At 44.4% G+C, this 65,338-nt stretch overlaps 1 protein-coding gene across 8 annotated transcripts; it reads right to left on the reverse strand.

Moving 5' to 3' along the window:
• Window positions 1-759: 759 nt before the first annotated feature.
• Window positions 760-58,788, reverse strand: MAP7D3 (MAP7 domain containing 3). Of its 8 annotated transcripts, XM_043570470.1 has the most exons (20): window positions 58,679-58,788; window positions 45,387-45,591; window positions 27,339-27,434; window positions 27,151-27,234; window positions 25,900-26,063; window positions 22,717-22,831; window positions 22,107-22,211; window positions 18,757-18,849; window positions 17,372-17,497; window positions 13,969-14,573; window positions 13,247-13,374; window positions 12,770-12,975; window positions 10,955-11,084; window positions 9,132-9,264; window positions 7,819-7,923; window positions 6,769-6,822; window positions 5,443-5,545; window positions 4,166-4,364; window positions 2,996-3,267; window positions 760-2,176 (listed from the first exon to the last, which is right to left on the reverse strand). In XM_043570470.1, the coding sequence occupies exons 2-20, from the start codon at window positions 45,421-45,423 to the stop codon at window positions 2,169-2,171; spliced, it is 2,763 nt and encodes a 920-aa protein (XP_043426405.1). In that variant the 5' UTR covers window positions 45,424-45,591; window positions 58,679-58,788; the 3' UTR covers window positions 760-2,168. The 8 variants fall into 8 exon arrangements, with proteins under 8 accessions (XP_043426405.1, XP_043426404.1, XP_043426403.1 ...); XM_043570469.1 differs by lacking the exons at window positions 45,387-45,591; window positions 58,679-58,788 and adding an exon at window positions 32,894-33,020 and having other exon boundaries at window positions 12,770-12,972; window positions 18,760-18,849; XM_043570468.1 differs by lacking the exons at window positions 45,387-45,591; window positions 58,679-58,788 and adding an exon at window positions 32,894-33,020 and having other exon boundaries at window positions 12,770-12,972.
• Between the last annotated feature and the right edge of the window lie 6,550 nt (window positions 58,789-65,338).

A 65,338-nucleotide genomic window follows, 5' to 3' on the forward strand; every position in this document is an offset into this window, starting at 1 on the left:
TCCTGCTTCAACAGCTCCGATGCGGAGCCCAACAACACGGAACGGGAAGTGGGGGTGGCTGCCACCATCTCCTAAGCGCCAGACCCCACAGACTGTAAACAAGGACCTCGCCCGATCAAAAAACCTAACAGACCAGAACGCGTTTCAAGATTGAAAACTAAACACTTACAGGCAGATCCGAACATCCGTTTTAGCTGTTACAGGAACAGCAAGGTCACAAACAGATGTGTAGAGAAGCACAATCACTGCCCGCGCGTGCACTCACTCAAAGATGTCAAGTGTTCCCCGCCATGGCAGGCACCAAAAGCGATGCCCCTGAAGGGGCTGGGGGAGAGAGGTGGGGAGTGAATGTTTAAAGGGTACAGGTTTTCTGAGGAGGAGATAAACGTTCTAGAACCAGGTACAGGTGGTGGTTGCACAACACCGTGCATGCACTAAATGCCACCAGACTGGGACATGTTGTGAATTTCACCACAGTAAACAGATGGCTGATAACTACTGGCCTCAAGTAGAAGAAAGAGCCACCACTGGCCAGAGTAATGAGCCCTGGAAATAGGTGCAGAATTTGAAAATTCACATCTAATGTCCCAGGAGTGGAGCTCTACCAAGTCACCAAGTGGCTGAAAGGGAACATCAGAGGATTTGCTTACCTTTTATTGAACTGCCTCTTGCCCGTGTTCAAAGCTTGGTTAACAATTGGGGTCACCTTTACACCACGCAACAATATTTTTTTGTTATTATAGTGAAAAGAAGACTTGCTTTATTTGCAAAGTTTATTTCACAGAGCACACATATGAACAGAAGAATAACGGAGTGTTCCAACATGTGACATTTGTGCAGAAAAATACCAGAAACTCATTTGTTAGGATGATTGTCTCTGCCTTCTTCATGAAAGAGCTAGTGTATAAAAATAGTTTTCAAATCTAAGGCACCAGGCTCTATCTGTAACACTGGTACAGTACACTGAATGGCAAAGAACTAAGGAATCGGAAAGAATAATTCTTTCCTTTAACTAATCCAAGACCGGTGGCTAGAAAGGAACATGGGCCTGCTTGAAACTTTGTGATTCACTACAAAACTCATCAGCAGGACAACTATTGTGCATTCAAGTTTTAGTTGCTGGTTTAAGCAGAATTTGATGGATCTCAGGAAGCTATCCCAGTGTGCGTGTGTGTGCGCACATGCATGCAAACGTGTGCAAATGTGTACGTGTGTGTGCACGCGCATGCGCGCCTATCTATCACGGCGACCAAAGAAAGAATGGCCCTGCTCTTGTACTCACTTGCAGCCAGTGGTTAGAGAAGGCCGAGCAAGTCCGGCTCCACGTGCCAAGGCTGAGCGCAGACCGAAGGCAGGACTGGAGAGCACGAGGAGAAAAAGATGGCGCGCCAAAATCCACTGGGGGGATGACACGTGCCCCACCACACAACAGCCACATAGTGCTGCAGGCACAATAAAAACAGTGCACGTTTTTGGAAATAACCCCCCCCCCCCGTGCACTTCAAAAGGTAAGACTGATGATAAGCACGAAAGGTGCTAAACTGTCCCAAGACGACACTTTCTAGGACCCCTGCATTTGGGGGGCATTTGGGAGTGCCGGGGCCTGTGCACTCCGGTGATGGCAGAGCTAAAAACATACATAACGGTAACATGGAACTTATAACTATATTTTGCAACCTCCCGTTCATTATAAACAATCTAGCAAAGCTCTTGTGAGCAATCCTGAGTTCCTCGCACCCCCCATCAAGTCGTCTATGAGATCAAATGTCAGCTTTGAATTGTTAAAGTAATGTAACTGTTAAACACAATAAGCATTATTTTAAGAGAGAAAATTACTCCTTGGTTTAGAAACTCAAGAGTTACCACTTGATAAAAAGGCACCCTTGGTGTATACACTCACACATACCGGCTGGAAAACAAGAACAAGACAGCGGAGGTTTCTACAGACAAACAAAAACAGGTCTTTACTCAAAACCCTTGCTGTGGGCAAGAATCAAGGTGGTATGCGCATCTTTGGAGACACATGTTAAGGTGACTGATGTTTTTCTCCTTCTTGGATGGTCATTTTCTTGGCCAGGTTCAAGTCAGAGGCAGAGAAATGTGGGGAGATGGGCCTAGCAATTGAAATCCAGAGCGGAGGATGAATCTTCCTCTGGGCTGCACGAGGTTTACATGTCTGACCAGAGGGAAAAAGAAAAGAAAGATTAGTAGAGAAGATGCTGGTTGCACAGCCACTGGGCCTCAGCCTCCCTTCGGGGTGGGCCCCGGGACCCTTGGCAACCCCCTCCCCAATCCAAGTTGCTGACACACTGGTGCCCTTGTACTAAATACTCCCCATGACTCCAACTCCCAAATAGGCCCAAGCTGCCTCTCAATTTCAAAGACAGCTTCTTGAGGAAAGAAAAGCAAAGGCCTTTTGGTTTTGGAAATTCAGGGTGAGAGAGAGACTAATTCCAAAGGCCTCACTAACCTCTGCCCTAAATGGTTACCTGTATGCTGTAAAGCAGCTTGTGGACTGGGGGCTGAAAAGAACCTATTTTATATGTCTGATAGGAAATTCGGGGCATAAAAACTAAAATCAAGTTATCTACCCTCTCAAAACCAACGTTTTAAGTTTTTAAGTGTATTTATTTATTTTGAGAGAGAGAAAAAGTGCAAGTGGGGTAGGGGCAGAGAGAAAGAGAGTGGGAGAGAGGATCCCAAGCAGGCTCTACACTATCAGTGCAGAACCTGACACGGGGCTCGAACCCACAAACCGTGAGATCATGACCTAAGCCGAAGTCCGATGCTTAACCGACTGAGGCACCCAGGCGCCCCATCTCTCAAAACCAACTTAATGGAAGCTCTTTGAGATCAACCTAGTGTTTGGATCCACCACGGTCTCCCGTCTCACCTCCGAAGTTACAAGGTGCCAAGAAAGCCCTGGAAAAGCCAAAGCAGGAGGGTTCACGGCCAACTGCCTTTCAAACAGTGTGAAGACAGGATGAGGCCTTACCCAATAGAGGAGGTACACATTTGTTTTTCTCGTCATCTAAAGGCATCTGGGGACTTTGATGGAATGTGATGGAACCTTTCAGGTGGTATTTTCGGCTATCAGGAGGGATACTGGACATGAGTGACTCTGCGTCATCTCTGATGTCAACAATCTTGTCACAGATCCACTCCTGTGCCTCTGGATGTACACTTTTGTTAGGTCCCACGGTGTTGCTGGTTTCACTTGCCTTTCTGGTTTTTGTTGCTCGGCTGCTCATTCTTTTGCTGGACGGTCTGGAAAGAGAGGTTTGGGTTAGAATCCTGACTGTCCCAGAACCAAGGCTGTGTCCTGAAAGCAGCTTTATCCTTTAATTAACTTCTAAGAAATGCCTTGGAAGTAACTTAACCTGCAGAATCCTAGAATAGGAAGGCTGGAAGGGACCCTGGAGATCACAGACCACACTGGTTTCCAAATTGTGTCCTGCAAAGTCCTAGGGTTCAGCAAACACTAAGCAGGGCTAAGAGCAGCTGCGTGTGCAGGGATGCAGAAGCCCCATCCCTACTTCACTCTGACCTGAGACACAACCATGCAGCGCAGTGAGGACGAACGTGGCTCTCCTAGCTCCAGCGCTCGTGCTGGCCCAACACTGCGCCTCTCGGCCCATCGTGTTCCCACGGGCCCTGAAGGTTAAGTGTCTCTTTAGGGAATCCCCAGGGAGCCTTCCCTTCCAAGAATCTGTTCCCACTCTTCCAACCAAACTTCTGACCCTCAGTTTCCCCATATGTAAAATGACATCAATACTGAACTCAGAGTCACAATGAGAATTAAAATAAGCAGCAAAAGATGCCTGGTATGCAGCAGTCACTCAGTGCCCCCCCCTTCCCTGATTTTATGAGAAAATGCTAACCAGTGTGCACAAAAGCACAGCTTAGAGTCAGATGTATCTAGTTTGAATGTGGGCTCTGCCCTTTAACGGTGGGATGTTGGGCAACTAAGACCTGTAATCTCTCCGTGCCTCAGTTTCCTCGTCTGTAAAAGTGAAGATGATAACCCTTGCCTAGAAAGGCTGCTGTGGGGATTACTTTGTTTCTGGAAGTGCTTGACACCGTGCTTGGTACAAACTAAGACCTCAGTCACTAATCTCATGTAGGACTCCCACCGAGTGTATTCTGATAGGCTCACTGGACTCACCTGGTACCCTTCGCCTGAGTCAAAGGGTTTTTCGCACTTTTTTGTCTGAAGGTTTTCATGTCGCCATTAAAAAATGTTTTTGTCTCTCTATGGACTTGGCCAGAAGTGGCGTCTAAAAACACCAGCTTGGGAGTGTTCTTCTTCATGTTTTTAAAATGTGTTTTGAATTTTGTGGATGAATCCATGCCATTTATAAAGGCTTGGAAAAAGAAAGGAAGAAAATTAAAACTGGAGTTTCAACAATGCAGACAACAAGAGGCAAAGGCCATGATCCTGCCGGGCCGGAGTACGGCCGGCCACATAAAGGCAGGAGGAAGAGCCATGCAGCAGTATTCTGGGGTGTAAGCCGCCACCCGGCACACAGGCCCACTCTGGCCTCAAACAACAAAGGGGCCACCTCTAAGGAACTTGCTCTCTTTCCTCTGCCGGGCAAGACAGGCCAGAGGGCAGAGGGCAGCAGGCAGCATGCTTCTTACCCCTCCTCCTGACTGCCCACCTCGCCAACCCCGCCTGTTCTTTTAGTCTTGATGCCAAGGCTCCCTCTACCTTCAGCTTTCCTCAGCGCCCTGAGCTGACCCTACACCTGGCCCTGCTCCTACTGCTCACGGTATTCGGGCTGGCCAGCTTGTGGCAGGGTCACCGTCTGCTCCTACGTCTATCTCCCCACAGGCTCTCCTGGGGCCACACCTCCTCCTGTCTGTATCCCTGGTACCCAGAACGCCTGACTTGCCTGTTCACATCCACTTGTGGGGTAAAACGTGGACAACAGTGTTCTCTCAAGTTCCTAGTACTGCTGCCATAAAGTGGTTCCTACTCAGAAGGGAATCAGCCATACATTTCAGAGAACACTCAGATCACGACAGGAATCCTATTTTTCTCAGTGAGGTGCAAAGTGGCATTCCACCTGTCATCAGTCATGGATGCCATGTGAGGCCCTGAGCTGTGACATGCTCGTAACCCTCACATTCAGTTATGAGCTACCACCTACACTGTAATGGCACAACCTGCAAAACAAGAACAGTCGCTGCTGTAGCAGCCTTTATTGAGAGTTTCCTACGTGTCAGGTGCTCTTAGCACTACATGGATTATCCCATTGCAGTCTCGTGCTACACTAGGAAGAGAACATTCACTTCCCCTTTTTCAGGTAGGAAGACTGAGTACAGAGAGGTTCAGTAAGTTGCCCAAAGCCACACAGCTCAGAAGCAGAGGAGCCCCTGGATGAACCCAGGCAGTTAACTCTTAAATGGTGATGAACAGAACTCAAAAGGCAAGCAAACCTGATGGATGTAGGTCATCGAAGGAGTCATCGTCGCTTTCTGACTCGTCCTCATCATCTGCTTCGTCCTCCTCATATGTGTTGTCACCGAATGTTTCTGCAGCCTACGATGAGAAAAGAAGTCATGGTTACATCTAATCCTCCATTATCCTGACTTGGTTATTTCAAAGAAAACAGATTTCATGCCGGACTGCTGCCTAATTTTAATTAAGAGATAAAAAATCTAAACTCTTTGGCCCCAAAGAGTGGCCCTAGTTGTGGCCCTAGTTGTGTCTTTCAGTTAGGGAAAGACACTCAAGAGTGGGAGCCAAGGAACAATGCTTTGGGCTGGCATGTGGCCTCTCTGTGTGCTCCGAGCCCTAACTAAGCCAAGGAAGGGACGATTGATAAATAGCTAAAAAAAGTTCTTGGCTGCTGCTTGAGCCAGTGGGCTAAATGATCTTTCAGATGGTGACTCCCTGCACTTTCCAGAAATGACATTTCTATTCTGAATTTTCAGGATATGGATGACCATGCTGGGGAACTGTAAACAACCAAAATATCAATCTTGTTGCACAAAGGGTAAAGGGCACAGACTCTGGAGGAAAGGGGTCTTAGATGCATCAAAAGACAGGATGCTGGGGTATAGAGATAGACCCCCAAAAAGCATACCATAAATGAAAAAAATTACCATAAATGAAAAAAAAAAACCACTGAATCTGAGCTCACTAAAATGAACTTCTTCAGCAAAAGGCATTCTGAGAGTACGAGGCGAACTACAGCAATACCTACACATTGACAGGGCTCATAACTCGAGCAGGTAAAAACTCCTACACATCAGTAAGAAAGAGGCCAGCCGCCAAACAGAAACATGGGCAAGGGACTTGATAAGGCGCTTCACCAAAGCAGATCTTCAAATGGCCAAAAAGCAGATGAAAAGGCACTCGACTCCATTAATCATCAAAACATATTAATAGATTCAATAGTGTGCAAATTAAGAACTTCTATCCAATAGAAGGCAGCATTAAGACACACCACAAATAAACTGGGAGAAGATATATGGAGTCCATATAAGCAAGAAAGTAGTGGCATCCACATTTTAAGAACTACAAGTGAGAAAAAGACAAATCAACCCAACAGTTTTGGGCAGAGACCTGAATAAGCATCTCACACAAGAAAAAACATGACAGCTAAAGATAGGAGAACATGCTCAACCTCTTTAATATTTAATCAGAGACATGCGAGTGTGATACTTTAATTACCACCAGACTGGCAAGAATGAAAAAGTCGGCAAGAAGGTGAAGCAACAGGAATTCTTAGGCACCGCTGGCAGGAACGCATAGACTACCTGTGAGGTATTTGAATATGTCTTTCTTGTCCGCTTCATAATTTCCTCAATTCTCTAAAGGAAAATAAAAATTCAAACACGAAAACAGATTAAAAACAAAACAGTGGTCCTGAAGAAGTTGATTACTTCTGTTTCCCATAAGTGGACAGTGTCAGTTGACTGCTCCCAAGCCACAGACTTAGCAGACAAGAGACCCTGCGGCGGCCACCAGAATCCTTCCAATCCCAGTTTCAGTCGGTCCAGAAAATGTCTTGAGTGGGTACTAGCTATCCTAACACACAGATCCAATGACTTCTCACTCCGAAGTTCACAGACTTAGACACCCATTACTTAAACTAAGCATGTATTGCTGCAAACCAGTGAGGACTTTTTAATGTACTTTAGTCTGAATAGACCACGAGTGAAGCAGATATTAATGAAAAGACTGCACCCCCACTGATGCGACACTATCAGAACTTTCTTGCTGGAAAGGGCGCACACCCAGGAGGGAAATTTCTCCCTGGTGCACACTTCCTTCCCTGAAGGTGAGGAGAACTGTAGCTCTCTGGCCTCCTCAGGGCGACCTCCGTCTCTCAACAGAGGCCTTGCAGCCTGGGCCGGGGCCTTCTCTGCTCCCAGACGAGCCAATTAAGTTGCACAAAGGGAGGCCCTACCTTACAAACAGCCTGTGTGTTGGCCTTTCAGAGAAGCCTGCACCCTTCTGTTTCCTTTGCTCAAGCTGCTGCAATTTCCAGCCTAGTTTAGAAGACACTAACTTCCATCCACCCCTCCCAATGACTGGAGTGATTCTATTCAAACGAACTCCGTTTCCAGAGGTCAGTGAATATGGAGGTGTCACTGTAATGGTCACCAGTGGTCCATGATGGAGAGGTATGGTAAGAGAAGACCCTTCTATGCAGGAAGGGTGAGATCCTTGGATTAGAGAGTTCTAGTGGGAAAACCACCAGAGGCTAGCGTACCACTTATTTGTGATTTTTGAAGAACACGTTTTGATATCATGTGCCCAACATTTTTCCAAAAAGAACCAAACTCCCAGAACAGAAAGAGTACCTTTTTTCTTTCTAATCTCTCCTGCAAATTCTGTAACATAATTCTCTCGTGCTCCTTCTTGCGTTTGTCAGCCTCCTCATCAGCTTTTATTTTGGTGTCCCCCTTCTAGAAAATTTGTATAAAAATACCATTTTGATCTCAATATATAAGTGATAACCAAGAACATCAGTTGAAAAAGTTAAATAGTAAAATGTTATCTGGCATAAAAGAATGTAACCTTTTGACTGACAGTACCTATATGCACAACATTCATGAATTACCAATTTTCAAAGCATTAGCTAAAATGCACAAAACTAGGCTATTATCTTGAGGATTTAGAAGCCATGTCAGTCCCCTCCAGGACCCAGGGTTATCATTAGTGGTTACCAGGCCACTATAGTTTGAAAGTATGTGATTATGTAGCTATCCATGAACACAGCAACAGGAGCTGAAAAGTCTTACACCTTTCAAAAGCACCGAAAGGATCCTTAAAGGTAGTTCTTGAGGAATGCGAACGCACACAATCATTTATGTAACATATACCTGATTTTACTAAGGGATAGGCTAAAAATGGAATATAAAGTGGACTATGTTAATAATTCAAACTGAGTACAGTCTGAGCTCAGTTTGTGGATTTATTTACCTAGTGATTTGAATTTGCATGGGTGAGACATTGGAGAATTGGAGGACTTTATTCTTTTCTAAATTTTGTTAAAGTTTATTTTGAGAGAGAGCATGCACTTGAGTGGGGGAGGGGCAGAGAGCCAGGGAGTGAGAAAATCCCAAGCAGGCTCCTCACTGTCAGTGTAGAGACCGACACGAGGCTCAAACCCATGAACCGTGAGATCAGGACCTGAGCTGAAATCAAGAGTTGGACATTTAACCCACTGAGCCACACAGGCGCCCCATGGAGGGCTTTGAACTTTTAGAGGTATTCGTACTTTTTATCATCTGTGCTGGAAGTGTGTCTGGAGTGCGGCTGTGAGTGTTGCCACAGAATGCAGGGTCAGAAAAACTCACTTAGGACATTTAATCTGTGAGCAATTTGATTTTCTGAAGCCAAGCTGCAATGTTGTTTATGTAGACAAAATAAAACACTACTAATCTATAATTTGCTGCTTTCTGCTTCAGTTGCACTTGGAGAATCTTCTAGGATTGTGCCAAGGGTGGCTGAGAATGACCTGCAGCAGCACCAAGCAATGGCTAGACTGTGCTGGAAAAATGCAGCCAGAGAAGCCTGCATCTGGTCCTCCCTTTTCTTGGACAAAGGCTGCCTCGGGCTTCCACTGAATTTTAGAACCTGGTCACCCGCCAATAGAGTGGATACAGCAAACCTGTAGCAGCACTTTCTGGTCTTCCGGATCTGTACATCCTTTCTTCATTTCATCGCGTCTTTGTCCATCTTCGAGTTTTGAGAACTCTTCTCCTTGGGTGTCAACTCCTTTCTCTGCCATTTCCTTCACCTTCCTAATGACACAATATTTAAACAATTCTTAGTATTTGTCTCGGTCTCTACCACACAGAGGTTGCAGCAGTACATGCTTTTCAGTCACCTCTGTACCCAACGCGGGGCTTGAAATGACCCTGAAATTAAGAGTCACATGCTCCACCGAGTCAGCCAGGTGACCCTGGACGTGCACTTTTATAGTGGAACTGCTTGTGTATAGGAACACAACTTACATTTTTACACCAGATTCGCTACATTTTCTGTGTTGTTACTGTACAAAATTTGCCCAATTTCACCCTTTTTAAATGTGGGAAACCAGCTCTTGGGAGTAGAAAGATTTCTATCAAATAATGGGCCATTCTGCATTCTAAAATGAGAGAAAGAAAAACATTCCTTAACTATTTTAGACACATGGGACCCTCCAAAAGGCCTTATTTACACATATGTAATTTAAAGGAGGGTCTGGTGGTGCCCAGGGGAAAGCCCCATCCACAATGACGGGTACGCAGGGGTTTTAAAACGTTAAATTAGCTGTTTACATGAAGTGATGAATGATGGCCTTCCAGTTAACAGTTTTTGCTATTCACAACATCCCCTTCTCCTTTCTTCCAAACTCATTTAAAGTACACTGAAAGCATGTGACTGCATTTCAAATACTTACCACTTAAAAAACAACTCAGGACTGTAGTTATTCTTCGCAGGCAGTAGGTAGGTTTATATCCCAGAGCCCTAAATCAAGTGAGCTTCAAGAGTGAGGGTTGGGGTGACTGGGTGGCTCAGTTGGTTGAGCATCTGACTCTTGCTTTTGGCTCAGGTCATGATCCCAGGGTCACAGGATCGAGCCCCACATCAGGCTCCACGCTGAGTATGGAGCCTGCTTAAGATTCTCTCCCTCTCTCCCTCTCTCCCTCTCTCTCTCCCTCCCTCCCTCTGCCCATCCCCCTCTTGCGCTCTAAGACTGAGGGTAAAGAAACCTTGAGATGGAATCAGAATGAACACAACTGTACATGAGGTTTGCTGCTCACAGGAAAGCCTTCCAGCAATGACTGAGGAGATTCAGGCGTCACAAAGGTCACTGGAAAGCACCTCTAGCAAAACATGAGGAAGTATACTTTCCAGGCTTACAAATTCTAAAGTTACAAAAGAGTTTTGAAACAAAGGGGTGGACTCCAATGAATGCCAACCGAAACAGTCTGGCATGATCACCCAGGTGTTCTTGCCGAGATATGGGACCCCGACACAAGTTCTGGTCTCAAGCATCTTTACAGTACAACTTAATGACACATGATGCACAGATACTAAGGACAACTATACCATCTACCTACACACCAGCATCCTCTCTGCTAGACAGGCTTCCCGCATTTGTTCTGAAGGCAAGGAGTCACTTCTGATTCACAGTAAAGAAAAAGTCAGGGGCGCCTGGGTGGCACAGTCGGTTAAGCGTCCGACTTCAGCCAGGTCACGATCTCGCGGTCCGTGGGTTCGAGCCCCGCGTCAGGCTCTGGGCTGATGGCTCAGAGCCTGGAGCCTGTTTCCGATTCTGTGTCTCCCTCTCTCTCTGCCCCTCCCCCGTTCATGCTCTGTCTCTCTCTGTCCCAAAAATAAATAAAAGTTGAAAAAAAAAATTTAAAAAAAAAAAAAAAAAGAAAAAGTCAGTTACTCGTTGATTTTTCATATCATTTATAATACATTTAACCTGAGGGTACCTACCTTTCCTCTGTTTCCTTTTGTAGTCTTTCTTCTTTTTCTCTTTGTTCACGAGCAAGGCGCCGTTTCTCTGCCAAAATTTTTGTTGCCTCCTCAGCATTCATAGTCCCTGGTGTGCTTTTACTACTAGGCTCTAGTTGAAATCAACACAACATGCAAAACAGTTAGCTTAGGGAACTTCATACCTCTAAGCCCAATAAAGAGGTGCGAGACAACCAACAATATTAAAAACTCAATATATACATGGTCCAGATTTTATCAATAACATGCAATCTGTAAGTAAGTGACCAAAAGAACAGATTTTGTTCAAAACCTCAATCCCGTTCCCAATAACAGAAGTAGCAGTCTGTTTCTTTTTAACATCCCCTTGCTCCAAAATAATGTACTCCCACTTTGGTTTAGCTGTTTTGAGAGTGACCTAACTAAAATGACCCTATGGGAAAAAAGATTAAGACGCACTGAACACAGAGGAAGACAAACTTATGCCCAGTCTATATGAAGTATACAAATACTTGACTAGACAAGAACATACCCAGCATGCATTTTGAAATTTGTGCATAATTGTCACTAAATAACTACTGTTTAAATGAATGTTGGTAATAGTGAATTATTATATTTGATTGGTCATAAAGTGGCTAACTACATAACCAAAGAAACCAAGACTATCAGTAAAATAAGGTGACCACATGGGGGCATGCTGTAATGTTTCAGTCCATGTGATGACTATTTTTTTTAATTTTTTTTAAGAGAGAGACAGAGCATGAGCGGGGGAGGAGCAGAGACAGGGGGAGACACAGAATCAGAAGCAGGCTCCGAGCTGTCAGCACAGAGCCCGACGCGGGGCTCGAACCCACAAACTGTGAGATCATGACCTGAGCTGAATCTGGATGCTCAACCAACTGAGCCACCCAGGTGCCCCATGTGATGACTATTTTAAATAAATCACATATTGGGGTGTGCCTGGATGGATCAGTCAGTTAAGCATCTGACTCTTGACTTCAGCTCAGGTCAAGATCTCGTGGTTCATGAGTTCAAGCCCCACATCGGGGCTTCTCTCGAATCCCCACATGGGGATTCTCTCTCTCTCTCCTTCTCTTTCTGCCCCTCCCAAGTGCTCTCACTCTCTCAAAATAAATCACTTTAAAAATAAATAAGTAAATAACATATGAAAATGAGGATCTTAATACATCAGGAATGAATAATTTGCAATAAAATTATCATTCCTGTCATAAAGAAATCACTGTGGAATTCCTTCAAAAAGCAAAATTTACTAGTGTACTTAAAATTAAATAATGGCAAAAAAACAAAGTAAAATAAAATAAAATAATGTCTATGGACATTAAGAACATGTCACATGCAAAATGCCAATATGGGACTTTTAGGAACCCACATACTGCTCAGACACGTTATGGTGTATGTGTGGAAACGGACCTTCAGCTCCTGATGGAAATCCGCTCAGCCACATACGGCCAGATGTGCTCTCCCCAAAGATGGACAATACCTTAGGGCCATTCACAGAACCATCCACTATCAAAGCTGGAAGGGACCCCTAGGGATCACCTACAGCAATGCACTCATCTAATCAGTACTTTTAACATTAGTTCCAAAAATGGATTTTCCGCAACAAGGGGGTGGGAGGGAAGAAGCTCTGGCAAGGAAAAGTAAGCAGTGTGCCAATGACTGGCTAAATTCTCTTCATCAAAAGAAAGCTTACACCCTAAAGTTCTCAGAATTGGGGAATAAAACAAAGGTGACCATTTCTAACTACCTTAAGACTTCCCGTGTTGCCAAAATAAACTTCTCAGTGAAGGAACTTACCTTCACAGACCGTCTGCTTTTCGCTCACAGCTTCAGAGCTGCTAGTGGTTTTAGGAACTGCTTCTCTTCTCTTTCCAAGAGTACCTAACACATTTTGCGCAAGTAGGTTACGCTGAACAGGAATTACTTTGTAACAAAGGGAAGGTTGTGACTGTTTTGACCTGACAGGTGATGGGGACGGGGGGCGATTCTTCTGCATTTGCCTGCTGAGAAAAAGTAACCATTAGTGGGGGAAGTTGGATACGGTTTTGTGGTAGATATGTGTACAAATAAAGTAAACACATTAGTTTATAATGTGCCATTTCATAAAATATAATGTCTTGGTACTAGGAGATATTTTCTAACAGAAGTCAGTCCATTTTTGAAGATTTTTTCCTATTTACAATGCATACTACCATTATTTCCTTTATGAAACACTGATGTGACATTTATCCTGGTAAAACACCTATCAGGAACAGTTGCAATTAAGCTACTTACTTAACACTGATGGGAGAGGGTGGGCGCCACCCACTTGCAGGAGAAGATGGCCATTTATAACATGGTATGTGTGACGATGGGCGCTTCTTTGTACCAGGGTTGGAGGCCTGTTTGTCCATTTCTGGTTTCTGAACAGAGCCAATACAGTCAGATTAAGAGATCAGCATTTACCTTTCTGCAGCTGGCTTGCCTTTTTAAGACCAACATACCCTGAACATATAATACAATTTTAGCTCCTTAAAAGGAGCTTTTCAAGCATGAGAATTAGACACAGATATGTTCTTCTAGACTAGCAATTCAGATTACGAATTTCAAGAAGTTCACAGAAATAATTAAAAACAAATCTTTCCCTTCAAAACCTGATTCTATTTCTAAATCCTAATTAAAGGTTTGTAATATTTCTTCTTCAACTTTTCTTCGGTTTAGAAATAGTTCCTGTAACAGTTATACTTCCTCCTTTCTACTAAAAACTAATATTCCAGCTTTGAGGGGAAACTGGTACAACGAGTATCATCATTTTAAATCATTAAAGTGGCTTATCCTATATAACTGATTTTATTGCAGAATACTATCTAAGAACTTGCTTATGTTGTGAAACTTGACCTATCATGACCTACACAACTAAATACACAGATTTTAACAGAAAATTGGGCAATAAAAGGCACTTAATAAACCTGTGGAAAATCTCTCACTTTCACCTTGGAAGATGTTTCCACGCTCACCTCCAGGAAGGCCTCGGGGGATGCTTCCACACTCTCTTCGGGGAGCGTTTCCACACTAGCCTTGGGGGACGCTGCCATACCAGCCTTGGTAGATGCCTCCACACTTGCTTCAGATGACACTTGCATGCTCCCATCAGGGGACACATCCGTGCTCATCTCAAGAGACGAGTCCATGCTCACCTCGGGGGATGGGTCCACGCTCACCTCGAGGGATATGTCCACGCTCACTTCCGGGGATGTTTCCACGCTATCAGGGAGTGCTTCCGCACCTGCTTGAACTGATGCTTCCACACTCCCTTCAGGGGACCCTTCCATGCTTGCCTGGGGGGTTGCTTCATTCACCTCGGGGGCCGCCTCCATGTTCGCCTCGGGGTCCTCTTCCACACTCACCTTGGGGATCGCTCCCACATTCACATTGGAGGCCACTTCCATGCTCGTGCTCGCCTTGGGGGGCGCTTCCACCTTCGCCTTGGGGAGTGCTCCCACTTTCTCCTGGGGAGGCACAGCCATTGCTGACTTGCGAAGCACTATGGTATTCTTCAATTCATCACTGCTATGGCCACGCAGGGGCGTGGTCACATACTGTAGTACAGGATAGCGGTTGCCTATGGGTGAATGAGGACAGAATGAAATTCTCTACACTTAGCAACCTGACAACAAGGCAGAAACACACCTCGTTAACAGTAGAAGAACAGGAAGAGAGAAGAGAGACCGTGTTTATTAGGAAACTGCAGGGATTATGCCCAACACAGAAGCATTTAGTGAAATGGATCACAGACACAGGACAAAAGTATCACAAAGTTGGTACTTCAGAAGTGCCACCATCAAGAGGCGTCGTGAAAGCAACAGTCTACTATAGATGAAGAAGACGCGTCTCCCAAGTTGATGTTTGCAATAAGCTATTTATCTTTTTTTTTTTTTTTAAGTTTGAGAGCGAGAGCAAGAGTGAGAGCATGCGCGTGAGCAAGGGAGGGCCAGAGAGAGAGAAACCCAAGCAGGCTCCATGCTGTTAGCGTGGAGTCAGACGCGATGCTGGAACCCACGAACCGTGAGATCACGACCTGAACCGAAATCAAGAGTAGGATGCTTAACTGACTGAGCCACCCAGGCTCCCTGCCATTTCTCATTTAATCATACTACGGTTGAGTGATTTTCATAAAACATTATAAGATGTTCAACACTTTTTAAAAGTAATCTAAAACAACTTAACCAGGGCCAGGGATCTTACGATTACAAGTGATTATGCAAGAAATTCTATATATGGCTATTTTGGAATATAATATAAAAAGAGCATTTTCTCACCCATAATAAAAACTATAATAACACATTAATCAGAACGGGCTGGATTTTCAAGGTCTCTTCCAGATTTCACAATCTAAATATTTTCTGCCTAATAAATGGATAAAAATGGTAATACTCGGTACCAGCAAAGAAGGTGGAAAGTGGTAATAGCAACGTTGGGAAAGAGGCAGCCCCACACTGCTGGTGAGGTCGTGGATTTGCACATGTTCCTGGTAGGGGGGATTGGGGCAATAATGTATCAAAAGCCATTACAAAGTTCATAGTCTTTGTTGCCACAATTTCACTTCTAGGTCTATCCTTAAGAAAAAAAATCAGATATGAAAATGTATGCAATAAGGGTTACTTATTATAGCATTATTGATAATATTGAAACAATGAGAACTATAATCCGAATATTCAACAGGAAATTTAGATAATACTGACAGTCATTCAGAGTATTAATATACAATTTCTGGACACAGAAAAGGATATATATCCAGATTAAACAAAAGCAGATTATAACCCTATCTTGTGAAGAAAATATATAAACAAATATTCCGTCATGAGTGGGCTATTGGGATAATAGTAAATTATATTTAAAATTTTCTCTACACTAAATATGCATTGCTTGATTAATAAAGTAAATATTGTTTTTAAACTTTTTAGTTTTATTTATTTATTTTCAGACAGAGAGAGAGAGAGAGAGAGCATGAGCAGGGAAGGGGCAGAGAGAGGGAAAGAGAGAGAATCCCAAGCGGGGCTCAAAATTACAAACCGTGAGATGATGACCTGAGCTGAAATCAAGAGTCAGATGCTTCAACCAACTGAGCTGCCCAGGCGCCCGCACCCCGAAAAGTAACTGTTTTTTAAAAAGTATTTGGTGATAGCTTTCTTAAGACTTGGTAAATCTGTCACTTCCTCTGTAAACTTTTACATGATCTCATCAAATAACCAAAATAGAACAAATTACCAAAGACTGACGACTCATGAATAAAAAATGTGACTAAGTTAAATGTTTTTAGGCCCTCATTTTGGTGGAAAAAGTATTATATTTACATATTGTATATACCTAAACAGTCACATGATTTAACATTGACAGTTTGCACTAAGAAAATATATTAAATGTAATAACTAGATTTCTATTAGCTATAGAAATTTAAGATAAGATACTGCATTTTCAATGGAAGTAAAATATTAAACAAAAATAAAAGCAATAAAAGAAATATCTTACAGTAGACTGGAGGGAGAGTGGCAGAAAATAATCTGACATCCTATAATGAGGCATAAACAAATTCAGAAATTGGAACCAAAAGAACTAAAGCTGCACTACCAGAAAGTCTGTGACAGCATTCTGATTTATTTTACTAATCATATGAATAACAACAGAAGACAAAAACAAAGGTGCTGGGGTAAATTCTGGGGAAAAAAAGTGGAGGAAAAAAGAAAGAAAAGAATGATGGGAACAGTGCATTTTACCCTCCACAGGCATGTCTGACACTTTACGTGACCTGCAAGTGAGAAAATCCACCTAAGCCTGAAGACTGTTCTTACTTTACTAACAATCTTTATGTCCTTAATTAAAAGCTAAAGAGCAGATCAGTGTTACTCTTCCATATTTTAGGAAAAAAAGTTGGGTGAGGTAGAAAACTTTCTCCCTCTATATTGTAAGTTTCCAGATACTTTTAACACCCAGTACTTCTTACAGTGCTGTGACACATTTAAGCACAGGTTGAGAAACCCATAGAGCTTTTAAAAACTTAGGGGTGCCTGGCTGGCTCAGTTGGAAGAGCATGCCACCCTCGACCTCGGGGTTCTAAGTTCGAGCCCCCTATGTTGGGTGTAAAGATTACTTTAAAAAATCTTTTAAAAAATCATGTAAAAGTGTAACAACCACCATAATTACCTATCTCATCCTATAAATTACCCATTACCCAGATAACTAATCTACCAGGCTAGAAGGCATAAAATAAACATGCAATATAAAACTGTTGGGTAAAATCAGTCATTTGGAAACCACTGATTCAAATTATTTTTATGCCTTACTGCAACCAATTAAATGATACAACCTGCTTTTTAAGTGCAAATACTAACACTTTCAGGCTTTCTGCCCTATGCCTATTACCTGGGGTTTCTTTTCCAGGGACCAACAATGAAGCAGCACTTTTGCTCCTGGCTATTGAAGCTTTTGTTGGGACCAGCAGGCGGCTGATTAAATTATTCTCCCGAAGACTGGTATGCTGGTGACGAGCTGAATGAGGAGAACAGACATAGTTGAGGTCTCACAAATAAATGCAAAGCAACAAAGAGCAATGCGAACTGCTGCAAATGAGAACTTGCCCAGCCTGGAAGTAGAGGCAACGAGAGCAATACATCCAGAACGGGAATGAACACTGCCACCAGAGACTGCCTTGCTGGGGAAGAGAGCACTGAGTAAGGAACCAAAGGCCCCCAGGATACATAATAACCCCAGTGGAGAAATCTAGGTAGCATACTTAACAGAGTCCTAGCCAACATATGGAGTCTCTGCAGAGGAGCTCGCATATGTCTATCACGCAAAACGCCTTTGACATGGATTCCTACACATATCTGCCACTGACAACCCGACTCTGGTCAGATTCATTGCCAAAAGCTCCAAGGGACTGACTGAATTCTTCTGTTAAAAGTGCATCTTCTAAATATCTTGCTCCAATAAATTTTTATGTTCATAAATATCCCTGTGACAATGGCATTTGTTATAATGGGATTTGACCCTAATCAACAAACTGGAGAGCATTCTGTAAGTGAATGGTTTGGTAGAAACAAAAAGCAACAATTGTGTTTGACAGAGAAAAGGAGAGGAAAGGTATTAGAAAGAAACTTTAAATAAAGAAGTACTTCAGTAATAAGTATGAATTTTTTTGTATAATAATCAGCAGTTCAAACATGTACAAAGGTTAGATGTGAGTAATGCCATGAAGCAACAGAACAAAGCTTTTAAGTTCAAATTATGGCCAATACTTAGAACTTCTAAACGCAAACTCATGAAGTATTTGAAGAGCATCAAGTCCTCCGACACAAATCTATACCTACACCAACACTCTGCAATCTAGTCTCTCAGCTTCATTACAGACCTCCTGCTCAAATGATGGCAGAATTACATATTTCATTTAAAGACAGACTCTTGGCTTCAGCCAAATGTTAAGGGATATTTTGGCTTCCAGTTTTAGGAACAACTTCTCAAGCAACAAAATGTTGACATAAACAGATCTCTTTTAAGCCACTATTTAAGACTGGTACTTGGGAGCACCTGGGTGGCTCAGTCGGTTAAGTGTCTGACTTCGGCTCAGGTCATGATCTCGTGGTTGGTGAGTTCAAGCCTCACGTCGGGCTCTGTGCTGACAGCTCAGAGCCTGGAGCCTGCTTCGGATTCTGTCTCTCTGTCTCTGCCCCTTCCCTCCTCGTGCTCTGTCTCTCTCTCTCTCTCTCAGAAATAAATATTAAAAAAAAATTAAAAACAAAATAACTAACCACCTGGTTTTTCTTCTACTTTTTCTGTTTCCATAGGTGACTGCAGTTTGTTAGATCTTCTATTCAAAGACGAACTTCTCTTTTCTGTTGTTTCTGGAGATCAAGGGCAAAGGAAAATTATTTTTTGTAAATTATTTAACTGTGTTATTTTAGGAGTCAACTCCTCTTTTCAAACATTTTTTATCTTCTTTACTCTTGCTTATAAGAATTTATTTAAATTTCAAATCTTATGTAGAGATTCTACATCCCAACCTTAAAACTAATTTACTCTAAGTTATCTGAAATAAAAGTATTTAGAAAAAAAAAAACAGTAAAAATTAAGAGGAAAATGTCTAATACTACCTGACAAGATCAATATTCCCAAATTAGAAACATTCATTTTAAATTTTAGACACAATCCATGACATCTGTTACTAAAGTAATGTATACTTTAGTTATAACGATTATGGCTTTAAACTTTTTAAAAATGATCGTTAACATTTGGCATAGATGTCGCGATTTTAGCAACCTAATGAAAAACATGCTTTGTGTAGACACTTTTCCATTTCACTTGAAATGTTCTGGCTCAGAATACTGAGGAATGTCTGTTTAAAGAATAACTTCTTGGGTTTCCTGGGTCGCTCAGTCAGTTAACCATCTGACTCTTGGTTTTGGCTCAGGTCATGATCTCACGGTTTGTGGGTTCAAGCCCCGCATGGGGCTCTGTGCTGACAGCTCAGAGCCTGGAGCCTGCTTCGGATTCTGGGTCTCCCTCTCTCTCTGCCCCTCCCCTGTTGGTGCTCTGTCTCTCTCTCAGAAATAAACATTTAAAAAATTTTAAGAATAACTTCTCTTTTGGGAACCTGTAAACTAAATCGGGGACCTGTACATATTGACAACGTAGCATCATTTGAAAATCCGTGAACTGGTAATGTAACTGAACAGCACGATCCAGAGGTATAATCGATTCAATCGTGTGATTAAATCACATATCCTTTACCATCATATCGCAAGAAATGACAAGATAGTGTGAACAGTTACTGAGTCAGCAAGTGGCAGAAGAAAAACAGACAATTTGAGTCAGCCAAGCTTTAAAACAGGGCTATTTAAAACATTACAGGTTATTACAGTATGAACTTAATTTGAGTTTGAAATGTTCATCTCTCTGGATCAAACAGATTTCATTCCAATCTGAAGAGATTTTACAAAGGTAAGCCACCGCCAATACTGGGTTTATTTTCCCTGGCATCATTAATCACAACATTCATCATCTCAGAGTGTGCAATATACTGTACCTTTAAGTAAGTTATTTCACAAAAGTATCTTCTACACACACCTTCTTGTATTAAAAACTAGTAAAGAAATCATCTAAAAAGTTACTTGGAATTGCTCCTTCAGTGCGATTTAACTAATTATTACCTTGAAAGTCATCACCTGTTCCTCCTCATTACAAGTCTCATTGATACATCAAGTAAACCTATTAATGAAAGCATACTAGTGTTTGCACATATTAAAAATGGCATACGTGGGGCGCCTGGGTGGCTCAGTCGGTTGAGCGTCCGACTTCGGCTCAGGTCATGATCTCACGGTCCGTGAGTTCGAGCCCCGTGTCGGGCTCTGTGTTGACTGCTCAGAGCCTGGAGCCTGTTTCAGATTCTGTGTCTCCCTCTCTCTCTGACCCTCCCCCGTTCATGCTCTGTCTCTGTCTCAAAAATAAATAAACGTTAAAAAAAAATTTTTAAAAAATGGCATACGTGTCTGTGGAAGAAATATTTGCTAACTCCTCAGAGCAATTAGATAGTAAAACAGAGTCAATGCTTGTGAAACAATTAAGATATATTAAAATAAAAGTATATGACACTGCAATGATTGAACTAAGGAATAATAAATTTAGTATATGACGAGGAAGGTACTAGAGAAAACCTTCCCACGTTAATCTACGAATGAACCCAGGCTACACACAAGTGCTCTGGGAAAGCCTATCAACAGTTAGGGTGTTAAGTGGATCAACTTTTGTTAGACCATTATGAGAGAAAATATGATAACCACAGACTGACAAACAACAAAAGACGTCTCAAGCTCGTGGTTAGAAATTAGGAGTCCTAAAAGTATAAATAACATAATGTAAGTATGACCAAAACAAAAATCCTTTTCAACATTTAAAAACTGTAATATCTGGATAAAAATGGAAATCTTTTCCACTAGGTTAACTACTGCTACAATTAATTATACTTTAATGAGATCCAGAATCTTTTTGCTGTACTGGAATTTTATAGCATTGCTCAAAAATAGATCAAGGTATCTAATAAAACAAAAGAAAGATTTTTGAATTCAGACCATAATTAGGCATTTTTTAAATTCATAAGGCACAAAAGTGGGAAGATGTAATATGTTTGCCATGTCTTTTTCCTGCCAAAGTCACTTCTGTTTCTGTCACTGGAAAGGATTTTTTTTTGATTGATGGGTATGGCTGCCTAATCCATTTCAATTATCAGTGAGGAGCACCATGTGCAACAAGCCAGAAATGGTCACTGATACACACTCAGGTAAGATTTTTTTAAAAGAAAAACACGAGAAGCAAAAGGTATTTGAAGTAGTCATACTAGATAACTTTGTTTTCTTTTAAAGAACACCACCTTAGCACTGCGAAGAGTTGTAAAGTGGAGCTTAGCAATGCTTCTCCCCTTAAACATGGGTATCACTTTATTTGCTTTGGAGGAAAACATGAACTTATTATTAAAATGTACAATTTTCAACATCATGATCCATCTATCAAAAGACCAAAATATAAACCATAAACAAGCATGATAGAGTGAAAAGCACTGAATTTCCTGGGGTATTAATTATAAAACCAGGAAGGTAATTATACTTGCCTGTCAAGTTTACAAGGTTGTCATGCATAACAAATATATGTGAAGCAGATCAACCTGTCTGTTGGAGTATATATGCTAACATTGTCCTTACACGAGGTGATATTCATGAAACTTAATGGAAAATGAATAACTAGTTTAGCTACTCTCTAGGAAAAACAATTTCATTTACTGGTTTGGCAGAATATGAATTACTTTTATAACAAATTATTGTGCCACTTACCGGCAATGTCTTTTAGTCAAAATATGTTGTAGTTTGGGCTACCTGAGACCAACAAAGCCATCTGACAATTCATATGTAAATCATGAAATAAGGATTAATACTGATGAAAATCCAAAACTGTAATGACCATCGCTATCTACTGTAAAACAAGGTGGTGCTCTTCTGAAATAAATTTAAATGTTCTACAGTCTAAAGGATAAGTGGCACTGTAAAAAAATACATAAAGAATTGATTTCATTGGTTTAAAATTCTGTGGAACACGTGAAATAACTACTTACTCTTGGCAACAGAATTCTGAACACCTGCAGATGACATAGGCATTTGTTTGTGTAAACCGGAAATCTCTTGTTCAAGTTTTTCAGTAGATACAGAACGTTTATTAGCTGAGAAAAGATATAATATTTACTGTACTTAAAAGAAGCATCATTAGCTGAAACAAAGTGAGTTCATGATGTAGTTCTATCGAGTATAGACGTGCATTAATTAGGTGCACAATATTCATGGTCATTCCTTATACATGATAGAGATTTAAGTTTTATGAAACTAAAATTATGCCCATTTTTAGGAAAATGTACAGTACCCTCAATAGTAAATGGGGCAATTTACTTTTAAAATATGCATTGGATAAAATTGTATAAAGCTTTATTATTAATCATTTTTCCAGAGATAACAAATTTAAGTGGTAAGATTTTAGATATAATGGATAAAACGATAATGAAATTTCTTTTGCAATCTTACAATATAAATTTATTGTGCACACCAAAGAGTACATGGCAGTATTTTCATTTGGGATACAAAGTTCAAAATCTTGTTGTAAAGCCACCTTGTAGCAATAGCCAATATCCAAATATGAACCTGAACTTCAAGTTTAACAGCTGTATTAATTACCATTTTTAGTCTCAGGGTTCACGGTTGTAGAGCCTTCCCACGACCATCTTTTTTGACGATGATCAACACGGTTGCTCCGTTCCAGTGTACGGTAAACAACGGCTTTGAATCTCTCCTATTTAAAATAAACACCAACAATTTTTTGTGTATTATAAAACCATCCCATCACCAAATTTTTGTATCAAGCAAAATTTTAGGGGACATCAGGTAAAAGTTAAAAATATTGGGAGGGGCACCTAGGTGGCTTAGTCGGTTAAGCGTCCAACTCTTGATGTGGGCTCAGGTCATGATCTCACAGTCCCTGGGACTGAGCCCCACGTTGGCTTCTGTGCTGGCAAACCAGAGCCTGGTTAGGATTCTCTCCCCCCGCCGGCCCCCTGCCCCGACTCGTGCATACACACACACTCTCTCAAAATAAATAAACTTAATTTAAAATATATATATATAACCTTAAATTCTTTGTAGAATGAGGCAGAAAAAAAATCAACTAATATACATATAAGTGAAATCTATGCCAGAGTCATCTATAATACCCACATTTCTAAGATCTTCAGTTCTACTGTTAATCAATAGTTTTTTTTTTAAGTGTATTTATTTTGAGAGAGAGAGCAAGGGAGAGGCAGAGAGAGAGGGAGAGGATCCCAAGCAGGCTCCGCACTGTCAGCACGGAGCCTGACGTGGTGCTTGAACTCACAAACCTTGAGATCATGACCTGAGCCAAAATCAAGAGTCGGATGCTTAACTGACTGAGCCACCCAGGCATCCCTCAATAAAGTTAAAAAAAGATAATCAAGGTGTTTGTCTGGACCTCAACTTTATTTTTCTTTATTTGAGTAATCTCTACACCCAATGTGGAGCTCATGCTCTTATGACTGAGCCAGCCAGGTGCCCCTTGACCTCAACTGTAATCGAGCTGCTCAGGAGAACAGCTTTTCAAATGTAAACACCACACTGTGACAAAACAACCCCACAGCCATGCATGGTTTTCCTTTCTCAGATAATTTTGTGCTGTAACAAACCATGGACTGTACTCAGGTAAACAAATCAACTGCAGGGCCAGGAGGCTTTGTATTATTCCCTGACAACAACCGTTTCATAGCAACATCATTCTTATAATGCCCCCACCGTTTCTCTGAGGGAAAAGACCAACATACTAGGAAAATGCAGACTCACCCATATCCCCTGAGGAGAAAAGCAACTGCAATTCTTAAAATGAAATGTATCTAGTGGCAATATTTTAAAATGATATTTTGTAACAGAAAATTGCCTCAAATTACCAGAAACCCAGAAAGTGTAATAAACACTAAAAACCATAATCTGTCTTGTATTATTCAAACATCACTGATTGTTGAGAATTCTATCCCCTGCTTCCAAATGCACTAGCTCTCTGTGCTTTCAGGTTCCAGTTGCATCTGTGGCTCCTACTTAAGCTCCTGTCCTGGCTCCTATGTCTGTCCACACTTACCCCTCCTCAGCACCATGGAGTCTGGGTTTTCTCCCTGCTCTAAGGAATTATTCTCTTTTTCTACCTGCAGGCTGCTCACAGTATCCAAGGGTTCCTTCTTGCTCTGTTCACGGGAACTGCCTGGCCACCCAGCCCCCAACTAGTTTTGTGAGGTTGATTCTCTTTTGTCCCTTTTCTCCTGGTCCTTCCTCCTGTTTCCTCCTGCCACAGCTCTGGCTCCCTCCCCCTCTGCAGTGCCATTATGTTACATTCTCTTTTCTCTGGGATCTCTCTGAGGTTCCTCTTTCTCTAAGATGATCTTTTTTTCTCTAAGTCCCTGGGAGTCTCTCTCCTCCAGGGACCCTCCCCCACTCTGCAGTTTTCTATTCTACCTTCTTTCAGTCTCTTAGCTCAAATCTATCCCTGTCCTTCCTTTTCTTTACCACAGAAGCAAATTAAGGAGCTCTTTCACAGAGGAAGATGGAGAGTGATAGAAATTCTGAAGGAGAATTCATCAAATACTCTGGAATATGGAAAAAAGAGCATAAACAACCACAGAAAACAGTTCAGAAGACAGAGAAGTGGTAGTGAGTGGACCATGGATGGGGAAGAAATGGCACGGGAACAGTCCCAGAATAAGGAAGGTCCACAGATGGGGCAGGGGCTGAGGCATGTGAGAGCAACCTTGTGCTTCACAAGGAGGGAAAATGAGCACCACAGAGAAGAAGCCTCATGGGGACAAATGGAACCAAAAAGGAAGGACAGAAAAAGAAAACTTTAAATTAGGGCAACAGAAGAAAAGAGGGGGAGATAAAAACACACATATTGAGAGAATAGGCAGAAAGCCCAAAGACAGGGAGAGAAAAAGAGAGAAAAGCTAAGACAAAGAAAGAGGAAAGAAAAGTGAAGCACCTCAGGCAGAAAAAGGTCAGATGGAGAACCAGAAGACAGACTAAGATTTAGGGACACTTGAGAATCACTGGAATAAAAAGAGAGAAATGCCAGCAAGAAAAAGAATGGTTTCCCAGAGAACATGCCAGATTCACAAGAAGTGAAGGATCCTCAGAGTAAAGCAGTGGAGTGACCCTCCAGGAGAAAAATCTGATGTCAGAGAGAATCAGGCAGAACAAGACAGGTAGCCAGATGCCCAAGTACGGACAATAAAAGACAAATTGACTGAAGTGCGACAGAAGGGGAAATAGAGGGCATTACTAAGGCAGTGACTCATACCCACAGGGTGCCAGACACCAAGAGTCCAGAAAGGTAAAGAGAGCAGCAGGACTACAGAATGGCAGGGGAAAGAGCGGGACTGCAGGGGACACGTGATGAGGAAGGGGGGGGCACACAGGAGAAAAGACAGGGGAGGCCGGATGGGAAGTGTGCTCCCCTCTGACTGGCCTGCACTCAAGCAGTCAGAGGAGCCGCCATGAGAAGTACGATGGGGAGCCTATCAGGACAAATTCCAGAGTCTCAGTGGAAGGAAGGGTCAGTCAGGGAGAGTGGAAGGGCTCTCTTCCCGGGCCTGCAAGGCTCCTCTTTTACATCAGCTAGTGGTTCTAAACTCAGGGGTCTGACACGACAGGGACAAGAGGCTCTACCACTGAAGGGAAGCAGCGAGAACTGGAGATGGTTCCTTTGGCAGGGGAGGGGGCAGTAAAGGCAGAAGGGCTAAGAAAAAAGTGGTCCGGTGCTGGGCAACACAGTGTGTCATCTGATTAACAGGCTACAAAAATACATACCCTTTCCTCCTGTAATTTTTGTTTCCTTTTTTCTTCTGCGGATATTCTCCGCTGTTCATCCTTTTCTTTCTGTTCTTTCAGCTTTCGTTGTTTTTCTTCCATCAGTTTTTCATACTGGATCCTGGACTTCCTTTCTTTTTCAAGCAGTTGTGTTTCTTTGTTGGCTGAAATATTCCAAATACATTTTCAAGGTGTAAGAGCCAAGCAAATATTTAACTTTTCCACATTATACGCAAGAAAGAAAAAGGTAATATATCTCCTTCTCTTAAAAATAACATAACCTATGCTAATAACAAAAGATTATGTGAGTGTAAGAGAATGGCCACTAAAGTATTTGCCCTGGGTGTTCATTTAACTCCAGAGAACTGAGATGGCTTAGATGACCACTCATATCCTGTCCAAACTAAGATTCCAAATTAAAAACAAATATTTTCTTTCATGTGGTATTTCTGGTGATTTGAGCCAAGGTTAAGCCCCACCAGATTAACCTGCTATATACATTAAAATAAGAAATAAAAAGAAAACATATAGGCAGAATGTTTTTGTTCATTCTCTTAGGAAACCGCTTTCAAAGGCCTCATCTATGCAGACCACACTCAGCATGCCAGTTGTACAATCATGGATTTAGTCATGTACCACATTATGAACAGCACGATGTTTTCCTACTTCAAATTTCCCATCACTAAAGCCTGGAGAGCATCTATGCAGTTCTAAAATATTCTTCTGAAGAGCTACAGGAAGAAACCGCTCCTCATTAAAACAAAGACAAATGATATCCATTTGAATGAAGCTGAGCACAAGTTTTGTCAGGGGATTTCAAAGATCAGAGAAAAATGCAGTTGAAAAAGCAGTCCCTTAAGTTGTAGAAGGATATTCTTTTAGATTCTAATTTACACTTAAGAAGTGTACGTTAGGATTATTAGCAACTTCATTTTCCTTTTTAGGGTCATTTTTATTGAAATCCCATTCCTCTGGTTTCTACAAATGTTGAAATTTTCATATTTTAGTTTTCAGAAAATTGGAGGTAACAGAATTTACTACTTCAAAAATTAAACAATTTAATCAAATATTTTTCTTGGGCCTTCTTTATCTTACTTAGTATAATCATTGAATGCAATATAATACATCCTAGGAAAAATGTAATCTATGATATAAACAGATCAGGAAAAGTAAGCAAAACCACTCTGGAAATACATAACCTTACAAGAAAATTCACTCATTCTGATTATTTTTTAAAAATCTAAAATATACCATCTTGTTGTCTTTTCTTTTCTTCTCGGCGCTCCTTCGCCAATCTCTGCCTTGTGTCACTTTTAAGGACAGATCCATCTATGACTAAAAACAAAAAAAGAGAGAAAAAAGTAAGACATTAAATAGGATATCAAATTTTAATGACATGACACTTTGACATCTATCACAAAGCATTCTAGAAATTATACCTGGCTTGAATGATGATTTTATATTTGAGGATTGAGATGCAGAGCTAAAACCACCCTGATTCCGTCTTTCTTCGGCCATGGCGTGAGCAGCCGCAACTAGAACACAGGAACGTAAAGGGAAGGGATTAGATAATAAGAATACGGTTAATACAGGGGGAGGCAAACAAAGCACAGGCCGTCGTCTTTGATGATAAAGGATAGCATCTCATCTATAAGGCAAAATCATGATAGAGTAATCCAGGTCAACAATACAGACATACTGAGTACCTATGACGTTCAACAACAGTTTAAGAATTAAAGCTGTTTACTGTGGATGTGCTGGCATACCAGTAGACATAAGGAGAGAGCTGTGAGTGGGAGTGGCAGCACAAGCTTGTGGATGAGTAGGAACTAATGATTAATAGCTTTCAAAAATGCATCAGGCAAGACATTACAGCAAGTACTAGAAAAAGTGAGCTGGCAAGGAATTGGAAAAACTGTTTTGCCATAAATTGGGAATTTAGAAAAGAGTTGGCATTTATGGATCTGAATTTACAAGCAGAAGTGTCAACAGTGAGATGCTCAAAGATTGGGCCAATATTAAAGAAGTAAATTTATAAATTACCTACATGTGGGCTTTTCTACTGTGGCTGAACACTAGGGTTACCTAAGTTGCTTTAAAAATACATTAGCAATGGGGGTGCCTGGGTGGCTGAGTCAGTTAAGTGTTCGACTTCAGCTCAGGTCATGATCTCAGGGTTCGTGGGTTCGAGCCCCGTGTCAGGCTCTGTGCTGATAGTGCAGAGCCTGGAGCCTGCTTCAGATTCCGTGTCTCCCTTTCTTTCTTCCCCTCCCCCGCTAACGTGCACTCTGTCTCTCTTGCCCTCAAAAAGTAAATAAACATTAAAAAAATTTTTTTAAATACATTAAGCAATGTATTAGCAATGACTGCTTCTCCCCACCCCCAGTCTCTGGGGTGGGGGCCCAGGCATTATCAGTTGCTAAAAGGTCTATTCTAATGCACAGTGAAGGTGGAGAAGCACTGGAGGAATTTCCATTGAGATACTATTATTCTAGGTAGAAAAGTGTCAGGCAAAGATAAATTTACACATGCCTTGTAAAACAGGCCCAAAAGTAGTAAATAACTTCAATAAAGGTGAAATACAAGGTTAGGGGAGCACAATTTGAGGAGAGTAAGAAAAACTAAAATTCTAGGATGATACACCAATTACTATAGAGGATACCCTGAACCCTTTAATTCCACGTATGGCCATATCTAAAATGCCCCACAATGCTGGGCATCTTCAGGAAGGATCTGGAGATTAACACTGAAAACTCTCTTCTACCCTTGTAAAAGCCTAGGAAATATGTCCCTGCGGCGATACTGCGTACAATTGTTTTCTACATGTCAGGAAAAAATAGAACAGTGGAAGATGGATAGTTAAAATAATTAAAGGAATAGAGTGGCTGTCATTGCCCTCATAGAAAGAAGGGACTCTGAGATGTTCCTTGCCACTGAGGAAAGATATCCAGAAATCATTTTACAGAGTAACCTTGAAAGTGATGTCACAATTGCTGTCATAGTGCTCTTTCAAAAGGGAAAAAGGATTTTCTTTTTTTAACCCCAGAGACCTAACAGCTCAGATAATCCATGATTTAGGTAAATTTGAAGATTACATTCTTCTCAGCTTCCTTCCTAGTTCAACAACTAGCAATTTTATGTACCAGAAGTTATCCTCTGAATTTAAGTAGTACAGTGCATTAAGAAAAATTCTTAAATATAGTCTATAAATTAATTAAACCCTCCTATACACTCCCTCCTATTTGTAACATGTCTATGTGAGCAGAGAAAAAACAACAGTTGATTCTGCACATTCAGCTTTCCTGCTTAGAAATAACAAAGAAAGTCCATATTTTGGCACAATTTAGCTGACCCTAAGGGTAATTTCTCTCAAAATATACAATTTTACCAGACATAAAGACCTCATTAAATAGTAGTAACTTCAGAATTAGCTGTGGTGGGAATAATGAACCAAACCATAAAGGTCAATGTGGAAATAATATCGTCTGATTTTTAGAACTTTATATCCAAATTCTTACCAGCAAGAAATACATTTACCAAAAGGACAGGTTCTAGAAACCACTTAAAATGTTCAGGCAATGGGACAAAGGCTTTAGTCTGAGCTTAACAGAGTATTTTACTAAACTCCGTTGAATGAGGAAATTCACTTACCATTCATTTTAAGGTTACAGCAAGGTGCAGTTTAAGTCCTGTACTAATTCTGAATCCCAAATTAAAGTTAAAAGTTACCTTTTGCCTGGAGATTAAGAAAATGTGTAGAGTTTATTAAAACTGAAATATGAACCTTAATCTATATTTATGGTACTTAACTAAAAATTGCTATAATAATGTATATTACCTCACCATTTACTTCATGGTGTGTCTCTGTCTCTCTGCCTCCCCCTGCTCATGCTCTGTCTCTGTCTCTCGAAAAAATGAATGCTAAAAAACTTTTAAGAAAAAAAAAAGAAAATACAGCAATGGTGGGGCACTTGGATGGCTCAGTTGATTAAGCATCTGACTCTTGGTTTAGGCCTAGGTCATGATCTCATGGTTCATGAGTTCGAGTCCCCCATCAGAGCCTGCTTGGGACTGTCTCTCTATCCCTCTCTCTCTGCCCCTTCCCCAGTCGCTCTCTCTCTAAAAATAAATAAACTTAAAAACTAAAAAAGAAAATAAGCAATGGAAATATTTTAAAATAAAGCACTTAACTATTTTTGTAAAAGAAAGCACTATTATGCTTTGCTAAGAAAGGCCTGAATTTAGAAAAAACTTGTGAAAGACATTAGAAGAAAACCATTCTTGGGACACCCGGGTGGCTCAGTCGGTTAAGCATCCCACTTGGGCTCAGCTCACAATCTCAAGATTGGTGAGTTTTGAGTCCCACCTCAGGGCTCTCTGGCTGTCAGCTTGGTGCCCGCTTTGGATCCTCTCTCTCCCTCTCTCTTTACCCATCCCTCAAAAACAAACATTTTTTATCAATTGGGGGGGGGGTTAGAAAACCATTCTCCTATAAGGGAAAACTTACAAACTCAATCATCCTGGATATTAAGCCCAGTAAAAGCCTCAGAATGCACTGAACCAAAAATAGCCACTACTAAGGATATCAAAGTTAAAGAATGCTTTAGATTTAATAGATTTTTTAAAGTTGTCATTGAAATTTTGAAGCCTCTTTTGGATATAAAGCGTTTTAGCTCATTACCAACTTCAATATAGTGGAAAGTTCCAGCTTCTCTTTGCCTGCCCCCCAAACACACACACAGGATCTGTGTCACTAGGGCAAACTAAATGCAAGAAAGGAAGAATACTTTTCTGTGACAACTAGTTCAAGAATGGTAATAATATTCCAAATGCTTAATCCCATGAGATGCCAATGATAAAATACTCATCCCAATACTTACTCGGCAATTCTAAGTTGTCTGCCACAGTTGCTGCTGTTGATATCACTCTCAGAATTCAACATAAAATCTGTAGCTCCTCCCCACCATGATCCTTCTTCCCCCAAACCCTTTGTTCTGTACTCATTAGAAATATTAGATCACATACACTACTCTTTTTATTAGGTAGCAAAGGGGTAGATTGTAAAAAATGATTGAAAGGTTTTTTAATAAAAAAGGCTTTGAGTGTGGCAGAGAACCACCATACTGTGAAACTAATTGTTACAGATTAACAGATTTAGTGTTACTCACTGTTATTTGGAAAAGAGAATAAAACAAAGTAATTGCCACCAAGTCCTATCATGGGCTCCTGCTGGATGTAGTGCACTAGGGGGTCTAGCACTAGACAGTTCCAGCAGCTCAATCAATACCTGACCACTCCCACAGCTGCTGGCCCTGTGCTGGACCCACTACTACCCTGCACCTGAAGAAGTTATTTGTTTAGTACAATGTTTTAACTTTGGGAGCCAGGTTCCCAGCAGGAAATGAAATTGCCCAGATTAACAGATTTAGTGCTATTCAGTGTTGTTTGGGTAACAGAATAAAAAGTAACTGTGACAGTAGCATTTCACTTCACAAAGTAGCAAAACATTTCAAAGACTCCTTGTCCCTTTCAGGAAATCCATCAGGGCAAATCTAGTTAAGCTGGTACCCTGTGAAACTCTAACATGTAACATGTGATATTTTCAATTCCTCATATGAAATGGGCAGCAAGGTCAACTGCGGTTCTGGGTTAAGTCCTTTTTGCATGGCTTAGTTTTTTGGTTTGAAATATACTGTGAATTCAAGCAACTGTCTCATTCAAAAATTTAAAATACTTCACAACATTCAATATCCTTTCCAAAAATGCTTTTGGGGGGGGGGAGCGGTTTATCCAGAATGCTGGTTAATCTGAATCACTGCAATAAACCAATGGCAGAGAGCCTTAGGTGTCAACAAGCAATGAAACAATCCGAACTTATTGCAAACTCTCTAGGTGAAGCAGAATAAGCTAGGGACAGAAGGGGTTGACTTCCCAAGGAAAGGGTACTTGCTACTGATGCATTAGGGAGTTGATTCAAAGTATTCCGAAGGAAGGTAATTTAATTTTTCAAATGCAAATGAAAATATCCCTAAGGATTTCAATAAAATCAATTAAGATGGTTTTATTCAAGCTCATATAACAGGAAGCTGGCCTGAGAACAGCAAGCAACCTCCCACAAGCAAGAAATACCATTTCGCTCAGCTAGCGGAAGCAGCCTCCTGGGCTAAGCAACGCGCTGCCAAATTTTAGAAAATTAGCGATTTTAGGCGCGGGTGGCGGGGGGACATTTTGGCGACGGGACCGATTTAGGAGAAAGGGCTCTGAAGTGCTGATTTTCCCTTCGCTGCAGCCTAGGGTCGGGCAAGATGTCCCACGGAAGGTGACATCTTGGCGAAGTCATGTGCTACAGCAAGCAAATCAGGAGCAGAGAGGCAAGTTTCTTCCCAACTTTCAAAGCAACAGCCCCCCAAGGCTCCGTCCCCACCGGACCCTGACAGGGAGGGAGCGGGACATTAAGCACCTCTGGAGAAGCGAGGACTGCGACCGTGGGAGGCGATCGGAGCGCGAGCGCCGCGGCCAGAGGGAAAACTCCCGGCTCAGGGCTGCCCCGGCGCGCGGGGTCCCGGCCGGCTCTCGCACATCCCGGGCCGCGGCGCGTCCGTCGTCCCCCAACGGCAGGCGGAGCCCGGGACCGCCCGCGGGGTCCGGGGTCCCAGCGCGCCTCCCCCCATCCCCCGCCGCCCGCGCCCGTTAGTTCCCTCGCGCCCCGCCCGCGGGGCTCGACCGTTAGCCGCGGCAGTTGGGCCGCTGGCCACGGGACTTCGGCCGTCAGCGGTGCCGGCCGGCCGTCTCCTCACCCCGCCCCCGTCCCCCAACGGTTCCGCGTCCCGTCCTAGGGAACTCCCGGGCGGGTGAGGGGAGGACCGGACGGCGCGAGGCCACCTCAGAGAAAAGTTTTTGGCGACCGGCGCGCCACTCCAATGGTCCTTGGGGCCGCGAGCAGCCCGCCTCCCGCACGGGCCCGGACTACCCCCGGAGCCGCCAGGCCGCTCACCCATCCGTTCGCGCAGTCCCCTGAGGGATGTGCCGCCACCGGTGCCGGCACGCTCCGCCATCTTCCGAGCCTCTGAGGTGGGAACCGCTGGCGGCGCTGGGGGCCCAGTGCGCAGCCTCCGACGCCGCCGTCTCGCCTGCCTTGGCCGCGACGCCAGGGGGCGTGGTGAGGCGGGGCGGGGCCAGAAGAGCCGCCGCGCCCACCTCGGATCCGCAAACTCAGCCGCGCCGCTCCCCACGCACCACGTCGTGGTCGTGACCTGTTGAGCCGCGACCTACTTGTCTAAAGAAACCCTCTCCTCTGTTGCGTGGGCCAGCCAATCACTGGCCGGGTGGGCCATCCAACATTCTTTTTTTACTTTCATCCAGTCTACCTAGCAACGCAGTAACATTCCTTCATTCATTCGTTCCTTTAGGGAGCGTTATACTGAGCGCCTCATTGGTGCGTTTGCATCCGGAGTTTGCTAATCTTTGAAACACTACAGAAAGAAAGGCCCAAGTGGAGGAAAGAGGCCCAGAGACAGGCTGGGAGAGAGGTTCCTGTTAGGTCTCGAAGTTGCATGAATTGTCTTTAGGGTGTTTGTGGGTCTTTACAGTGAAGGAGAGGACTTAACTGACATTAATCTCTCTAGGTTTTGGAGGCGGCCCTTCAAGATCGCCTCCTGAAGCCAAGACTACACTGTATGTTAACTAACTTGAGAATAAATTAAAAAAAAAAAGAAAGAAAAAATGATTGCGGAATGTTTTTCCCATTCACAAAGAAAAAACTTAATTCACCTCGTACACCGTTGAGGGGCAGGCATCACTTCCTGCGTGATTGCCTGTACCAGGTCAAGTCACCCCTGTGATTAGTGTGGTGTGGCACATGGTTGTAGGGAAGGGGTTTGTGATGCGGCCACACAAACCCTGTAGGGGTCAGGAGATCACTTGTGAGATGTGCACTTTGATGAGCCCACTGTATCTCAAAATTACATGGGAGCTATAAAATGGAAGAAGCTAATAACAGCAAATATTTATTGACTCTTACTATGTACCACGCACTGTTCTAACTGCATTACATATATTAATTCATTTAATCCCCCTACTACCCGATAAAGTAGGTACCATTATCATTCCCATCTCATAGATAACAAAAGGAAAGCAGAGAGAAATTCAATTATTCACAGTCACTGTTACTAACAGAACTGGAATTTGAACCCAAAATGTCTGACCAGTCTCCATGTGCTTAGTCTTCAGCGATACTGTTTCATGAGACTGGAGATTTATAGATATACATATAGTTCATAAATTAGCATCAAGAATGCATAAAGATCTAAAAATATATAAGAAAAAGACAACCTCCACAAAGTGAGCAAAAGGCATAAGCAGGTCTTTCACAGGAGAAAAATCACAAGTGATCAATAAACAAAATGCTCAAACTCTAGCAGTCAGGAGAATACAAACAAAAACTGCAAGATATCATGTTACACCTACAGATTTAGCAAATTTAAAGAATGGACAATAAGTGGCGGTGAGGTTGTAGCTTAACACTGGATATGGAGAAGAAAATACTGGTAGGGGAATAGGCGGGGGTGCAGTGGGAGTCAGGGGTGGGGTGGGGTGGGGGAAGTTTGGGATTATAAAGTACCCAAAGCCACGCTCCTCTGTATATGCAGACCAATGTTTTGCATGACACACATGATGGTAGCCATGATTATTAGTAAGACATGCATGTGATTAAGGCACGAGCAAGGCACATACACACAAATTCAGCTTTGAGGACTTCACCTAGAACTTCACAGACAGACGGTCTAGAAAAATGCAATACCACCTTTGTAGTTTCTTGCAAAAATGTTCAAAATGTTGAACCCATTATTAGATATTGAAACCCATCTAACCATCAGGAAACACTCAGATAAATCCAGACTGTGGATATATTCTACGAAACAACGGGCTGGATGCTTCAAAATGTTAATAATGTCAGGAAAGATTAAAGACAAACATCAGGGAAGTGTTCCAGATCAGAGGAGACTACAGAGAGCAAATGTGAAACACAATGTGAAACAAGGTCCTTGATTAGAAACAAGATTTAAAAAAATAACTTTAAAGAGCATTCATTACTGGGCAACTGGATACATTTGAATATGAACGTGTATTGGATAATATCGTATCAAGGTCACGTTTCATGGGCGTGAGAACGATATTGTGGTCACGTAGGAAAATGTCCTTTTTCAGAAAAAATAAATGCTGCAGAATTTAGGGAAAAATCATTATAATGTCTGAAACTTCCTGTCAAGCAGTTCAGAGGGAAAAAAAACAGCAAACATCACAAAATGTTAAAAATTGGTGACTCTAGATGGGCCTATAGATGTTTGTTTTATTGTTCTTGCAATTCTTCTGCGGGTGTGAAACTTTTCAAAATACAAAAACGGGAGAATTTTTAAAATCTAGAATGTGTGTCTTCAGCTGTCTTGTAACCACCACCACTTTGAATAAAAACAAAATTTGATTTGAAATCACATACTGGGGAAGAACCCTCCCTAATCTTTCGAGCATTGTAGAGCCTTTAAAGGCCTTAATCCCGCCCAGGTGTGGAGGGTGGCGGGGAGGAGGTTTACCAAAAATCAAACGCAGGCAGGGTTTGCTGGGAGCTGGGTGAGTAATTAAAGTGTGTTCCAAGAGCTCAGAGGGATGAGAGTCAGATGCCTAACTGACTGAGCCATCCAGGCGTGCCTGGAAATCTGGATTTTAATGTAAAATCTCTTAGATGACGGCATTCAAAGTTTTGAAAAACATGGTGCAGGGCAAATAAAATGATCTGCTACCTCATCAGTGTTCAGTTTTCTCCACTGTCTTATTTTTTATGTTTGAATAAAAATCCAAACAAGGTGGGGGGGGGGCACCTGGGTGGCTCAGTCGGGTAAGCATCTGACGTTGGCTCAGGTCACGCTCTCATGGTTTGTGAGGTTCGTGAGTTTGAGCCCCACGTGGGGCTCTGCACTCTCAGCACGGAGCTTGCTTCGGATCCTCTGTCTCCCTCTCTCTCTCTGCCCCTCCCTCACTCGTGATGAGCTTTCTCTCTCTCTCTCAAAATCAACATTTAAAAAAAGTCCAAACAAGGTTCACACACGGCATGGTTATACCTTTTAAGTCTCTTTTAATCTATAGATAACCCTTCTTTCTCAGGACTCGCTTTGACAGACCACCGTGAAGTTTAGCATGCATTCATTAATTCCAAAGGCGGAGTCACTCAAACTTCTTGGCCACCCACTCTGAGCCTGGCAGATTGGGGAGAAAGAGGCAGGGAAGGAGCCCTGCCCTCCGATGATTCTATGCTGATTATGAGACGTCAGCCCCCCCCCCCCCCCCCCCCCCCCCGCCTTGGAGGTTTCCTTGTAGCTAGAGCAGCTCCCTGAGAAGCCCCCACGAAACTGTGTATCTCTCCGAAAAATACTGGAAGTAAAGACTGCCAGCTTGGGAAGAATGAGTCTATTCCTCTGGAGCCAACCCAGACTCATCTGGGAAAGAACCCAGGCAGCTCCTCGCCTCCTGTGTTTGGAAAGCATACGTTCCCCAGTGAGCAAAAAAGAACCGAAATCCTGCTCACTTTTTTTCCCACTTGGCTATATTTTTCCCTTAGACCTGACACCAGCAGGAAGAACGTTCAGAAACCACAGCCACAATGGGTCTCGGATTTGTCACCTTTTTTTTTTTTTTTTTCTATTAAGCGGTAAATTTTTTTAAAACTGAGTTCACATGTCACATAAACACTCGGCGGACTCACCACGTCTAACACATTTGCATCAAAACTGCCACGACCACGGCACTGTACTGTGTGACTTTGAAGCTTCACAGCCCTGAGCTGGTTCTTCCTGTCCATCCCGGAACTACCTGTCAGATTCAGCCAATGGTGCACACGGTGGAGGCAGGGATCTGGTTTTGAGTTCCTTCGCCTCTCATTTCTGACTCTTCCCTCCCATCTGCTGCAGCCCGGCTGTGATGCAGGGGGAAGAGTGAGGTTTCATTCTGGACTCATGTCTTGCCAAATCTACTCACATTTTCCTTTCTTTCCCCAAATCTGCACTTTTCTTCCCTCCTACGTTACAGGCTTACCTCAGGCTCTGGTAATTTCTCAAAGCTTTGCCAGCTCTGGAATTCCTACCCCAGCAGTCGCCCCCCCCCTCCCGCCCCCCCCCCCATGCTAAGACCCTTCACACCCACCCCCCACCCCTTCCCCACCTCGTCTTTGCTTGGAGAACCAGGGTGGCCTTGTTCTCTGTGCCCTCTCTTTTTAGGGACTCCCTGGCTTTCTGGGGTGGTCTGGGGGCTGATCGTCCTGGCCTGAGCTCACCACAGTGGGGACAGTGAGCTTTTGAGGAAAGGAAGAAAAGACCACCACCACTGGTTTCGGGGCCAGGGGCGGGGGGGGGGGTGGGATATTTCCCTCCAAACTGGAAATTCGGACAAACCTCAGAGGGGAAGGGTGTGGTGGCCGCAGTGGCCATCTGCTGGGAGTAGTAGGTACATCTTGGATACTTAGGGCAGATAGTAAGAGGTGCTATTTGTCCAGTGCCTACCCAATGGCAGGCGCAGTGCAAGAGGCTTTGCATGGATTATTTCACAGGAGCCTCACCACAATTTTATGAGGTAGCTTCTATTCTTACTTACCATTTTACAGATGAGGCAACGGGCACGGGGAGGTTGCCTAACCTGTCCATGGTTAGCACAGCTAGGAAGTGGCAGGGCCTGGACTCAAGCCCACGTATGTGTGTCTAATAATCCTTCCACTGTGTCTCCCAGTTTACCAGGTGGCAATCTCCAGTCCACTCTTAACTCCTAACCCGTGGCTTCCGTTTTTTCCTTGACCCAGTCCCCACACTCAGGCTACTGAGCCTTCTCAAGCTGCACTTTCTATAATGGTAAAGTCTTCCTACAACTACATGGCCCAACCCCAAGTGTCTGTAGCTGTGTCTTAAGCCTTTAAGAGAATGGACTCAAAGTGTTGAATAGGAAACCATTGAAAATGCGTATTTAGTATGTGACTTGCAGTGGAGATAAATATGATTCCTCTTAAGCAGCTTTCTTCTAGAAAGGCTGAGCAGAATCAATCAGTGCTCAGTACTCAGGACTGAGTTCAACACGCAAATGTCAAGGAAAAAGTGTCACCTCTATTGCAGTTTACCCTGCAAGGCATGTTTGTTGAATGAATGAGAGAAAGTACTACCAGCCTCTGCAATACCGAAGGAGGAAGAAATGAAAACATTTTGGGTGGCCACTGGGGGGTTGAAAAGGTCTAGACTGAAAATTATTGTTAAAGGGCAAGAAAATGTCCTCAGTTTTTCCCTCTTGACTTTAAATAAAGTAGAGCAAACATGGGCCGGGCCTTCTCATTCGAAATACAGGTGTGTAATATTAAAGGAAGCTTCAGAGGATACCAAAAGCATAAAATATCAAGAAGTGCCCTTTACAGACACTTTGGAATTTCTAATAGAGCTAAAACTTGGTGAAATCCAGATGGGAGAAAATGAGGAGAGAAGAGGAGTCGGGACTGTTTGTTAAAATGCAGATTGCTGGGCCCCATTCCCACAGTTTCTGATTCTATAAGTGTTATTAGTTGTATAACATATATCTCATATATATGCTTTGATGGTGATAAATACGAAAATTCTTATATAGATCTAGTGTTTAGTACTTCCTGATACTTAACACTTTTTTTGTTACTAAGGGCAGGCAGCTGCTTTACCCTACTAGGGTGGATTGAAAGCCAAGGCATCGAGGTGTCGCCTGGGAGCATCACACACAAGGAAAGGGCATCACAGAGGAGGGAGGGCATCACACTCGGGGAGGTGCAGCAGGGGAGCCTGAAAGCATTATTGTACCACAGTTTCCCATGCCAGAGTCTGATACGACACACAACATACTTGGTTTTCCTTCTCTTTCCCTCCACCACACATAGGCACCTACATTTTCAAAGGAGATAGTTGGACGATCTGAGGGAGAAACTTCCAGATCACACACAGGAAGTGCAATGCGAAAGAAACTCCTCTCCTGGAGAGAGACAGACAGACAGTCGGAGGGGCAGAGACATTTCCCAGGGAGCTGTGGTCAGATTTGGGGTAGGTCCTGTCTCTTTCTTTACCTGCTACACTCAGCCTCTAGTTTATCATATGGTAAACTGAGGCCTCTGCAGCAGAAGGAATGGGTTGTTGCTTTGGGGTTGGTCTAGATGTTTGAAGGCTGTGTAGATGGACGGCATCTGATCCATATTTATACAGTGCACTTCATGAATCATCAAGTTCTATCTGGTACCACGTACGGTTCTAAAAACTCTTAGGTCTTTAAAACGTTGAGACTTGGGGCGCCTGGCAGGCTCAGTCAGTAGAGGATGTGACTATAGGTCACAGGGTTGTGGGTTCAAGCCCCACGTTGGGTGTGGAAATTACTTTAAAATTTTAAAAATCTATGGGGCGCCTGGGTGGCTCAGTCGGTTAAGCGTCCGACTTCAGCTCAGGTCACGATCTCACGGTCCGTGAGTCCGTGAGTTCGAGCCCCGCGTCGGGCTCTGGGCTGATGGCTCAGAGCCTGGAGCCTGCTTCCGATTCTGTGTCTCCCTCTCTCTCTGCCCCTCCCCCGTTCATGCTCTGTCTCTCTCTGTCTCAAAAATAAATAAACGTTAAAAAAAAATTTAAAATTTTAAAAATCTAAAGAGAAAAAGAATTTCCTCTTGCAAAACTTAATTGTTTGTCAATGGGCTGATACAGTTGTAGTCGAAAGCCTGCACTATAAACTCCATTGTTCCTTCAGGGCCAACTGGCAGATCTATTTAGAGAATGTGTACTTTCAGGAAAGAAAAAAAGGGCCCCAGAGTACAAGGGGACCTGTGTGTACACTCCCCAGGGCACGTGGGTCTAGAGGAATGCACACTTGGGCAGCCAAGAGCCTAAGCAAGTTTTGCCAATGGGTTCTCATCCCTGTGTGCGGCCAGGGTGAAGGACTCAGCAACACAGAGCAAAACTTCCCACAGTCAGATTGGCCCAAGAGCCAGCTCCTCCGGGCCCCGGAGGAGTGTTTTCAGATAAGACTCTTGGGGTGGATGGGCGGAGAGGAGAAAAAGCACAGGTTATTCCTGAGACCGGTGGGAAAATAGACGATAGATCTCTGCTCTCGTGAAAGACACATACCCTTGGCTTTGCTTTTCTTCAGATTCTAGATATTACTGAGACAATCACAGAAGGTGAGAGCTAGGAGTGACTGTCAAGGCCACGAACTTTAGTCCTTCATTTTGACTCACATTCCCACAGCTGGAACCCCACCTAATGCTCATTTCTCTGCACACACGTGAAAGACTGTCCAAATCGTCTTTTGGAAGAAAAAGAAGTCAGCATTGCTGATGGGGTGCGGGGAACCATTATGTAATCCAGCTGGAATTTGACCCATATCCTCCCAATGAAACGGAAAAGGGAGATGGGAGGGAAATAGATTGCGATACGGCCACATTGGCAAAGGCATGCTTAAAAGATATTGAACAACCATGATTTTTGCGAGGGGTCCAACGAGTTGGCCCCTCTCTGACTCAATTCCCATTACCTCCTCCGGGAACGCTTTTCTGCGGGCGCAAAACCAGGCAAACGCCTTGGTTCCTGCGTGCCGCTTTACTCCTCCCCACCACACAGAGGCAGGATTCAAGTTCAGGATAAACTGAGTCCAGAGTTCTGGAGCTTTCCAGAGAGGTTCGAGGAGCCAGAGCAAGTGAGGGCCCCTAAAAACAGTGCGTGGCAGCGTACACCAAGGGAAGAAGAGTAGCAAGATCCCAATTGCTATTTGAATCTGGGGGTGGGCATGGGAATGGGGGAAATGACCAAGCAGCAGCATAACCCGAGAGGCTTCCTGGAAGAAGCAGCTCTTACCACCCGGCTGCATAAACGGTTGCTATTTATCGGATGGTAAATTTTCACACATGTTATCCTCAGAACTCCGCACGGTGTTCCGTAGCGGGTTTGTGTTGTTGGTGGTGATATTTATTATTATGCCTGGGGATGATTAATTCAACTGAAACATACCCAGGAGGAACTGTTCAGTCTCCTGGAACTAACCAGTTCTTTTTTTCTGGGAGGAGGAGGGTGTGTGTGCCAAATTCTGGTTCCTTCTGGATGTGTGTACAGTGGGATACTGCAGATGAGTCTGACTTCAGAAGGAAGGTGTGACAAATAAAACACTGATTTCAATTTTAGTTCTGTAGAAATATTTGGGAAGCCTGCTCGGCGGCGTTTGCATGATTAAAAATGACCCAGTGTGCGCACTTGACAGGAACATGGGCCACAGCAGGCCTGACATCTCCATATGTCATTTATATCTTAATCCACAGCCTGCTGGGGAAACTCTGGGTAAGATTGCACTTTGGGGACCACTGTCAGTTAGTCTCATGCTATTTTCTTCGCCTATGGCATTCACACATCCTCCGCTATGAGCTGGCATTTGGCCCCAGGCCTGTGGCATTGCCATAGGGCTGACTGCAGGGGAAAGAAAATTCAAAATGTGAAATGACTTTGTTCAAATGTGAGTCAGGGATGTGCGCAGCCTGTTTATAGAAGGAGGAAATGACATTTGAAGAAAATTGGTGCTGGGAGAAATGCTGTCATTATATAAGCTTTCAAAATTTAGTAACTGACTGGCTAGGAGAGTAACAGATTGGCTAACTTGTTGAGTCCCCAAACATTCCCCTTTACCTATTATGGTGCGGTGGCCTGGGTCCCAGTCCCGCCACTTAATTGCCATTCGATACTGACCCTAAGTTTCCTCGTCTGTAAAATGAGCATAATAACAGTTGCTTAAAACTGTTTTGTTGATGGGGCGCCCGGGTGGCTCAATCAGTTAAGGGTCCAGCCTCAGCTCAGGTCATGATCTCGCGGCAAGTTCGAGCCCCATGTCGGGCTCTGTGCCGACAGCTCGGAGCCTGGAGCCTGCTTCGGATTCTGTGTCTCCCTCTCTCTCTGCCCCTCCTCCACTTACACTCTGTCTCTCAAAAATTAATAAACGTTAAAAAAATAAAATAAAACACTACCTATTAAAAAAAAACCTGTTTTGTTGATATAAAGGATCAGGTTCCATTCTCAATATACATTGAGTTACATGCTTTTTTCACACTGTCTCACTCATGCTTGCCAATTACGCCATGAGGCCAGTAGAATTATCCCCTAAAATGCCGAATGCTATTAACAATGATAATGTAGCACACGGTGCAGATTGGAATAGGTAATTCGACGCTTTCTTCATTTGAAGAAAATTGGTGCTGGGAGAAATGCTGTCATTATATAAGTTTTCGTTTGTGGCCAGAGGGCTAGAGATGTTTCACAAGGCGATAGGATAATAAAGACGAGGAGACCAAGAGAATAAGCATTTTGGAGCTCGGATGCTGGAAGAGGGGTTTGCAGTCAGAGACAAGAGATCAAGTTTTCATGCAAAGAATAATAATTGTGCTTAACTGTCTAACAAAGAGGCTTGTTTGGGGGGAGACGAACACAGGAATCATTCATACACTTGAAATCTTGCAAACCAGAATACTGAAGCCTCACAGAATCACTACGCTTTGCTGCTCCCCACCCTCCTTTCTTCTCTGCTTCCCCCTGCTGTACGGGAGGAGAAAGGAGAAGGCCTGTTTCAGAAGGGGACAGGGTAGGGTCTGTTCCCTCTTGCAGTCACAGACCCTGTCCCCTGCCTGCAGGCACATGTCCTCCTAGAGAAGGCACAAGGCAGGAGTAGCTATAGCCCAAACATAGATTGTAGCCAGTAGGATCCTCGCACTCTCCTCATTTCTTGCAAATGGACACGGCCTTATTAGATCTTGCAAGAAGAAAATGTTCTCTCTTTTTTTTCTTAATATATATTTTGAGAGAGAGAGGAAAAGCGTGGGTGGGGGAGGGGCAAAGAGAGAGGGAGAGAGAGAATCCCAAGCAGGCTCAGTGCTGTCAATGTAGAGCCTGACACGGGGCTTGATCTCACCCCCAGCGTGCTCTCTCTCTCTCTCAAAATAAACTTGAAAAAAATAGGTACCGCATTAAAAAAAAAAAAAAAAAAAAAAGAGTCAGATGCTTAACCAACTGAACCGCCCAGGCGCCCTGAAGAGAACAGTTCTCTTAGGAGAAAGACAAGGGCCTTGAAGAACCTCAGGTCTGTCGCGGCTAACCCAGGTCATGTGGTTCAACACTGCACTCCACCCAGCCCCGAAGGACAGCTCGCACTTAGGGGACATAGTTCCTCCACCATAAGGTTGTTTGAACGCTAACTGAAACCAAAGCAGATTCGAGTTTCCCTTCAGCCTTGGGGATGTCACAGCACAGAATTTCGACATTTTTCACTTACACTATCTGTGCATGGTTCCAAATTCTTTCTCAGTACATTTCCCACTCCCCGTCATCTCTGCCAATTCTCTGGGTGTGGAACTATGAATGATAGTCACATAATATTTTGAATTGTGTATTGTTTTAAAATAGGAAAAGTCAGTTATATTTTTCTCCGGTGGCATTTTGCACCACACCTTTCAAAACAAGCTAAGGAATACTCTGGAGTGAGCATGCTGAGCTGGGATTCTCAGAAGCACCAGAAAGAGAAAAACTCAAAACCGTGACTTATTTGAGAGCTCAAAGACACTCGATTTTGAGAGGGTGAGATTTAAAACTTAGCTTCCGGGGTGCCTGGGTGGCTCAGTTGGTTGAGCATCTGACTCCTGATTTCCACTCAGGTCATGATCTCACGGTTCACGGGGTCTGGGCTGAGAGTTTGAGCCTGCTTGGGAATCTCTCTCCCTCCCTCTCTCTCTCTCTGCCCCTCCCCCACTTGCACTGTCTTTGTCTCTCTCAAAATAAATAAACTTCGAAAACAGTAATTTAAAAAATGCCATCATAACACAATCCGGATGAGAATCCTGGCACGGGGCGGGGCGTTGTTGTGTGTGGAAATTGACAAGATGATTAGTTGCCATGAAGATCAAACCAGACAAGGTCTATAAAGTGGCAAGAGCCATACACAACTGAATGAACACGTTCTAGCCACTAAACATTTTCCTTCCTTTATATTCACGTCCATGTTATACTTCAGGTTTACATAGTTGTAACATTTGTGTCTATACCACATTGTCATCTCCTTTTTTCACTTAACACAGACCCAGTACTTACCCTTTTACTGCCCAAAGAACATTCCATCTGGTCAGTAGACTCTACTTCTTTTTTAGATACTTTGCCCCATTATTGAACATGTGGGTTGTTTTCAGTGTGTCACCATTATAAACAGTGGGGCTTGGAAAATCTTCCATAGCTCACCACCCTCCCACCCTCACGCCCCTTTTGGGGTGGTTTCCTTGGAATATGTTCTCAAAAATGGAAGGAAACACAGAAAGAGCTCTCAAACCAGATTGCTTTCCAGAGAAATACCACCAGTTGACTGTGTTTGTGTGTCCCCAGTGATGAGAGGCTATATCGTTGGGAAAATAAGTGTTTAAGTGTTCTGTCGAGGCATAGAAGAGGAACTTGGGACTCTTGCCTGAAACTTCCTTTCCCACCCCTTGCCAGTGTTAGTCCTTTCCTGGCCCTTTTCTGACTTCCTCCTCCTACTCAGTGTCTTGGAGCAGAAGTGACCATGACGATACAGAACAGGACGAACAGTTTCTGTGTTAAAATCTAACAAAGCCTCACATGGGGCGTGACTGTCCCAAGCACTTCACCAAATAAAATGCTGGGGATTCACTTGTGAATTTCCCATCATGAACAAAAAGGCGATTTGGGCTTTGAAGAAAAGCCTGCCATTTCACAAAGAAAAATCTAACTGTAGGTCTATGTGTCTGCGTGCTTGAATTTGAACATTTGGCCCACCGGGCTTGGGGTGCCTGTTCTGATTTCTGTCGCCAACAAACTGTCGCTGATTGAAGAAAGATAAGGGACATTTTTGACTCAAGACCCTTTGCCTCCATGCATCATGCATCATCTCATTTAATCCTCACAACAACCCTTGAAGTGGACACCGTTATCATCCCCATTTTGTGGATGAGGAAGTTGGGGCTTAGAAATATTTTTATCGTAAAAAAAAAAAAGAAATATTTTTATCTTGCCCAGAGGCACACAGCGATATGAATTCGTGTGTGTTTGATTTCAATGATCTTTGTGCTTGATCTTGTCCTGCCTCTCATACTCTCATTTATGATATGGTAACTTATCTGCCACGCTGACTCCAGTGTTGTTTCCAGGATCAAATGAGACCACAATCCCAAAGTGCTTTGTGAAGAGTAGACAAAACATTGTATAAACGTGTAGACACTTTATCAACGTCAGGCATTATCATCGTTTGGATTTAATTTAGCTCCAGTCACTCTCTAGGACTCTAACAGGCCACACATGACCCAGCCCGGCCCTAGGCTCTCTGGAGAGACTCAACAGTGTGTATCCTAAGAACAATTTCACTGTATTTACAAATGCAGTGCTCTCGCCCCCAATCAATGGCGCTGGAAGGAGAAAGTTGAGGCTTACCTGTGTTGATGTCCTCGGATCTGATAGTCTTCTGCATGTTTCAAATGGAGTCGGATGAACTAGATTGGGTGTGGTACTCAAGAGATTCGTCTTGTGAGCAAGCCCCTGCGCCACTGTCGCAGGTCTTACCGTTGTCTTACCGTAGCGGGTGAGTGATGGAGGTGAAGGTAATAACCGAAGCAGCAGCCGCCTCGTCCTTCTTTCCCTATGGGAGAGACTGGAGTTAGGCACAGTTCACCTCCATACCGGAATCAGAGACTGCTGGGAGACGGTTAGCTTTGAAAGAGGCCTTGAATATCCTCTCCCATTCCTGATTTCCTGAGGCTAGCTTTATTGCTTTATGTTAAAAAATGCATGCGCTGGGGCACCTGGGTGGCTCAGTCCAGTCGGTTAAGTCCGGTTAAGTCCGACTTCGGCTCAGGTCATGATCTCACGGTCCGTGAGTTCGAGCCCCGCGTCGGGCTCTGTGCTGACAGCTCAGAGCCTGGAGCCTGCTTCGGATTCTGTGTCTCCCTCTCTCTCTGCCCCTCCGCCACTCATGCTCTGTCTCTCTCCCACTCAAAAATAAACATTCGGGGCGCCTGGGTGGCGCAGTCGGTTGGGCGTCCGACTTCAGCCAGGTCACGATCTCGCGGTCTGTGAGTTCGAGCCCCGCGTCGGGCTCTGGGCTGATGGCTCAGAGCCTGGAGCCTGTTTCCGATTCTGTGTCTCCCTCTCTCTCTGCCCCTCCCCTGCTCACGCTCTGTCTCTCTCTGTCCCAAAAATAAATAAACGTTGAAAAAAAAAATTTAAAAAAAAAATAAAATAAACATTAATTTTTCTTTTAAATGCATGCACTGCCCTGTGTGGGGAGAAGGAAAACTGTGTACATAGTGTGTTGTATCGGGCTCCGCTGTGGGAAATTGTGGAACAAAATGTCTTCAGGCATACCTGTGTGGGACACACCTGCCTGTGATACATCTCCCTGAGTGTGACGTGCTTCTCTGTCCCTTCCACACATGGTCTGTAATTCCTTTTTAAAAAATTTCCTTATGTAATCTCTACACCCAATTTGTGGCTTCAACTCACAACCCTGAGATCAACAGCCACATGCTCCACCGACTGAGGCAGCCAGGCACTCCTGGTCCCTAATTCTTGTAAAATCCTAGGAAGTAGATACTATTATTACGGCCTTATTACAGATGAGGAACTCCTGCCAGGTCCAGAGAGGTTCACCAATCTGCCTCAGGGCGTACAGTTGCTAAATGAACCCATTGGGCATATTTACCTCCCCAAAGAAGGAGCGTGGAAGAGACTGGGATTGAGACTTAAGTGACCAGAGTTCTAGTTCCTAGTCTGCCACTTCACCTACCTGTAGGACCTTGGCCAGAGCTGTTTCACCCTGTACAAATTAAAGGGTCCTACTCAGTTACCGCTTTGGTTCTTTTCTGGCTTTCCTCCTGAAATCGGTCCCATTATTTTCAATTACTAGCTGTTCAGGAAAATACAAGCAGAAATCGAAACGAAAGGCGTGGGGATGCTCCCCAATCAAACATTAGATGATTGAGCTAGTCATACAAGGGACAACGGACCCTTTTTCTATTGGGCAAAGCTAAGTGTTGCTGCCACCTAGTGAGGGAAGGGAGCATGGCCTCTGGGCAAGGTCTGGTCCCTCTGTGGAGGCCTAGGGAAAAAGTACCAGAAATCATGTTAGTGATCAGATAATATATGGGATTTCACAGATACGTTAAATCTTGCGATGTTTCTGCAGGCCAATCTCTCCCTTTGCCTAAAATGAGGTTAGGAGAACAGCTTCTCTGGGCCGTATTATTAAGTACACTTGAGCCATCTCGGGCCTCCTTCAAATTGTGCCTGTGCGTGTCCTTTTCCACGCTCTCCCCTACCCGACTGGAATCCTAGAACCCTGGAAGGTCTCAGCAGGAAGGAACCAGCCTCAGAGAATTTCTAGGGCAACCCATTTCATAGTACAGAGGACCAGTGTTTTGACCAAGGTCATACAGGTAGTTAACGTAGGCAGCGGTGACAGTAGACGGGTCCCAGAATTCCGAAAGCTGGTCTGATAAAGTCCACCCAGAATGGATGAGGTTACATTATTTGCAAAATCACCTTCCGAAGAGAATAGCTCCCAGGCCGGGAGCAAGGTTTGGAGATGTAATGAACGATATTTACAAATTTAAAGGAAGCCTGAGTAATTCCGGTGGGGAAGAGAGGGTGGTCTGACCGGAAACCGGGAGGAGCGGACGCTTACCCGCTTCCCGGAGCTTTAAGCGCTACAGGGTGCTCCGTGCTGAATGAAGTGCTCATCGGGCCCCCCTGAGGCTCCCAGCGAGGGAATCTCAATTTCCGGAGAGACATTCCCACCCTCGGGGGCGGGCCCGGGGCTCCCAGGGCACCAGGTGTAATCTTACCTTTTCCTCTGCCGGCCAGGCTTATCAGAATGAGAATGAAAGCAAGGGTTATTGCGGGGTAACCTGCCTCTGCTAGAATGTGTTTTCAACAATCAGAAGTTTTTAGTACGATTATAATAAATCACCTGCAGCAAGCTCACAGCTCCTCGTTGAGGGGATCCATTTACTCTTGTAATAATTGTTCTTGGCACAGTCAATAATAATAATGATAATGATAATGATAATGATAATGATAAAATGGCTGACGTCACCAGGGGCTTTGCATTATCTCATTCACGTCTGACAAAAGGCCAATGAGGTATTCATTGTGATCCCCATTCACAACTAAGTAAGCTGAGGCTCAGGGAGCAGTTTACCCAGAGTCCCACAGCTCCCCCTGACTTTCCCAGCCCTTGATCACTACCCGGTCCCGCCTCCTCCCTTGGCCTCCCGGATGCGCCAGTACCGGAAGCAGGAGGTGCGCGGGTGCACGCTGGCCAGTGGACGTGCCCATTTCCAGCTAGAGGAAGAGTCGCTCCTCGCCAGCCCCCCACCGACCCCGCCCGAAACGAGTGTAGGAGCCTCTCCTCGGGGAACTGATCGACCAGTTTGGTAGGCTAGTTGCCTGTAGGGGGAGAGATTACCCCGGGAAAACATTTTCCCTGGTTCACAACAAAAAACGTTTGCTGGGCGCGGGCGGAGGGGGAGACAGACTGTAGGAGGACAGGTGACTAATTAAGGAGAAGAATTTTTGATTATCTGTTGTTTCAGCTTATCAGAGCAATTGCTTCCCTCTGTTAACATGGATAATTAAGAACTGACTGTGTAGGTAAGTGATTCAAACCTTCCTCGCTCACATGAAGTTCTCTTCAGTAATACACAAGCATGCACAGAATTATTCACTGGAAGGGATGGACATCCCTCCAGTGTTTGCTGTCAAATATAATCTCGTCCAACTTCCATTAAATTATCGATTAGGTGGAGAGCTCCCTTAAACAAGAGCATCTATCTGTCATCGATCTCTCATCTGTTAGGTACATAGTTCTGTAAGTTGAACAAAATATTCACAATAGTAATGTTACTCTTGCCCCACCTCTCCCCACCCTTTTGACTTCTTTAGGTTCTTTAGGCTAAGAATACAGGCTAAGGCTTATATAACATTTTATGCTGTCTCCCTGTAGTTCTTGATAAGGCAGAGAATAAGAAGGCCGTTTGGAAAATGTGAACAGGAAATAGTTAAACACAAGCACAGAATGCTGTTACAATGAGGAAGTGAGTCGGGGACTAAAGGAAACTTTGTTCAGAGGGTCATCAAAAAAAGAAAAAGGCCACTTTTTTTTTTTTTTCTTTTTAAGGAGCCTTGCCTCATGCCTCGGCCCCATGTACCAAGCGTGGACGACCAGCAGAATTTTCCGCTGTTTCCTGAAATAAGCCCAAGGTATACTGACCACAGGTTGCCCTCCTGGGGTTGAGATTAGGTCCATATTTCATGAAATCCCCCCCCCCAGCTGTCTAGCCTAGTTTTAGCATGTTTTAGATACTCAATAAATATTGAGTGAGTCAAAATGTAATCAGGTTCCAGGCTTCAAGAATCAAGTTGCTTTTTTCTTGTTAAACAGCAAAAGAAATGAGAAACTATAGAGACTTGATTTCAGAGTGTGAAGGGAGGCTGTAAAGATAGTAAATGTTCTCATCTCATTTGATATGAATCATAACTGTAATAAGGCAGCCAGCCCGGCATGGGCAGTTCTGGTTACAAGCCACCTTCCAATCCAGCTGACGGAAACAACTGTTTAATTAAAAAGAGAAAACTGCGCGCGCGTGTGCGTGTGTGCGTGTGTGCGTGTGTGTGTGTGTGCGTGTGTGCGTGTGTGTGTGTGTGTGTGTGTGTGTTTAATCCAGAGAAGCTAGAATTGGGAAGAACTTTTAGTACTGAAAAGAACTTTTAGAATTAGGACAGTTCTTACTACCAGCAGTCTGTGCTCCCTTACAAGGTGTGGTGTTTGAGAACTTCCCAGAGACACCCCTTTGTCTCCCTGGCTCCCCAAGGCCTTCCTCCTACAGCACGTGACAGCTACTTAAAACCCCCAGCGGGGAGGTAAGATCTGGTCTCTTGATGGCCTCTGTTAAAAATCGCGCATTTGGGAAGAGGAGGGTAGAAACCACCTGAAATCTTGGCAGGTAGCAATTATTATGTGTCAGGCACAATGCTGGTAAATACGCATATGAAAAGATGCTTGACCCCATTAGTCATGAGGGAAATGCAAATTAAAGCCACAGTGAGATACCACCGCATACCAGATCGGGATGGTTCAAATGGAAACAAAGCAAAAACAAAACTGATACTATCAAAATGCTGGCAAGGATGCAGGCTATTTGCACCTCTCCTACATTGCTGGTGAGAGGAGAAATCTTCAAGGACAGCAGGATGAAAATGTGTACTAATTTGGTCTCTTGTCTAGAATGGACTTTTTCTTGTCCACGGTGAAAGAAAGTATTGTTATAAGCAGGGTCCTGACCGGGGCAATAGCTAAAAACAGTAGTGACCACGTGTCATGGAGTGACTAAATCATTCCAGAATGAAATGAACTCTGGAGAAACACTTAAGTTCCTGGTCTCAGCCTGAAGCCTGGTCCAAAGGTGGGGAGTTTATTTGACATTCTTTCTATTAGAATTACATACTTTAGAAACCTACTTCTTTTTTTTAAAGATTTTATTTTTAAGTAATCTCTACACAGAACAAGGGGCTCAAACCCACAACCCCTGAGATTAAGAGTCGCATGCTGTACCAACTGAGCCCGCCAGGTGCCCCTCTGGAGAATACATGTCTCCTTTCAATTTTAAGAAATTGATCACTTTTGTAGATTGTTTTTAGTAGGGAGGAGTTTGTGAAATTGGCGGGGCGGGGGGGGGGGGGGAGGAAGAGGGAGAGAGAGACAGAGGGAGAGACCTTGTGACCATTTGGTGTAATTCTCCTTTTGCAGAGCCTCTGGGAGCCAGGTCGAATTCAATGGTCCCTCTAATGACTGCATCATGCAGCCTTTTAGTCCCCAGGTTTATGTACAGATTTACCGAGTTCCAAATTAGTCACGACAATCTGAGCTTCCTGGGATTGGTGACCCTTGGAAACCATCTCCTGATAAGGGGATGCACGTGGTCCCAGGATTTACTGTACCTTTCTCAATCAATACTAATTACTTCCCCACATTAATGGCTTCTGCTTTCAGCAAGAATAGGGCACCTCCCCAGTTCTGCCATTTCCCTGACAACTATGAATTACAGTCAAGGTTACGCTCTTATCTCCACCTGACTCAAATCACCCTCCTGGCTCGTGAGCTCTGGGCAGCTTTCTAGACAGAGGTTGCCATGGTTCTGTTTGCCTGACTACCTGCCAATTTGGTTAATGTAGGTAAATAAACTTCTGCTGTCTTTTACCTCTAGAGGGGACCTGTCTGGAGTTAATTGAAATAGAGAACACCACATAATCTGAATAAATATACATTGTGTTACACAGGGCAACTAAATCAAGCTGAAGGGTAATCCAAAGCGATGACTACGGTACATAAGCAAGACTCTGTGTTGTTATTACATGCCTGAATTGCTCATGGGAAGGTCATTTTTTTGGACTAGAAAAATGACCGATGATTGTACAATCAATGGGATTGCCAGCTGGTTGATTTCATTCCGGTTAGTTTGGCCGAATACCATCGACCAGAAAACAATCCATCTGACTGGGATCATTTCTAATTGCTCTGACAGAATTGATTGATTGAGGACTTTTTCGCCCATGGAAACAGACTTGTTTTTGTATGGTTTTGATATTTAGGAACTTGGAGCCCTTTCCCTCTATAAATGATTCGAAGGTTCCATTCTGTTTCTTAGATGAGACACACATCTGCCCAAAGGCTGCAAGTTGATAATATGTCACCTATTACTTATATAATTAAATCAGTAAACACTCTGGAGATGACCTTCCTCTTTGTTCCAAGTCCTGCATCATCTCGAGGGTGACTTTCATATCTATATCTCTCTCCATCTAGAACACTCTGACTCCCAGCGTCTCCCAGCACTTACAGGGGCCTATTCAGATGAGGAGCCCTAAAGCTGACCCGAAGCTTCATGAGCTGCTTCACCTTTATGGTAAAAAGGTGAGCACCTTTTTAGGAGCACCTATCTTAGTTTGGAGTTGTTAAATCATTAACATGTCTATTTTATTAATATCTTCCTCCCCTAGTAGACTGTGTTCTGTGAGATCAGGGACCATGTCTAACTTTGCCAATCATGAAATCTTTAGTGTTTAGTGTGGTGCCCGAGATGGAATAGGTGCTCGATAAATATTTCTTTGCCTAGCACAGTGCCTGACAGGGTTCAGTGTTGGGCTGAATGGAACAGATAGAAGCCCTACCCTTCCCTCACTTTCTGTAGGCAGAATGCCAACCTCCAAATAGTCAATGTAAGCAAAGCTGTCTGGGATAACTTATGAAAGGGAGGAATGGAGAAGGAAGCAAATGGTTTGCTAAAGGTGGGCCTAGACTGGCTTAGACTGGGAAGCTGGGGGTGTTAGTGTGAGTGGTGCTGGTGCCTCCCATTCCCCCTCTAAGCCTCGTGGGGGATGGGCAGGAGGCTGTGCATAACAGCAACCTGAAGGGAAAAGGTGCAGGAAATCAGAAAGCAGTCAGCGAACATCATTAGAATGAGCCAGTAATAATCATAATAACAGTCATTTACCACGTTTTAGGCCCTGAGCTCCATACTTTCCCATACATTATCTCATATCTTGCTCATAATGAGTCTGTGAGAGAGATATTATCTCCATTTCATGCTGTGGAAACTAGGACTCACGTTGGTACAGAACTTGGCAGTGTTCCCATGGAAGTCCAAGGCACTCCAACCCTGCTCTTTCTGAGTTCTGAGCCAGAATTCCCTTTCAACCTGTGTACTCTTAGCTGGAAGAAGAGTCTAGAAACAGGCAGAGCCTCCTGTGAGTGGGGGTCAAAGCACTTCCAGGGTGCACCTTGGTCAGTTGCTAGAGAGCCAGACAGAAGAAGGGATTTATTGGCCACTGGGCAGGGGACCTGTGGGAGCAGGATTTGGCTTGAGCCATGACTAGGTTGGAAGTAGGGTGGGACCAGGAAGGATGAGACCAATGACAATGAAAGGTGAACATCCAGCACCTAGGAGAGCTCCAGGTTCGCTTCTCCTGGGTGGGGCAAAGCTGGACCTGGCAATGCTATTGGCCCTCTCTTTTGCCCACGGAGCTCCCCCAGGTCAAGCCATCTATTCATCAATGTGACTGGGTGGCACGCACTGCCTGCGGGCAGCTCACAACACTTGTGAGCTGCGTGTTAAGCAGAGGAGATGTATGCCAGACTTCTAGGTTGTAGCCCAGCTACGTCCCAGAACCCAGACCCTGCCCTGAATTCTTGAGCAGTGGAAACAGCAGTGACAGCTGTGAAAACAAGCAGCCTTGCTCATCTTGGCACTGAGTTATAGAGCACATCGCCATTATAGAGGGAATCAGTAACATCTGTCTTTCCTGGCCCTTATTTAACTTATTCTACTTAGGAAGCCTCTCCCTGTTCCCACTCTGTAACTACTGTAAATGATGCAAAAGAGCAGCAAGAGACAGAGACAGAAAGAGTGAGGGAGAATTAATTTACCACTGGGTGAAATGAAAATGTACTGAAGTGTAATGGAATTTCATTAACTTCGGAAATGATGATGAATGCTGTCCAAATAATTCTTACTAATGCATAATTCACAGCTGAAAATAGAGCCAAACTCTCCTAAAAAGCACATCCATTTATGCCCCCAAATTAATTTGGTGTGTTATTCAGGATGGTTGACAGGATAAAAGATCTACTATGAAATGTAATCATCTATTAAGATTGGGAATCTATGAGTCTTTCTAGTTTAGTAGATGAGGGTAGCTGATAACAAGTGGCATCTTGAGAGGCAGACACCCACAGTCCTCATTCTCATAATTTGAATCTCCCCAAAGACATAATTTCAGACATAACCACGGAGAAGTTAGGATGAGCTTTGAGATCTCCATAGCAACCACGACCCAGTTCATATATATATCCCAAAAGGAAATTAAAATCCCTTTCAACAGATTCAAATGGGGTCAGGAAAAGACCCATACCTTTTCTGACTGGCAATGTTTTTACATTATATGTTTATATAATATATAAATTATATAGATCATATATTATATACATTTACATATAATTAGGTGGAAAGGTTTAAAAATCACTTTCCCATTTTGTGCAATACTGTCTTTCCTACTCCACAAACTCTCAGCGACATTTATCACTTAATGTCTCAAGATATAATAATCCCTTCATTAAAACCCACTTAGGCTTTTTGTATACTCAGGGGAGTGGTAATGGGGGAGAGACCTTTTCACCTTTAGATCTGACACAAACCCCCACTGTGGTTGGCAGAGAGACTCTATTATTAAGTAGGAGGGTAGCTATTGGCTCAGCTTCTACCAATGGGAATATGTAATCAGAGGCCAGTCAACACCCTACAGTGGAGGCATCCTGGCTCTTACCCCTGATTGGTCCCTTCAGCCAATTAGAGAGAACCTTGGTCAGACATGTGAATAGTAATGTTAGGGATGACTTCAGGAATCCTCTGAATTCCTTCCCCAGGGTGGATTGTACTGTGTGGAGGTGGAGGTGTCATGGGGGGAGCATTGCCTTCCAAGGCGACCTCTATTTGTCTAAATGGCCAGACCTTATGATTTGAGGTGCTGGGGTGGTAAACAAGCACACTGGCTGCTGATACAGGGGATATGATGCAGGGGGAGGCAGCCCTTGGGAAGAATCCACCAATGGGAAGCCTTAGTTGCAGGACCATCAACACCCAACAATGGAGGCATCGTGGCTCCTCCCCACCATGGATCCCTCCGCCACTCAGAGAGTACCCTGTTGCTGACATATGAATAGTGATATCAGGGATGACAAATACTACCCGTGCAGGTCTTTTACCAAAGATGAGGTCTAGTTGGTGGAAATGGGACTACTACCTTCCAAGACCACCCCTATTCCTCCTAATGGCTTGACCCTATGATTTGGAAAGCATCTGGTGGTGAGGAGCACATTGGTTGCTGATAGTGTTGGTGACAAAGTAGAAGGGCAGCCAATAGGCCAGCTTCCACCAATGGTAGACCTTAGTTTTCTGGGTCATCAGCACGTCACAAAGGAGGCATCATGGCTCCACCCCCCCCCCCCCCCCCCCGTGGCGCCAAGAGCCCCTCAGGGAGCACCTTGTGCTCACCTGTGAATAGTGATGTCAGGGATGACTTCTGCCACCCTGCATTGCCTCCCCTAGAGCAGGATTCAGTGTGTGAGTTCTCTGTGATAGGGGGAACCCTACCTTCCAGGGCCATCCTGACCCTTTAACAGTCCTGCCCTGTACTATGGGTGCTGATGTGACAAGCCAGCACATTGGCTGCTTCTACTGAGGATGTGATTGAGAAGGAGGCAGCCATTGGCCAGCTTCCACCAATGGGAGTCCTTAGTTTCCTAAGTCATCAAGACGTCACAAAGGAGGCATCATGGCTCCTCCCCACCCCTCCCCTTGGGTCCCTGAACCACTCAGGGAGCACTCTGTGCTGACGTGTGCATAGTGTTATCAGGGATGACTTCTGCCACACTGCATTGCTTCCCTAAGAGCAGGATTTAGTGTTTGCGTTTGAAATGTTATACAGGGAACACTATTTTGAGGGCCATCCAGATTACTCTTAAGAGTCCTCCCCTGTACTATGGGTGCTAAGGTGGGAATCAAGCACATTGGCTGCTTCTGCTGAGGATGTGATTGAGAAGGAGGCAGCCATTGGCCAGCTTCCACCAATGGGAGTCCTTCATTTCCTAGGTCATCAACACATCACAAAGGAGGCATCATGGCTCCCCCCCGCCCCATGAGCCACTCAGGGATCACCTTGTGCTGACGTGTGAATAGTGATGTCAGGGATTTCTGCCACCCTGTATTGCTTCCCCTAGAGTCGGATTTAGTGTGTGAGTTCGAAATGTTATACAGGGAACAATATTTCGAGGGCCATCCAGATTCCTCTTAACCGTCCTGCCCTATACTATGGGTGCTGTGGTGAGAATCAAGCACACTGGGTGCTTCTGCTGAGGATGTGATTGAGAAGGAGGCAGCCATTGGCCAACTTCCACCAATGGGAGTCCTTAGTTTCCTAAGTCATCAACACGTCACAAAGGAGGTATCATGGCTCCACCCCCCCTCCCCTGTGTGTCCCAGAGCCCCTCAATGAGCACCTTGTGCTGATGTTTGAATAGCGATGTCAGGGATTTCTGCCACCCTGCATTTCCTCCCCTAGAGCAGGATTCAGTGTGTGAGTTCTCTGTGATAGGGTGAACGCTACCTTCTAGGGCCATCCTGAACTCTTAACAGTCCTGCACTGTACTATGGGTGCTGATGTGACAAGCCAGCACATTGGCTGCTTCTACTGAGGATCTGATTAAGAAGGAGGCAGCCATTGGCCAGCTTCCACCAGTGGCAGTCCTTAGTTTTCTTGGTCATCAACACAGCACAAAGGAGGCCCTTGGCTCCTCCCCCATCTTGGGTCCCAGAGGCCCTCGGGGAGCACCTTGTGCTGAGGTGTAAATAGTGATGTCAGGAATGACTTCTGCCACCCTGCATTACCTTCCCCAGAGCAGGATTCAGTCTGTGAGTTCGAAATACTATAGGGGGAACACTACTTTCGAGGGCAATCCCTATTCCTCTTAACAGTCCTCCCCTATACTATGGGTGCTGAGGTGGGAATCAAGCACGTTGGCTGCTTCTACTCAGGATGTGATTGAGAAGGAGGCAGCCATTGGCCAGCTTCCACCAATGGGAGTCCTTAGTTTCCTAGGTCATCAACACGTCACAAAGGAGGCATCATAGTTCCACCCCTGCCCCCTCCGCCCCCCCCCCCCATGGCTCCGTGAGCCACTCAGGGAGCACCTTGTGCTCACCTGTGAATAGTGATGTCAGGGATGACTTATGCCACCCTGCATTGCCTCCCCTAGAGCAGGATTCAGTGTGTGAGCTCTCTGTGGTAGGGGGAACCCTACCTTCTAGGGCCATCCCGATCCTCTTAACAGTCCTGCCCTGTACTGTGGGTGCTGATGTGACAAGCCAGCACATTGGCTGTTTCTATTGAGGATGTGATTGAGAAGGAGGCAGCCATTGGCCAGCTTCCACCAATGGGAGTCCCTAGTTTTCTAGGTCATCAAGACGTCACAAAGGAGGCATCATGGCTCCTCCCCACCCCTCCCCTTGGGTCCCTGAACCACTCAGGAAGCACTTTGTGCTGACGTGTGCATAGTGTTATCAGGGATGACTTCTGCCACCCTACGTTGCATCCCCTAGAGCAGGATTTAGTATTCGAGTTCGAAATGTTTTACAGGGAACACTATTTCGAGGGCCATTCAGACTCCTCTTAACCGTCCTCCCCTATACTGTGGGTGCCGAGGTGGGAATCAAGCACATTGGCTCTTGTACCGAGGATGTGTTAAGAAGGAGGCAGCCATTGGCCAGCTTCCACCAATGGGAGTCCCTAGTTTTCTAGGTCATCAAGACGTCACAAAGGAGGCATCATGGCTCCTCCCCACCCCTCCCCTTGGGTCCCTGAACCACTCAGGAAGCACTTTGTGCTGACGTGTGCATAGTGCTATCAGGGATGACTTCTGCCACCCTACGTTGCATCCCCTAGAGCAGGATTTAGTGTTGGAGTTCGAAATGTTTTACAGGGAACACTATTTCGAGGGCCATCCAGACTCCTCTTAACCGTCCTCCCCTATACTATGGGTGCCGAGGTGGGACTCAAGCACATTGGCTCTTGTACCGAGGATGTGTTAAGAAGGAGGCAGCCATTGGCCAGCTTCCACCAATGGGAGTCCTTAGTTTGTTAGGTCATCAACGCCTCACAGTGGAAGCATCATGGCTCCTTCCTCCCATGGGTTCCTGATCCACTCTGAGAGTACCTTGTGCTGACACATGAATGTAATGTCAGGGAACGTATCTCTCCCTCTGAAAACCTTCCCTGGCCGCACAGGTGCAAATAAAAAGGGCCATTATTAACTAGGAGCTTCCTGAACTCTTTCTTGCCCTGGTACCTCCATGTAGTTTCCTTTTTCCTATTCTGTGGTGTCACAGACTTCTTACATCACAGTAACCAGGTTACCCTTGTTAAAGACACTTATCTCTGTTTGTTCCCATACCTAGGGATTTAGATGTAGTCACATTGAGATGCATCACTTACCTTATTATTCAACACATTTTCTAAGGCATACCTCAGCTTTTCACGCTTTAGGGCCTGTGTAAACTGCTGAGCCTTTGCAATGGAGCCCAGTCCTGCTCCTTTGGGGGCGTTCAGGACCCCATGTGGCTTGCTAAGTCCCCTCCAGCCCCATTCAATCCCCAAGGCTCCTCCCCACCATGTGTGCTCTAGGCACGGAGGTATCAGTGCTCACCCTGGCCCGAAATATTGTTAGTTCATCCCCCCTCATACAAGTGCTACTTTTCCTTCCAAGCCCAGGCCCACCGTCTCGTTTGAAACCCTCTCTCCCCTAGTTTAAATGCTCCCTTTTGCTGCTAGTTTGTCCTGAGACCCAGTGTCAGAACTGGATCTTTACCTGGCTTCTGGACTAGCTTAACTGCTCAGTACCCTTATCTGTTGGCCCTCTATGTATTTCTTTAAGATTCTTTTAGATTACTGTATTGAATGAATCCTTGTAAGCTATCTCCAGTTCATTTTGGAACAAACAGGCTAAATGAATAAAGAGATAGTAAAGAAATAGTCTTCTTCAGAGAGTTTCACCTCTAAGCCCTAGCTCGGTGATCACTCTTACTTGTTCTGTGTGCCTCATCCACCCCACCTCCCATTACCTTGTTCTTCTGACCGGACTGCTTGCGTGGTGGGTGAATGGACGTTGGTAATTCTCTGGATCGGAGCCTCGCCACGAAGGTGGGTTTCCGATGTCTTCATCTAGGCTCTTCTCTGGTGTCTGAGCTGTCCCAGGCGGTAAGCCTGTATGTATACCCAGGCCCCACCCAGACTGCCCTATTGTGTGCTCATCAACCCACTATGACCCGGCCTGAACTATGACAAAGGTAGACCAGGACTAGGTGATACATGAATATATTTCAATGATCAAATATTTTTCAAGGTAGAAGAAACATATTTATGTATAAGCACAAAGACCTACATAACGACGTTATCACAAAATTGTTCAGAATTCTAGATTCACAATCCCACCTCTCCTTTTGTTCATAAAAAGCATGACCAGGCCCCCCGGGGTCCTGCTGTACGAGCTCCTCCTCCGAGACCCTCATCAGAGGCCCATTGCTTATTTCGGTCTTTCGTCAGACCCAGCAGCCACGCCTGCTTTAACATCCCCCTGGTTTAAGAGCTGTAACAGCAGCAGGTAAACATGTGGAAACTTCAGCGAGGCTAGTTCTAACTAAACTTCAGAGCTCTTCATGCTTTGTATTTAAAAAAAATGCTCACCACCTTTTAGCTTGTTACCTACCTCTCGTAAGGTTGCTGCAACGCTATGAACCCGGCCTCCTTCCTTTGCCCGAGAAAGGAAACCCCATAACTGTTGGCTTCTGTTAAACAAGCAAACAAAAAACAGCAAGCACCTATCCATACGCTGCACAGACCTTGTAGAGGCTCCCTTGAGGAACGCCGATTCAACTACGTTTGTTAATTGTTCATCCGTGAGAAACAAAAACCCAAACTGACAAGCTGGATATGCTCTCACAGGCTTAACTTTATTCTTAAAATAGAAACTTATCACAGAAATGAAATCAGCTCAGATGGCCTCATTGGTCGTCTGCGCCTAGATTTACCAAATGCCAAAAGATAAAGGTGTCAAAACGTGCTGTACCAGCTAACAGCACCATCTTGGTTAAACTGTCAAGGGGGTCATTGACACGACCCAAAGCCTGGAGGGCCCTTTGAACACCTCCAAATAGGCTTTATACAAATGTCTCCTCAATGGGCTATAAATATGCCTGGTTATTGTTTGTTTTCAGGGTGGGTTAAAGCGTTTCCTCTCAGAGAGTGCAGCCCTGTATTAGTGGGCTAGGGCTGCTGTGATGGAGTACCACAGACTGGGTAGCTTGGATGACAGAAATGGGTTGGTCTCGTGGCTGTAGAGGCAAGACGTCCGAAATCAAGATGAAGGCAGGGTTGGTTTCTTCTTCTTCTTTACTTACTTACTGATTGATTGATTTAAGGAAGCTCTACACCCAACATGGGGCTCGAACCCACCACCCTGAGATCAAGGGTCCCGGACTCTACTCACTGAGGCAGCCCGGTATCCCAGGTTGCTTTCTTCTGAAGCTGTAAGGGAAGGGTCTGTTCCAGGCCTCTCTCCTTGACTTGTAGATGGCTGCCTTTCCCTGTGTTTCTTCGCATTAGTTTCCCTGTCTGTGTCTGAATTTCTCCTTTTTGTAAGGACACTATAGTCATATTGGATTAGGGCCTACCCTGATGACCTCATCTTAACTGAACCAATTGTATCTGCAAAGGTCCTGTCTCCAAAGAAAATCACATTCTGAGGTCCTGGGGGTGAGGACTTCAACATATGAATTTGGGGGGCACACGATTCAACACAATAACAGGCCCTAAATGTGGCAAAAATACAATCTTGATTTCATTTTTTTTTCCCAGTCTGGGGCATTCCAACTTATCTCTCTAGCGACAGAGAAACTCATCTACCAGCACTGTTATTAAGGAGCTCTGTAAACGTCTCTCTTTTACCCAGAACACTGTCCTTATCATCCAGAGTCCTCATGAAAAGTAAAGAGAATAAATGGAACTCCGATTGTAGAACTAACAAAGCTCTCGGAAACCTTACAACTTTCTATAGCTTAAAGTATTACCGCTAGCTTTCATGTCTATAAGGTCAACCCCTCTCAGTCTGGCGAGTTATCTCATGAATTAGTAAGGATTAATGAGGGGGTGCCCTGGTGGCTCAGTCGGTTAAGCATCTGACTGTTGGTTTCAGCTCAGGTCATGATCTCAAGGTTCGTGAGTTTGAGCCCCGTGTCAGGCTCTCCGCTGACTGTGGAGCCTGCTTGGGATCCTGTCTCTCCCTCTCTCTCCTCCTTCCCCACCCGCTCGCTATCTCAAAAATAAATAAACTTTAAAAAGTGATTAGTGAAATAATAAGCCCTAAGTGTTTGGGAAATTCACCCCTTGTCCCCCCCCCCCCCCGCCCCCGCCCCAGCCTTAGATTCTACCCTTATTATAAGCAGGTATGATTAACTCATGCGAGACATTCATACCATCCCTCCGGCTTTATCGCCAACAGGTGCAAGCCACATTTCCCAATATCTACCCAAACAGCCTCTGCATGCTCTGCAAGCTGGGTATTTTGTCTTCTGGAAAAGGCTGGAGAAAAACTGCTCTTGAGCCTTCACAGAAGGGACCTTATTGGCTACCGTTAACAGCTGTCATAGCAGTAGAGCTCCGAGGTATTGATCCCCGAGTTCATGATTTCCACCTTAAAAGACGTATGTCACTTCATCCTGATTCGCAGACATCCATCCCACCTGGAGATCGTGAGCCTGGGATTCTTCGGAATCCTCCAGAAGCTGCTGACTTCAGAGGTGGGCAGCTTCTGCCCGAGACGACAGAACAAGATTAATGTTCTGATTCTTCAGCACTCAATTTGTTCCTTCATTCTTCTACACATCTTGCTTATTATTCTATTTTGATGCCTTCTAGAACACTAATGTGACATCCCTCGTCTCCATCCGATTATTTTTGCCTCCTCAGGTCTCCTTCTACCTCTTAAGAAAAACACCAAACCCTCTTATGTGTTTTTTTTCTGTAACCACTGCCCTGAATTGAACTGACTGCTGGCTCTGTGGCCCCCTACCTGTCCCTGCTGACAAAAATTTAATAGCTGTTCTTTTCAACACCTCAGGAGGTAGATTCCCTTTTACAGGTCCCTTCTGGTACTTGTTTCCTTCCCAGTGTTAACCCCGACCGGCAGCCTTATAAAAATTGGACCTTGGCCTCACATCAACAGAATGCTGCTGCTGAAGCCCTTATAATCTCATCAGCAAGTCCTAGTCGATCAAGAGTGGGCCCTGATATTGAGGATCTTCTGGTTGCAATGGTCTGTCCTCTTCAACCTGCTTTGCACGGACTGTTTAGCTCCACTAAAGGGATTTGGCGATCTCGAGAGACACAAATTGGCTTATTCCTATAGTGGTAAATCATAGTTTTATTGCTAATATAATCTGTGCTTCACTAGAGTACTACTTCTTATGCAGCTATCAGCCTTATTTATACCTTGAGAAAGACACCCAGAAGCCTCCCAAACGAGGCAAAGATAGGTTATTCAAGAGAACTCGCAAGAGGGATAATCGATTCCCTTGTTACGCCTACACGTGGAGCTGCAGTTCCATAATGGGGGTAACGCAGCCAGACAGGTGGCCCCAAACTTGTCTCTGCCACACTTCTGCTCTGGAAGCCCAACAAAGTCGTCTAGATTCATTAGCTAGTGTTGTCACAGACGGTGGCCTAGCCCTTGATTTCCTCCTAGCCAGCCAAGGGGGAGTTTGTGCTACAGCAAATACTACTTGTTACCCTTATGCCAATAATAATACAGAGCAAGCGGAAGAGTTTGCGACTAGGCTAAAGGAAAAAGCCACCCGCTCGTCTAGAATAGACTTGATTGGATCCTGGGACGTGATTTTGTTCGCTGGGTTTCATAGTCTAGGCCCCTGACTTTAAGACCTGCTACTGCTACTTGTTTCTGGTAATGGCTTGTGTTACATTGGCCGATGCAAACCTCCCCATCTTTCTATATTGACCTCTTCCTGTGCGGTCACTTGCATATCAGAGAATGCAACAGTTCATCCTGCAGCAAGCAGGAGGGACTAACCCCCGCCCGGCTACAGACTGTGTTTTCCAAACAACCATCTCGATGGGTAGTAGGGAAATCTGGGTATCATGGCGTAATGTCCTGTAGCTGGACTTCACGTGTCCTTGGCCAAAAGAGAAAGAAAGGAAGCAGCCCCTGTCACCCAGGAAGTGGTCTGAGGCTCGCAGCTGAGCCGGAGTACAAGCTGGCTTGGTACCCACAGGTAGACTCAGTTATTCTCCTGTTGGGCACGAGCAATCTTACAGAACATCCGTGTTTGCCAAGGTTACCCTAAGACCAGGATGAGTAAGATCAAAGAAGGCCTGCTTCATCATTTTGTCTAAGTGCAGACAAAACCAAGATCACGGTGCAACCCACAAAATGCCAAACATCTCCCTCTCCTGGCTACTGTGAGTGACTGCTGCCTCTCTATGAATCACAGTACCGGTGTCTCTCCTCATCCTCAGTTCTGCTTTCCACAGTTTGTTACCCATGGTCAACTACAGTCTAGAGGCACGTGATCCCTCCTGACGAATCCTGACAAGATCAGTAGCCCCCAACGCCGGGTAGCAATGCCTACATCGTTTACCTCACTGCGTCCCATCACTAGGCATTTAATTATCTCACGTCATGATCTCACGGTTTGCGGGTTTGAGCCCCGCATCGGGCTCTGTGCTGGCAGCACGGAACCTGCTCGGGATTCTCTCTCTCTTCCCCTCTCTCTGCTCCTCCCCCACTTGTGCTCGCTCGCTCTCTCAAAACAAAGAAATAAACGCTTCTAAAAAAAAAAATTATAAAAGACTTGGTGGCCACTTAGGGAAAGGGCATAGTCTTACGGATGCCCCCAAACTCAACTGAGTTGTATCTTTTCGTTAACTAAGCCTGTCTCCCACTTCCCTGTGCCCCAGGCTCCTTTGAATTCTGGCCTACCTATATCGCCGGGGTGGTCTGAGCAAGCCTCGGCTCTCCTAGAAATCCTGCTACCACTGTTCAGTCCCAAAGATTCCAGCACTGGGCCTCCACTTACGTCAACTTGTATCAAGGGCCAATCATTACCCTTGATACATTAGGACACAAAAGAACCTGAAAAGGGGACTTTTATCTCTCCTAGGAGTCCAGAAAGGTGACCGAAGGAGAGTAACGCTGGTGCCTCAATGGCCCGAATGATAATTTCTACCCAGGATGGGATGCAAGGAGAAGGGATGGCTCAGGGAAGACTTCCCAGAAGAAAAACATAGCCGTGTTGACTCTTGAAGGATGCGTAGGAAATTTTTAGGTGGCCAAGGGGGGCAGGGGGGACAGGCTGTGAAAAGAATGTTCTAGGCACAGGGTGCCTGGGTGGCTTAGCCAGTGAAGCATCTGACTCTTGATTTCAGCTCAGGTCATGATCTCACGGCTCGTGAGTTCGAGCCCCGCATCAGGCTCTGAGCTGATGGCGTGGAGCTTGCTTGGGATTCTCTCTCTCTCCCTCTGTCTCTGCCCCTCCCTCTCTCTCTCCCTCTATATCTGCCCCTCCCCTGCTCACGCTTTTTCTCTCTCTCTCTTTCAGAATTAATAAACTAAACATTAAAAAGAGAATCCTCCTAGGGCCCCTCGGTGGCTCGGTCAGCTGACCGTCTGACTTCGGCTCAGGTCATGATCTCACGGTTTGTGGGTTCGAGCTCCAAGTCCATCTCTGTGCTGACAGCTCAGAACCTGGAGCCTGCTTCCGATTCTGGGTCCCCCCCCCTCAAAAATACATAAATAAACGTTGAAAACAGAATATTCTAAGCAAAAGGAACAACATTCACTAAAGCACAGAAGGATAAAAGAGAATGGAATATTTGGGGGAACTGTAGAAGTTTCGCTCTGGGCAAAGTGTAGGATTTGAGGAAGGAAGTGGGGGATGGAGCGGGAGAGGTCCACAAGGACCAGGCTACAGAAGGGCTTTCTTTGCAATGGCGTGTTTTGTTTTGTTTTGTTTTTTAATTGCGGTATGGTCAATAGAATTCAAAGGAACCAAAGTTTGCGTGTCAAAGTCCGAACCCTCAGTGTGATGGTACTTGGAGGTGAGGCCTTTGGGAGATCACTGGAGTGAAGCTTTCCTGCGTGGGATTAGGAGAGCTTATAAAACAGATCCCCGAGGCCTTCCTCATTCCTCCGGCCATGGAAGGAGAAGATGGCCGTCTATGAACCATAAGGTGGGCCCTCACCAGACATTGAACTGGCCGGTGTCTTCATCTTGGACTTCCCAGTTTCTCGAACTGTGATAAACAAATGTCTGTTGTTTCTAAGTCACCCAGTCTGTGGTATTTTGTTACAGTGGCCCCAAAAGAAGGAGGGACAGGATATTTACACGGACTCTAAGTATTTTTCCACACATCCCTTACGAATTACAAGCGGAGAAATTATAACTTTCCAGTGGAGGGAACTGGCAAATGCCATCTTAACCAAGTTATCAAAGTTAGCATTCTCAATAACGGGACCGAGTGACATCCTGTGTGTCCTGATGCGATGTCCCTCGGACCCAACAGCACTTCTGTGCTATTCCTGCCTAAAACACATAGCCTGAACTCTGAGGAAAGATTAGACAAACCCAAATTGAAGGACATTCAGTAAAATAGGAGGGGCATACACTTCAAAAAAAATGTCAATGTAATGAAAGTCAACGCAAGGCTGAGGA

This window comes from Prionailurus bengalensis, chromosome X (genome assembly GCF_016509475.1).
Source record: "Prionailurus bengalensis isolate Pbe53 chromosome X, Fcat_Pben_1.1_paternal_pri, whole genome shotgun sequence".
In the NCBI taxonomy this organism is placed as follows: Eukaryota; Metazoa; Chordata; class Mammalia; order Carnivora; family Felidae; genus Prionailurus; species Prionailurus bengalensis.

Coding starts and splice junctions, on each gene's coding strand:
- MAP7D3 (XM_043570465.1), bottom strand. CDS start 32,954: ATGGCGGAGCGTGCCGGCACCGGTGGCGGCACATCCCTCAGGGGACTG. Junction 22,832..25,899: donor AAAAATTACAGGAGGAAAGG/GTATGTATTTTT, acceptor TATTTTAAATAG/GAGAGATTCAAAGCCGTTGT. Junction 9,265..10,954: donor CAAAAGGAAACAGAGGAAAG/GTAGGTACCCTC, acceptor TTGTGTCATTAG/GAAGGTGAAGGAAATGGCAG.